Source organism: Phocoena phocoena, chromosome 4 (assembly GCF_963924675.1).
Source record: "Phocoena phocoena chromosome 4, mPhoPho1.1, whole genome shotgun sequence".
Classification (NCBI taxonomy): domain Eukaryota; kingdom Metazoa; phylum Chordata; class Mammalia; order Artiodactyla; family Phocoenidae; genus Phocoena; species Phocoena phocoena.
In genome coordinates this window covers 12,271,188-12,327,197 of record NC_089222.1, presented here as the reverse complement: position 1 = coordinate 12,327,197, position 56,010 = coordinate 12,271,188, and the positions used below count along the sequence as shown (strand labels likewise).

At 38.8% G+C, this 56,010-nt stretch overlaps 1 protein-coding gene across 5 annotated transcripts; it reads right to left on the bottom strand.

The window, feature by feature from the left end:
* Positions 1–10,298: 10,298 nt before the first annotated feature.
* Positions 10,299–51,852, bottom strand: HACL1 (2-hydroxyacyl-CoA lyase 1). Of its 5 annotated transcripts, none has more exons than XM_065876590.1 (17): positions 51,433–51,852; positions 51,176–51,280; positions 48,937–48,977; positions 47,550–47,630; positions 46,392–46,464; positions 45,013–45,090; positions 43,940–44,034; positions 42,244–42,356; positions 38,381–38,516; positions 34,397–34,502; positions 32,123–32,206; positions 31,076–31,177; positions 21,501–21,655; positions 20,926–21,084; positions 20,019–20,099; positions 18,880–19,066; positions 10,299–10,454 (listed from the first exon to the last, which is right to left on the bottom strand). In XM_065876590.1, the coding sequence occupies exons 1-17, from the start codon at positions 51,520–51,522 to the stop codon at positions 10,422–10,424; spliced, it is 1,719 nt and encodes a 572-aa protein (XP_065732662.1). In that variant the 5' UTR covers positions 51,523–51,852; the 3' UTR covers positions 10,299–10,421. The 5 variants fall into 5 exon arrangements, with proteins under 5 accessions (XP_065732662.1, XP_065732661.1, XP_065732663.1 ...); XM_065876589.1 differs by having other exon boundaries at positions 19,992–20,099; positions 51,433–51,640; XM_065876591.1 differs by lacking the exon at positions 47,550–47,630 and having other exon boundaries at positions 10,422–10,454; positions 19,992–20,099; positions 51,433–51,522.
* Positions 51,853–56,010: the final 4,158 nt, after the last annotated feature.

The window sequence follows — 56,010 nt, the reverse complement described above, 5'->3', positions numbered from 1 at the left end:
TGCCGCAAACAGGCTGTATAAGTGAACACAAGGAATTATGACAGATGCATGAAGTAAATAAATATTTATTCAGGAAAAAGGTATTAGTTATGAGTCTAAACACTGACTGAACAAGATGCCAAAGAGGAACATGATTGAGAGCAGGGAATTTAAGAAGAATATGAAATTACAAAATTGCTGGAATATTCACTCACACAATTCCTATTTTATGAATTAAATTAGAAGTAGGCTGTACCCTCTTCAAGATCACTGTCACTGGAATTAGAGATGGAAGGAAGCTTTGAAATTGTCTTTTACTGGTTCTCAAACTGGTCTGCACACTGGCATCACCAGGGGAGCTTTAAAAGACACTGATGCCTGGGTCCCACCCTAGAGATTCTGATGTAATTGGGCTGGGGTGTGGCCTGAGAACCAGGATCTTTAAAAGCTCCCCAGGTAAAGTAAAAAATGATCCCTTTTAAAATCGCATCAAAAAATATATAAATAAATAAAGGAAGTGAAAGACTTATATGCTAGGAACTATAAAACATTGATAAAGGAAACTGAAGATTATTCAAAGAAATGGAAAGATATCCCACGCTCTTGGATTGGAAGAATTAACATTGTTAAGATGGCCATACTACGCAAAGCAATCTACAGATTTAATGCAATCCCTATCAAATTACCCATAACATGTTTCACAGAACTAGAACAAATAATCCTAAAATTCATATGGAACCATAAAAGGCCCAGAATTGCCAAAGCAATCCTGAGGAAAAAGAACAAAGCTGGAGGCATAACCCTCCCAGACTTCAGACAATACTACAAAGCTACAGTAATCCAAACAGTGTGGTACTGGCACAAAAACAGACACATAGATCAATGGTACAGAATCAAGAGCCCAGAAATAGACCCACACACCTATAGTCAATTAATCTTTGACAAAGGAGGCAGGAATATACAATGGAAAAAAGACAGTCTCTTCAGCAAGTGGTGTTAAGAAAGCTGGACAGCCTCATGTAAATCAATGAAGTCAGAACACACCCTCACACCATACACAAAAAATAAACTCAAAATGGCTTAAAGACTTAAATATAAGACATGACACCATAAAACTCCTAGAAGAGAACATAGGCAAAATTTTCTCTGACAGAAGTCGTACAAATGTTTTCTTAGGCCAGTCTCCCAAGGCAATAGAAGTAAAAGCAAAAATAAACAAATGGAACCTAATCAAACTTTATAAGATTTTGCACAGCAAAGGAAACCATAAACAAAATGAAAAGACAACCTACAGACTGGGAGAAAGTATTTGCAAATGATGTGACTGACAAGGGCTGAATTTCCAAAATATACAAACAGCTCATACAGCTTAATTATCAGAAAACCAAACAACCCAATCAAAAAATAAGCAGAAGACCTAAATAGACATTTCTCCAATGTCTATTTAGGCACACAGTCACTATAGGGACATGGGGACTTCTCTTATCACAGTGGGACAAAGCTAGCTCTGTGACTCCATGAGGGTTGGGGACCAGAGGCAGAGGGGTGGGGGTCAGATGGCCAACAGGCACATGAAAAGATGCTCAACATCGTTAATAACTATAGAAATACAAGTCAAAACAACAAGATATCACCTCACACTGGTCGGAATGGCCATCATTAAAAAGTCTACAAATAATACATCCTGGAGAGGGTGTGGAGAAAAGAGAACCCTCCTACACTGTTGGTGGGAATTGTAAATTGGTGCAGCCACTATGGAGAACAGTATGGAGGTTCCCCAAAAAACTAAAACTAGTGTTGCCGTACGATCCAGCAATCCTACTCCTGGGCATATATCTGGAGAAAACTCTAATTCCAAAAGATACATGCACCCCTATGTTCATAGCAGCATTATTTACAATAGCCAAGACATGGAAGCAACGTAAATGTCCATCGACAGATGAATAGATAAAGAAGATGTATACACACACACACACACACACACACACACATATACACAATGGAATACTATTCAGCTATAAAAAGGAATGAATAATGCCATCTGCAGTAACATGGATGGACCTAGAGATTATCATACTAAGTGAAGTAAGTCAGAAAGAGAAAGACAAATATCAGATGATATCACTTATATATGGAATCTAAAATATGATACAAATGAATTTGTTTACAAAACAGAAACAGACTCACAGACATAGAAAACAAACTTGTGGTTACCAAAAGGGAAGGTGGGGGAGGAATAAATTAGGAGTTTGGGATTAGCAGATACAAACTACTATATATAAAGTAGATAAACCAAGGTCCTACTGTATAGCACAGGGAACTATATTAAATATCCTGTAATAAACCATAATGGAAAAGAATATGAAAAAGAATATATATGTACATAGCTGAATCACTTTGCTGTACACCAGAAAGTAACACAACATTGTAATTACTTCAATTTAAAAAAAAACTTTAGGGGCTTCCCTGGTGGCGCAGTGGTTGAGAGTCCGACTGCTGATGCAGGGGACGCCGGTTCGTGCCCCAGTCTGGGAAGATCCCACATGCCGCGGAGCGGCTAGGCCCGTGAGCCATGGCCGCTGAGCCTGCACGTCCGGAGCCTGTACTCTGCAATGGGAGAGGCCACAACACTGAGAGGCCTGCGTACCGCAAAAAAAAAAAAAAGAAAAACTTAAAAAAAATAAAATAGAAGCTACCCCGGTGATGGCAGTACACTCACCACTAGGGTTGAGAACTTAGGGGTCAATTTCAACCACTTTTCACAATTTCAACCGCTTTTCACTTTGCACACGGAGGTCCAGTGCAGACAAATGGCTGTGAAATATGCATTAATTGGCCGTAGCCAATTTTCTCTGATGTGCCCTAACAGGAGAGAGCTGTGGCATGGATAATGCCAAAGAGTGAATAATCTAAAAATAATTTCTGTTTGGTTTGGGAAAGCAGCACGTGACTTCCCGGCCACAGACTGGCCTGGCTAATTCAGTTTGGCTCAAATGAATGCGCCTTTTCCTGATTTTACACTGACAGCCCAGGCCTGTGCTGAGCTGTGGAAGGAAGGTGGCCAAATTAAAAGCTGGCTGTGGCCAGTTTCCCAATGGGAACAGACAAGCTGTCAAAGGTACACAGTCACTACAGGGACATGGGGACTTCTCTTATCACAGTGGGACAAAGTTAGCTCTGTGACTCCATGAGGGTTGGGGGCCAGAGGCAGAAGAGGGTGTGAAGGGAGAGGGGTTAATGGTGATCAAAGCACTCTTTTGTACAAGGTTTCCTGCTAAGCATTTCTGTAAACAGACATGCTCCAGGCAACTCTGAGTTAGGTGTTCTATTTCCTTCCCCCATTACAGAGATGAGGAAACTGAGGCTCAGAGTGGTATAACCACCAAAGCAGAGCAGGGTAGAAATTCAGGCTTATCATCCTCTGCCCAAGAGAAGAGTCCCGGCCCAAAGCTGAAAAATGAGCTGTTGATGGACCCGGGTCAGATCCTTAGATTTTAAGTCTTGGTAATGAACTTTGGCCCCCTTATTTTTCAGTTCTAACAGTCTTACGGCAGCAGTAGAGAGACCTCCAGAAGTGCCCTGCGGCAGCAGAACTGACAGAGAGCCCCAGTGGAGGCTCCCCGAAACCTGTCTCTGGCATCTGTGCTGAACCTGCATCACCCAGGCACCATGTGGCTCCCCTCCCATGTCTGCATCCAGAAGGATGTGAACGGGGGGGCCCTTTCCCGGGAGACATGGATCTCGGATAGAAGCCTTGCCAAAGCTTCCTTGGACTGCGTGGTAACCAGGGTGCTCCCACCCAACCTTCCCCCGTCCTCCTTTCCTGGGGTCCCATCTTCATCGCGTCTGATGGCCCTCCCAGCCTTCCCAGCCCCTCCCATTTCCTCTCACACAGATGTTTTCCTTAATAAACTTCTCACATTTAATCCCATCTTCACATCTGCTTCTCAAAGGACCTGGACTGAAGTAATGCCTCTCCCCACTGGTGCCCCAGCCATGCACACAACATCGTGGGTGGAAGAGGGAGCAAAGGAGGTCACCTTCTGCTGATTCACCTGGGGACCCTGGCCTGAGATTCTGAAGGTGCAGATGACAGAGGCAATATGTTTGCCTTCGTCACTGGTCTCAGTGCCAATGAAGGAAGGAAGTCGAAGTGGCAAGTAATTGACTAACACTCCCATTTGCCATAATTCAACTGCCAAGAAGTCACTTTTTGTTGCAGGTGACCACAAGCACAAACAACAGTTTGGATTTTTTCCCCATCTTGTTATGCCCCTTGGGGAAGATATTCAAGCCCTGCACCCTCAGTAACTCCTTGTGGGGAGATTTTCTTGCCATCTTTTGCTCCCCGTGAAGGAAGAGAGCACGTAAACGATATCCTGATTCTAAAACACCCAGAAGGAAGTGGTCCACGGTCATCAGTATCATTTAGCATTGTTCTGGAAGTACTAGCCAATGCCACCAGATGAGAGAAAGGAATAAGAGGTTAGAGAGAATTCATTAAGGTACAGAATTAGTATACAGAATATGCAAACAATAGCCAAATATAAATATAGTGGAAGATAAGAACTTATTTACAATAGTGACAAAACAGAATAATATCTACGAACAAGTTTAACAAAAGTTGTGTAGTGCCAATAGGATGAGAATTTTAAAACTCCACGGAGGAACAAATACTTTAATAAATTCAAAGATACCTTATTCTTGAATAGAAATAAAAGTTTAAGATCCAATTATCCAAATATTCATATTTAATACAATATTTAATACATATCCATTTAACGTCACTCTTTATTAACCACATCTTATTTTCTGTAATGCTGATGCTTTGACACCTGGGCCTTGCTGACCCCAGGGACTGCCCCTCCCAGGTTAGCTAGTTCCCTGTTGGCAAACAACTCTTTTTATATGCAAATCAACCCTGAGCCCAAGATCCCAACCTCCCTCTTTATAGTGCTCTGTATTGGGCTCTCACGTTCCAGGCCTCTTATCTCCCTGCCCTAATCACCACAGGGTCAGGTACCAGATGCCTGGGGCAGCCCCTGAACCCTGGAGCCCATGGATATTGTTCAAACTAGCCAATCCTAAACCAGCTTAATCTGCCTCACCTGTTTCTTTCCAAGTAAAGCACGGTAAAGGCTTCAGCTGTAAGTTGCCTCTTTCTCTGTGCCCAGAGACCACCCTCACCCTTTCCCCATGCAGCCCTGCACGGTGTGGGACCCTCTCCTCTCTAGAACTGTGAGTAAGAAACTATCTTTTCTTGGCAATCGTCTCCTGATCTGTTGGCCTTGCTGAATGTGAAGTCCTTCTATTAATGCACTAAATTTTAAAATGTACTCCAATGAAAATACTAGATTTTTTGTGCTACTAGAGTTAATACAGAAAAATAATCAAATGAAGATAAGCATGAAAGCTCTGAAGAATGACGTAGGCAGAGTGGTGGGGAGAGGGCACAGCTGGACGGTGGGCGAAGGGCAGGGGGCGAGAATGGCACTGTGAGTTATGAAATGGAGTTAGGAGTGTAGTGGATGTAAATATCAGTGCACAGCACTAAAGTGTGAAAGAAGTATTTATCTCCAGTAACTCAACTTTACTTTTGACCTCCATTTGGAGAAGGAACTTGGCCCAGTTCCATCAAGGCCTCGAGGCCCAGACCCCACCCCTACACGGCTCTAAGGACGGTGGGGCTTGTCTAACCCAGGCACCAGGGCTGGGCTTTGATCCTCCGTGGCTCACCTCTCCACGCTGCACCCTCAGAATTGTTTGCTGCGGCTTTTGTGATATAACCCCCCCCCCCGGGGCCACCACCCCTGCAAGAAAATGTCCATGATGTATATATCACGATTCTTCAAGGGGGAGCCCACAGAGGAGCTTGCCAAACAGCAGGAGGATGCAGGCCCTGGAAGATGAGGGGTGGGTGACATCTGGGTACACAGGCACTAGGTCGAGGTGGGAAGGGAGATGGGAATTCGATGCATCATGAATACCGTGCGTAGTGATGAAGGTACACGCAGGGTGCTGTAGGAGGGCTGGGAGAGAGGATAGCTTCACGGAAGAGGTGACAACATGGCTGATACCACATGGCAAACGGCGGGGAGCACACAGAGCTCAGGCTAGAGGGAAAGCGGGTCTGATTTCCTGAGCCCTCCCTGATCACTGGGGTGAGGAGGCAGTACCTGGGAACACGCTGGGACCAGGGAATGAGCCTCAGGACGAACCAGGTAGCTGTAGATGAAGCACTCCACAGAGCTGGCTCCAGTGACCCCTGGGAAGAAGATCATGGATGATGCCATCTCTGGATATTTCCAGGCCTGAGTCAAAATTTAAAGTGTTCCCTTCAAACTTTGAAACTGGAGATCCAGGGGTTTCTATCTGTGCCTTTTCTCTCTGCTCCCCAACTGCAGGGTTAACCACACAACCTGGATTCACCATGGGTTCACTAACCAGCTAGCCTCTCTCCTAGAAGAAAAGGCCTTGGAGGGGAGGGACGATCCAAGATAATCCAGTGAAAACCAGAGGCTTAGGCAGCCTTGCCTGTCAGATCTGAACCCACGGTGTACTTTAATCTGCACCTTATCTTTGGGAGGATTTCACAGGATCTTCAATTTCCTTTATCCACATTACTCCATTATTCGGATGAGCAGCAGCAAATGCAACCAGAAAACACCAGACGATTCAAACTTCATCTGTATACATTTCACTCTTCACAGCAGTCAGCAGAGTCAGTTTTACCAGAGTTTCTTAATCATAATTCCCGTCTGGAATTTAACTGGTTTCCAACTTTCTTAATACACTCATATGAAATTCCATCCTACTCACTCTAAGTTTGCATGTATCAATACTTTAATCACGTGCCACTTCTTCATGGCAGTGCACTGCTTCCCCACTGCCTAGAGAAGTGTCTTAAAAACAGTAAAGAAGTTGGTGCAGCCACTATGGGAAACAGTATGGGGGTTCCTCAAAAAACTAAAAATAGAACTACCATACAATCCAGCAATTCCACTTCTGGGTATTTATCCAAAGAAAATAAAAACATTAATTCAAAAAGATATATGCACCCCTATGTTCATTGCAGAATTATTTACAATAGCCAAGGTATGGAAACAACCTCAATGTCCATTCATAGATGACTGGATAAAGAAGATATGGTGTTAATATATACAATATACTACTACTCAGCCATACAAAGAATGAAATCTTGCCATTTGCAGCAACATGGATAGATCTGGAGGGTGGTATGCTAAGTAAGTCAAACAGAGAAAAACAAATACTGTATGATTTCGCTTACATGTGGAATCTAAAAAACAAAACAAAGGAACAAACAAAATAAAACAGACTCATAGATACAGAGAATAAACTGGTGGTTGCCAGAAGGAAGGAGGGTGGAAGGATAGATGAAATAGGGGACAAGGTTTAAGAGGTAAAAACTTCCAGCTATAAAATAAATAAGTCATGAGGATATAATGTACACATAGGGAACATAATCACTAATATTGTAACAACTTTGTATGGTGACAGATGGTAACCGGTCTTATTGTGGTGACCATTTCATAATGTATAGAAATATCAAATCACCATGTTGTATACCTGAAACTAACACAATACTGTATGTTTCTTATAATTCAGTTAAAAGTAGTAAAAGAACAAATACATTTTTGGAAGCAATATTATTTTCATTTTCCTTTGGTGTTCGAAATCCTATTATTTCTTTGTAACAGATCTGAGACCTTTTCCCTAAGGAAAACATACTCAAGTGACATAATAAGCTGAGCTACTTCAGAGGTGCATATGTGAAATAACCATAGAAAATATCCACTGAGCTATTTCCAAACATCATGAATTCTCATTCAGCTATTATCCAGCGAGCAGGTGGCTGTTTAAGGAAATAAAAACACACAGCCCCTGTCTTCCAGGAAATGACTCATTCTATTTGGGAAATAAGACCCGTTTACTTGCAAAGTGAAACCACACTGCTAAACAGGACACAATTCCAGCCAACATTCTCCTCTTCTCTAAAGTTGCATCTTCCTAAAACACAATGGCATTTATGGAGTGCCTTCTATATACCAGGCACTGGACTTCTGGATAACTTTTTGAACCCCTAGACAACCCCATGAAGTATGAAAGGTTTGGAAAAGAAAATCAGTAGAGGAACTAACCTGATAAGTCATTTCCAAGCCTGAATTCTCAGCGTTCCTAAATTAAGAAAACAACCATAATCTTTCAAAGTTCAGTTTTTATGAGGCACTTGAGTATTCAACATACAAGGATCCCGTAAGAATGTTCCTTATTAAACTAGGGGATACAAAATATTTACCAGTAAACTTTGACTATCAACCAACAGATTCATTTTAGAGGGGCTTATTCAATATCTTATCCTTCTAAGGAAAGATCCCATTTATAAAGCAGGCAGTCAGTCAGTGGACAGTGCTCCTGGACTAATCTGATCTTTGTTCAGACTGACCTCTGCTGGTCAGTCTATTAACCTGCCAACTTTTTTTCTCTCTTGAGATAATATGACTAGAGAAGGAGCCTTTTCCCCAAATTACATCTAGTATCCAGATTTATATAGTTCAACCCACAAATGTTCATCAAGCACTCAACCTTTCAGCAAAATCTTATGTAGCACTTGGCCGCCAGAGGCCAGTGTCCACGGGCAGAGTAGGACACTGATGAGATTACATAAGCCGCCCACTCTCTGCCCTCCTTGGATATTCCCTATGCTCTTCCGCAGCCCAGGCTCTCTAGTCTGTATCTCAGAATACATAAGAGAACCTGCCAGGGGGCCTGATCTCAAGGGCCTGTCAGGCAAAGCCACAGCTCCCTGCAAGTATCTCCTGGGTTCCCACCTCGAAGCTGGAGTCCACGACATTGTGGAGGTCACTCAGGCCCCTAACTAGCCAACGGATATAAGTCTGATATGTACGGTACAGTCAAACTAGCTGAACTTGGATATAAGGTCCTATACTCCAACTCATCTATAAAACTGCAGATAATAAACAAGAATGACCCTGAAAATAGGTGATACTTTTGCATTTCTAATATTTTCTTAAAACAATGTCTGTTTCTGGTAATACAATTACATAATTATTTTTACTTTAAAATCTTATAAAAGTAGGAAAAACATGAGGGAAATAAAAATTACTTAAATCCCATCACCAAGTTATATTAAAATTTTGGTTTATTTTGTGCCCACCTTTTTTCTCTATGTATGTATTTGTGTATGAGTAAAGATGTATATCCTGACCTGGACCCATCCATTTTTGTAGCTGTGATTATTTTTCCATTAATAAATATTCATTCTTTAACACAATTTTTATTTTATGATGTTGACAGATCATAATTTACATAACCAATGTCTTATTATTAAACATTGTGGTTGTTCCTAAATAAAACTATGCTGAATGTCCTTATATATAAATATTTGACCAAATGTTTTATTATTTCTTTAATATACATTCTTGAAATAGGCCCACTGGGTCAAAAGTTATGGGGTATGAACATTTTATGATTGCAAATACAAGCAACGCTAGAATTCCTCTGTGGAATTTGTACCAATTTCATCTTCTGCCCCAGCACAGCACTCCTCTCCTCACTTCACCCTCACCAAACACTGAAAATTATAATTTAAAAAGTGCTTTGCTAAGTGGCTGGGGTAAAAAAAAAGGTTTTTCTATTTAACTTACCTACTCATTTGTATTCATACTCATACTTTTATTGATCATTTGTGTTTTTCTGTTAATTATGCATTCATGCCCTTTCCCCATTTTTCTATTAGTGCATTAATATTTTTCTTATTTATAAGAGTTCTTTACATATTAAGGCTGTTGATTCTGTTGGTCTCAATGTGGTACACATAAACTAAGGTTGATAATCCAAATATACCCTGAAATTATTAGTTTGGGTGTGGTGTGACTTCTCCTTTGGCTTAATAAGTTCTTTCCTGAAAAACTAAACAGAACAAAAACCTAACTCATAAGATGTAGAACAAGCCCCATTAAATACTGGGTAGACTAAGGTTGGGTAGACTAAGGTATGAAGTGGTCAACGGATAAACTATGAAGGAGAGATAGTCTAGATACTCCAACTTACTGAACATGCCTCTACACTGCATAGTTCTGAAGCTTTTTTCTTCGAAGATGTTATTAAAAGATATGTGACTTTAAGAATGGATTTCCTTAAAAGAATACTGATGTGTCATTCAATAAACCAGTTATGATGCTATTTAATAAACCCCTCTTTCATCTGTAAATGGTTATTTCTGTGGTAGAATACTGGTATCTTTTTATGGTTTTAATCAATTCCTGCACTATAAAATGTCATTTAGAAATGTTTTTTATTTTTCTTTGCAGAACAATTTTAACATTATAGTAATTTTGCTGTGGAAAATAAAATTCCATCTTACAGGAAAGAGATGCCAAGTCACTCATTGGCATCTTTATTTACATATTAGAGCGGGTCAGCCAGTGAAAATCCTAGAAAAAGAAAAGACAACAAACATTCAGTCAAAAGAAATAACTGTGTCAAACTATATCCTGTTTTGCTTGCTCTAAAATCTAAAAGTCCCGTTATAACCACACTAGCCACAGTGGTGGTAAAGTGAAGTTTGTCTTTGGTCTAGAGCTTTTCCCAAAAAGGAGCTAAAAATCCATTAATGAATCTTGCTGTCTTGTCCTACAAAACAACCTAACACTACTTTCTGGATCTTCCCCCATTAACAATAATCAGGGCACAAAAAAACTAGAGTCTGAAAGAACCAGAAGTACATGCAAAAGAAGAGAGGAATTTACAAAACAGAAATTAGAGTCACAGATGTAGAAAAAACACTTATGGTTACCAAAGCAGAAAAGGGGGAGAGGGATAAACTGGGAGATTGGAATTGACATATATACACACTATTATATATAAAATAGATAACTAATAAGAACCTACTGTATAGCACAGGGAACTCTACTCAATACTCTGTAATGTCCTATATGGGAATAGAATCTAAAAAAAGAGTGGATATATGTATATGTATAACTGATTCACTTTGCTGTACAGCAGAAACTAACACAACATTGTAAATCAACTATACTCCAAAAAAAATTAATAAAAAAAAAAAAAAAGAGAGAGAGGGAATGAAGGAAGCCCAAAGAGGACCAAGAGCTCCCACGTCTAAGAAGAGCTTGAGAGGAAAAAGCAGTGCATGGAAGCCTTGCCCAGGACTAAAACCATCCTACCCACGTGGCCTGGACACAGGCAACTGCAGAGATTAGGTCTTCCCTGTATTTATAGCAGGAAGCAGCCAGCTACACCATGAATTGATGACAAATGGTAACCATTTATAGTTTGTTCTCTATATCTGTGAGTCTGTTTCTCTTCTGTTATATTCATTTGTTTTATTTTACATGCCACATATAAGTGATAATATACAGTGTTTTTCTTTCTCTGTCTGACTTATTTCACTAAGCATAATATCCTCTAGGTCTATCCGTGTTGTTGCAGATCACGGAATTTCCTTCTTTTTATGACTGAGTAGTATTCCATTGTATATCTATACCACATCTTCTTTATCCATTCCTCTGTCGATGGACATTTATGTTGCTTCCATACCTTGGTTATCGTAAATAATGTTGCTATGAACACTAGGGTGCATGTATCTTTTCAGACTTACAGATACAGACAACAAATTAGTGGTCACCAGTGGGGAGAGGAACAAGATACGGGTATGAGATTAAGAGACACAGATTACTATGTATAAAATAAATAAGCTACAAGGATATATTGCACAGCAGAGAATATAGCCAATATTTTATAATAACTTTATGAATAATTTTATAAAAGTATAATCTATAAAAATATTGAATCACTATGCTGTACACCTAAAACATGATACTGCAAAATCAACTATGCTTCATTTTTAAAAAATGACAAATGGTAATGGACACACAATCAATCAATGAAAAATAAACAGTTTAGAAACTATAATATATGGGGAATTCTACTGGAATGAAGATAAATAATGTTGAAGTGGTAGATGCAAAAAATACAAGGATAATCCTCATGGAATTATACAAGAGGAAATAAGAACTTGTATTCTCCAGCAATAGCCCCCAAATTCATAGAGAATTCAGAGAATAGACCATTAGAAGCAGATCATTTAGACAGGCATTAGCAGAGAAGGGACAATCAATTAGGGCCCTTCCGTGACTAACACAGGTCTCAAGTCTATTTTGTCTGTGTGTTCTGAATGTGCTTACCAAGCCCCTTGTGGCTTTAGTTTCCTTAGTGCTCTGATGCCCTGATGCCAGGAGGAGGGCATTCTGGTTGCAAAACTGACATCCCAGCTATTGAAAAGCATATACTCAGCTACAGATAAAATGACATGTGATTTTAAAACCTATCTATTGGGTGTCTAGCTTGCAGAAATCATTTCAACAAATAGTTTCTTTTTTTTTCAAGGCAATCAGTAAACCTACAAAGGTACTGAGTAGGTTCTGAAAGTTGTTAATCCTACCTGAAAACAGTCTGCCTGCTTGCTCCACATAAATCCCTGCTAATGCCACCTATGCCATCACCTTTCTGGCCTAGCCTTTCTGTGCTCCTCATCCCCATCACCATGCTTCTTCTTAAGTATCTCTTCTCTCTGCTATGAGAAGAGCCTGAGAGGCTATGCCAGAGCCTCTCTCTTTCTCTCTTTCTAAATTTTAATTGAAGTATAATAGACATACAACCTTAAATTAGTTTCAGGTATACAACATAATGATTTGATATTTGTACACATAGAGAAATGATCACTACAATAAACCTAGTTAACATCCATCACCACATAGTCACAGAAATTTTTCTTGTAATGAGAACTTTTAATATCTATTGTCTTAGTAACTTTCAAATATGCAACACAGTATTATTAACTAAAGTCACTATGCTGTGCATTACATCTCCAATGACTTTATAACTGGAAGCTTATACAGTTTGACCCCCATCACCCATTTTGCCCACTCCCCACCCCCCGACTCTGGCAACCACCAATCTGTTTTCTGTATCTATGAGCTTGGTTTTTTTGTTTGTTCTAGGTTCCATAAGAGAGATTATATGATACTTGTCTTTCTCTGTCTGACTTAAGTCATACAGCATAACGTCCTCAAGGCCCATCCACGTTGTTGTAATGCTAAGATTTCATTATTTTTTTATGGCTAAATAATAATCCATTGCGTATATATACAACACATTTTCTTTATCCAGTCATCCATTGTAGACTGTTTCATATCTTGGCTACTGTAAATAATGCTGCAATAAACAAGGAAGTGCACGTATCTTTTAGAGTTCGTGTTTTAATTTTCTTCCCATAAATACACAGAAGTGGAATTGCTGGATAACATGGCAGTTTTGCATTTAATGTTTTGAGGAAACTCCATATTGCTTTCCATAATGGCTGCATGTATTTATATTGCCACCAAGAGGGCACAAGGATTCCCTTTTTCTCTACATCCTTGCCAACACTTATTTCTTGTCTTTTGATAACAGCCATTCTAACATGTATGAGGTGATACCTCATTGTAGTTTTGATTTGCATTTCCCTGATGATTAGTGATGCTGAGCATCTTTTCATGTACCTGTTGACTATCTGTATGTCTTCTTTGGAAAAATGTCAATTCATATTTTCTGCTCAGTTTTTAATTGGATTGTTCTTTGCTATTGAGCTAAATGAGCTCTTTATATTTTTTGGATATTAAACCCTTATCAGACAATATGATTTCAAATATTTTCTCCCATTCAATAGGTTGCCTTTTTGTTTTGTTGATGATTCCCTTTACTATGCAGAAGCTTTTTAGTTTGAGGTAGTCCCGCTTTATTTTTGCTTTTGTTGCCTTAGCTTTTGTGTCAAATTCAAAAAATTATCTCCAAGACCAGCGTCAAGGAGCTTACTGTCAGTTTTCCTCTAGGAATTTTATTGTTTCAGGTCTTATATTCAAATCTTTCATCCATTTTAAGTTAATTATTGTGTATAGTGTAAGATCATGGTCCAGTTTCATTCTTTTGCATGAAAACTAGGTGGCTACCTAGTTTTCTCAACACCATTTAATGAAGAGATTGTCCTTACCCCACTGTATATTCTTTTCTCCTTTGTCATAAATTAATTGATCATATATGCATGGCTTTATTTCTGGGGTCTCTATTCTGTTCTATTGATCTGTCTGTTTTAATGCCAATACCATATTGTTTTGATTAATAAAATTTTGTATTAATTTTGTATTTTTGTATTGAAATCAAGTAATTTAATGCTTCCAGCTTTGTTCTTTCTACGATTGCTCTATTTGAGGTCTTTTGTGGTTCCACACAAATTTTAGGATTGTTTGTTCTATTTCTGTGAAAAATGCCATTAAAATTCTGATAAGAGATTGCACTGAATCTGCATATTGTTTTGGGTAGTGTGGACAGCTTAACGATATGAATTCTTCCAATCTGAGAGCATGGAATAGTTTCCATTTCTTTGTGCCTTCTTCAATTTTTTTCATTAATGTCTTATAGTTTTCAGTGTACAGATCTTTCATCTCCTTGGTTAAATTTATTCCTAGGTATTTTATTCTCTTTTTTTTTTTTTTTGCGGTACGCGGGACTCTCCCTGTTGTGGCCTCTCCTGTTGCGGAGCACAGGGTCTGGACGCACAGGATCAACGGCCATCGCTCACGGGCCCAGACGCTCCGCGGCATGTGGGATCTTCCCGGACCGGGGCACGAGTCCATGTCCCCTGCATCGGCAGGGGACTCTCAACCACTGCGCCACCAGGGAAGCTCTATTCTTTGTGATGCAGTTGTAAATGAAGTCGTTTTCTTAATTTCTCTGATAGTTTGTTGTTACTGTATAGAAACACAACAGAACTCTGTGTGTTAATTTTGTATCCTACAACTTTACTGAATTTATTATAATAGTTTCTCAGTGGAGTTTTTAGGGTTTTCTATATATAATGTCTCACCATCTGCAAATAGTAACACTTCTACTTCTTTGCTTCCAATTTGTATGCTTTTCATATCTTTTTCTTGCCTAATTGCTCTGGATAGGACCTCCAATACCATGTTGAATAAAAGTGGTAAGACTGAGCACCCTTGTCTTGGTCCTGATCTTAGAGGAAGCTCTAGCTTTTCACTGTTAAATATGATCTTAGCTGTGGGCTTGTGACACATGTCCTTGATTATGTTGAGGTATGTTCCCTCTATAACCACTTTGTTGAGATTTTTTTATCATAAATGTTGAATTTTGTCAAATGCTTTTTTCTGTACCTGTTGAGATGATCATATGATTTTTATCCTTCATTTTGTTAACGAAGTGTACCACTTTGATTGATTTGTAGTTATCGAACCATCTTTGCATACCTAGAATAAATCTCACTTGATCACAGTATATAATCCTTTTAATGTATTGTTGAATTTGATTTGCTAATGTTTTATTAAGGATTTTTACATCTACGTTCATCAGGGATACTGGCCTGTAATTTTCTTTTCTTGTGGTATCTTTGTCTGGTCTTGGTTATCAGGGTAAGGCTGGCCTTGTAAAAATGAGTTTGGAAGTGTCCCTTACTCCTTTAATTTTTGGAAGAATTTGAGAGGAATTGATATTAATTCTGCTTTTAATGTTTGGTAGAATTCACCAATGAAGCCATCTGGTCCTGAACTTTTGTTTGAGAGGTTCTGATTACTGATTCAATCTCCTAACTTGTAATCGGTCCGTTCATATTTTCTATTTCTTCATGACTCAGTCTTGGTAGGTTATATGTTTTTGGGAATTTATCCATTTATTCTAGGCTGTCAAATTTATTGGTATATAATTATTCATAGTAGTATGAAATTTTGTATTTACATGGTATCAGTTGTAATGGCTCATCTTTCATTTCTGATTTTATTTATTTGAGTCCTCTCTTTTTTTCTTGGTGAGTCTGGCAAAAGCTTTGTCAATTTTATCTTTTTAAAGAATCAGCTCTTAGGTCCAGTGGTCTTTTCTATTGTCTTTTTAGGCTCTATGTCATTTATTTGTGCTCTGATCTTTGTTATTTCCTTCCTTCTACTAACTTTGGGCTTTGTTTTTTCCCTAGTTCCCTCAGGTGTAAAGTTAGATTGTTTGATTTTTGTTGTTGTTGTTTTTTGAGGTAGGCTTTTACTGCTATGAACCTCCTTCTTAGAATTGCTTCTGCTGTGTCCCATAAATTTTGATATGTTGTATTTCCATTTTCATTTGTCTCAAAGACATTTAAAATTTTTTCTTTTGATTTCTTCTTCGACCCCTCAGTTGTTCAGTGGCATGCTGTTTTATCTCCACATATTTGTGAATTTTCTAGTTTTCTTCTTGTAATTCATTTCTAGTTTCACACCACTGTGGTTGGAAAAGATGCTTTTAATCTTCTTAAATATATGAAGATTTGTTTTGTGGCCTAACATATGATCTATCTTGCAGAACATTCCATGTGCACTTGAAGAATGTGTATTCTGCTGCTTTTGGATGGAATGTTCTGAGTATATCTGTTAAGGCCATCTGTTCTAATGTGTCATTTAAGGCGAATGTTTCCTAACTGATTTTCTGTCTGGATGAGCTATCCATTGATGTAAGTGGGTATTAAAGTCTCCTACTATTATTGTATTGCTGTCTATTTCTCCTCTTAGGTCTGTTAATATTTGCATATATATATGCACTCCTATGTTGTGTGCATAAATATTTACAAATGTTATGTCCTATTGTTGGACTGACCCCTTTATCATTGTGCAATGCCCTTCTTTGTCCCTTATTACAGTCTTTGTTTTAAAGTCTATTTTATCTGATATAAGTATTGCTACCCCAGCTTTCTTTTGGTTTCCATTTGTATGAATTATCTTTTTCCATTTCTTCACTTTCAGTCTCTTTGTGTCCTTATATCTGAAGTGAGTCTCTTATAGGCAGCATATAGATATGCCTCATTTTTATGCATTCAGCCACTCTATTTATTTTAATTCAAGAATCTAATCCATTAATACTTAAAGTTATTATTGATAGGTATGTACTTATTGCCATTTTGCTGTTTTCTGGCTGTTTTGTAGTTACCCTTTGTTTCTTTCACCAACGTCCTTGATATCTGTCTTATAGAAACAGAACTTCAGTAGAATTCTATATATTTCATAGTTTCCAAATTAATTTATATTTCATTGATTGTCCAGGTATCTGTTCTGCCCATTTGTCCACTGCCTTGTTCAAAAAAGAGAAAAATCTAACAGCAGATACATGTATAAAGAACCAAGACAGAAAATACTTGAAAAAAAGTAAAAACTGAAAACAGCAGCTGATATGTAAGGTGCAGGCATGGAGGCCAGGTATATAAGAGAAAGCAAAAGTAGCTGGATCAGAATCAGAGTACAAAGTATGAAAAGCAACTTAATCTGGGATGGGAGAGGAACATACTACACACTTTGTCATTTATTTTACTGCTATAGTCTACACTGTAGTTTTGCTTTAGAGGCCAAAGTAACTAACTCTGAATATAATTGCATAAGTTACCCTATTATAGTCTCATATCCCATTGTGCTTCCTCCTCCACTCTCTGTCTCCCAGCCACTTTGGCTTTCTTTCAATTCCTTGGACTTGCCGTGTTCCCTCCTGCCAAAGAGCCTTTGCACATCTTTTCCCTCACTTCTTTGCTGAATTTGTCCCTACTTATCCTTCAGCTCTCGGCTTAAGCATCACTTCTGAGAAGTCTTCCTTGTGACTCCAATATAAATTGAATTCCTTTGTGGGGTTTTTTGTTTGTTTGTTTAAATTTATTTTATTGAAGTACAGTTGATTTACAATGTTGTGTTAATTTCTGCTATACAGCAAAGTGATTCAGTTATATATGTGTGTGTGTGTGTATACACACACACATTCTTTTTCATATTCTTTTCCATTATGGTTTATAATAGAATTTTGAATATAGTTTCCTGTGTTATACAGTAGGACCTTGTTGTTTACCCATTTTATATATAATAGTTTGTACCTGCTAATCCTAAACTCCCAATCCATCCCTCCCCCACTCCCTCTCCACCTTGGCAACCATAAGTCTGTTCTCTATATCTGTCTGTTTCTGTTTCGTAGATAAGTTCATTTGTCATATTTTAGATTCCACATACAAGTGATATCATATGGTATTTATCTTTCACTTTCTTACTTCACTTAGTATGATACTATCTAGGTCCATCCATGTTGCTGCAAATGGCATTATTTCATCCTTTTTTATGGCTGAGTAGTATTCCACTGTATGTATATGTGTATATATATATATATATATATATATATATATATACATACTACATCTTCATCTGTCACTGGACATTTAGGTTGATTCCATGTCTTGGCTGCTGTAAATAGGGCTGCAGTGAACAATGAGGTGTGTGTATCTTTTCAAATTATGGTTTTCTCCAGATATATGCCCAGCAGCAGGACCGCTAGATCATGTGGCAAATCTGTTTTTAGTTTTTTGAGGAACCTCCATACTGTTTTCCATAGTACGGAAATTTACATTCCCATCAACAGTGTAGGAGGGTTCCCTTTCTCCACACACCTCCTGGGTTCCTTTGTTTTATGTTCATTCAGAACTGGGTTTCTTTTCTTCAGAGGAATTGCCTCACTCTATTGTGATACATTCAGTTGAGAGGTGACTGGACTGCACTCTCCTACTGGACAGTAAACTCCATGAAGTGAGGTCCGAGCCTGGTTTGCTCACTATGCTATTCTTAGCACCTGACACAGCACAACTAACACATATCTCAACAAATATTCATTGAACAAACAAATGAAAGTGACAAGCTCAGAAACAGTTTAGACAGAACTCAGTAAATGACAGGGTGTTCTATTTGGCAGATACTTTTGGGGGTGGGAGGGGAGATGCATTTCTGCTTTCTGCTTAGCAGTCATCTTTACCTGGGCTTTCCGCATGGCTTGCGGCTCAATCATGATGTTGATAAGAGAGGGTTTAGTTGTGTCTGCCAGGCTCTGCCTCAGGGATTTCTGGAGTTCTTCTGGTGTTTGTACAAAATACCCTTTGCCTCCAAATGCAATCATGACATGCTCGTAATGTGAGTGTGGCAGAAGACACATTGGAGGGGCCCTGAAAAAGAAGGTCACAAGTCAATAGAAAAAATTCTCTAAAATAATTTGTGGAAAAATTTCATCTAAAATGAAGGCATGCTTTTACGTAAACTGAGATGCCAGTATATTAAACTTTCCATACATTTTTTATTGTATGTATAGCAATGTGCAACAGAACTTTCTGTGATGATGGAAATTTTTATATCTGTGCTGCCCAGCATAGTAGTTACTAGTGACCTGTTGCAGTGAGCACTTGAAATGTGACTAGTTAAAAAGAGGAAATGAATTTTTAACTTAAACAGCCACATGTGGCTAGTGGCTACTATACTGGGCAGTGAAGGCTACACTATCAACTATTATGAATCCCCCCTCCAAAAAAAAAGAGGAGAAAAGGAATGGTTACTACAAAACAGCAAATAACAACAAAACAACAAACAGAGTCAGCGAGGCATAGCAAACATACCCACAGCCTCTCCCCTGGGGCTGACTAACAGATTCACAACTTCCTCATCCCACAGCCAGCCACAATACTGTCTCAGTTTGGCTCTGTCATCAAACGACCAAGATTTAGCTAAGTGGTAAAAGGAAGGAAGACCTCTATATCATAAACAATACGTAAGCATCTATATTCCTACATGGTGTAGTAGGAATAGTAGGACTGGTAGCATTTGCAATAAGCCTTTTCATTAACAAGGCTTAGACATGAAACTCATTCACCTGAGCCTTCAGTGGCTCCCTGATCATAAACTATTCATTGAAGTGCCAGTCAAGGATGGTTGTGCAAAAAGGAACCATGCACACAGGGTTCCTGTCCTTTAGAGCAGCTGACCATGAAAACAAGCAATACTGACACCACAGAAGCAGGTTTCCAGTATAGCAGACTTTTTAAAGAGAGATTAAAATAGATGAGAAAACATAAATATACACTGTTCTGGGTTACTTACACTGTAGTAGCATCTCCAAATTTTAACATTTCCTTCCAAGTATCTGTATCAAAACCTTGGTAAATTCCATTATTATTCACCACCAAAAGTATGATTGGCAAGTTGTACCTAAAATTGAGAGCAAAATATAAAGGAAATCATTTTTCATTCTGAAGCAATTTCTTTTCATTGGATTGAAATTTTAACTTGAAAATGGATAGTTTTCTATAAGCTTTTTTGTAATATTACAGTAAGACCAAAAATTAAGCATTTGCTATCCTAATAAAGACTATCAAATTATTAACAGAAACATCATGGAGCAGTAGAAAGAATGCAAGGTTAGTGGTTGGCAGACCTGGTCCCACCACTATGCAGCTACGGACCTCAGGCAAATGACTGAGCTTTTCTGACCCTTGGTTTTCACAGATCTGGGAGTTAATAAGAATGACACCTTCCATACTTAATTCCCTCTGAAGCACTTGTTCCTCACAACTGTCCTATAAGGTAGGAACTAGTATGACTCCTATTCCTACTTTAGAGGAGACTTAGGTTTGGTTAAGAGACTTAAACCCTAGTCACCTGGGTCTGATGTGGTCAAGCCAGTATTTAAATCCAGGCCAACTGACCCAGAGGCTGTTCTTTTAACCACCAAGCTCTGCTATCTCCCTGCAGAAAACAAGCTTTTATCAGACCAGAACTTTTTTTTCAGTGACCTAAAAACTACTCCCCAGTTTTGCAGGTTTGGGGCATATGGTAGAGAGATCAAGAACATGCTGTCCTGGATGAGACAGACCCCAGGGTATTTATACTAGTATTCTCAGGACACAGCACACTGCCGTGCACGGGGCACCTGGCACATGGTGAACGCTTGGTAACTATTTGTTAGGCAAGTGGGTCTTGGGTATAATTTTTCATATTTTGGAGAAAGAAATGCTGACTCAAGATGCTGTTTTACCTGCAGATGGTTTCCACTTCCATGCCAGAAAATCCAAATGCACTGTCTCCTTCCACACAGATGACCTGCTGCCCTGGGTTTCTATCTTTAGCCACTAGAGCAGATGCAATGGCAAAACCCAAACCGACTCCCATTGTTCCAAAAGTACCAGCATCAAGCCTGTTGGGGAACAGAGCTACAATGAAACCCTCTGGGGCATATCACAGATGGTGGAGTTGGCACAAAATCTAGTCATTTTTACATGGCTCATGGAAAAATAAAGAACAATAAAACATTCTCCTTAATATTAAGTTTTTAGACTGTGAGGAACTAATTTGTTAAGGATAAGCAAATGAACGGGAGAAATCGCTCATGATTTCTTGGAAGACTGTGAATATATCCTCCGAACACTGAGTATACAAATTACCACATGATCTCAGGACATACCAAGCATAGAAACACTACAAAACGTCACCTACGAATACTTTTATGAAGTATGTCCTTACACTGGCTGTGTATAATTTTCAAATGTTTTCTCAATCTGCTTTTTGTAGTTTCTAATTTAACACGTTCCAATTCATTATGATTGCCTTTACCTGTGACGAGGAAGGTAGTTTTGAAGCACAGTGCGCCCAATATCCATAGTATTTGCTCCTTCGCTCACCACAAAACAGTCTCTGGGCAGTTGTTCTTGAATGTGGTAGAATACTGTGTAGTAATTCATAGGCAGGGATTTTTTGAAAGCTAATTCCTAAAATATCAGAGGGAAATAGAATCAAATTAAATTAATATACAGTGAAAGTAAACAGCATCAATAAGCTACTTTCAAACTTACTTGCAACAGCCAAAGGCTATGAAATTCCCAAATGGCCACTAGATGATGACTCTGAGAAGCTAACTGATCTGTCAACAGTCCTAGGGGACAGGCTAAGAAAAACGGGTCCCAGTCCCAATTTGGGACACAATCAAATAAGGCAGGAAATATCCCTCTTCCTGGAGATCCACAACGCACACTAGCATATTAAAGACTAAGACGTCCTATAGTAAAGATAGCTGAAGACACTGGGTTAAGCAAAACTAAACAGTCTTATTTGAGCACTTTCAGGGAAACACTGCCTTAGAAAAACTGAAAATTTTATTCTAGAATATTTTCATCTAAAATATGACCCTACATTTAAAATTAAAAGTGAATTTGGGGTTTTAGAAAATCTATTCTTTCCCCACATATACTGGAAAGGGGATATGCTTCACCCACTACTCTGGAGGGTCTCTAAATGGAGGGGAAACAGAAAGGTTACTGTCCTTGTCTAGCCAAATGCCTTTTAGAGCTTCAGCAGCAAAGCCCCACTGCCTCTTCACCTGTACTACTTTGGTCTGCTGGAGATTATACCCAAGATGGATGAGGGACCCTCCTATACTCATGCACCAGAGAAAAGAGGCAAGATCCTTCCATCTTAAACTAAGGTGATTCCTATGGAAAAGAAGGAATTAATCACTATACCATTCAGGAAAGAGAACAGAGACTGGCTCCTGTTGGGAGAAAGTCATTGATTAAACTTCCAAAAAAGAAAGAATCATATAGAGACAACTCTACTTGTTTGGAAAATGCAAATTTATTCCAAGACGACTGATATATTAGGGAACAATATGAATATAGCTGGAATTTCGTATTTGCTTATTCATGATTCCATCAGTTAGAAACACTACATGAACACAGAAAACTACACCCAGCTGAACCAAGATGCAGAGGAATACACAAAACAGCAAAAAAAATCAGAACAGCTGGAGAGGAACTTCAAGATGGCAGAAGAGTAAGACGTGGAGATCACCTTCCTCCCCACAAATACATCAGAAATACATCTACATGTGGATCAACCCCTACAGAACACCTACTGAACGCTGGCAGAAGACCTCAGACCTCCCAAAAGGCAAGAAACTCCCCACGTACCTGGGTAGGACAAAAGAAAAAAGAAAAAACGAGACAAAAGAATGGGGATGGAACCTGAACCTCGGGGAGGGAGCTGTGAAGGAGGAAAGGTTTTCACACACTAGGAAGCCCCTTCGCGGGCGGAGACTGCGGATGGCAGAGGGGGAAGCTTCGGAGCCACGGAGGAGAGCACAGCAACAGGGGTGCGGAGGGCAATTCCCGCACAGATGATCGGTGCCGACCAGCATTCACCAGCCCGAGAGGCTTGTCTGCTCACCCGCTGGGACGGGCGGGGCTGGGAGCTGAGGCTCGGGCTTCGGTCGGATCACAGGGAGAGGACTGGGGTTGGCTGCATGAACACAGCCTGAAGGGGGCTAGTGCGCCACAGCTAGCTGGGAGGGAGTCCGGGAAAATGTCTGCAGCTGCCAAAGAGGCAAGAGACTTTTTCTTGCCTCTTTGTTTCCTGGTGCGTGAGGAGAGGGGATTAAGAGCGCTGCTTAAATTAAATTAAATTAAGAGCACCAGACACGGGCGCGAGCCGCGGCTAAAAGCGCGGACCCCAGAGCCAGGCATGAGACGCTAAGGCTGCTGCTGCCGCCACCAAGAAGCCTGTGTGCGAGCACAGGTCACTATCCACACCTCCCCTTCTGGGGAGCCTGTGCAGCCCGCCACTGCCAGGATCCCGGGATCCAGGGACAACTTCCTCGGGAGAATGCACGGCACGCCTCAGGCTGGTGCAACGTCACGCGGGCCTCTGCCGCCGCAGGCTCGCCCCGCACTCCGTGCCCCTCCCTCCCCCGGCCTGAGTGAGCCAGAGCCCCCGAATCAGCGGCTCCTTTAACCCCGTCCTGCCTGAGTGAAGAACAGATGCCCTCAGGCGACCTGCATGCAGAGGTGGGTCCAAATCCAAAGCTGAACCCCAGGAGCTGTGCGAACAAAGAAGAGAAAGGGAAATCTCTACAGGCAGCCTCAGGAGCCGCAGATCAAATCTCTACAAGCAACCTGATGTACCCTGCATCTGTGGAATACCTGAAGAGATAACGAATCATCCCAAATTGAGGAGGTGGACGTTGGGAGCAATGATATACATATTTTTTTCCCTTTTTCTCTTTTCGTGAGTGTGTATGTGTATGCTTCTGTGTGTGATTTTGTCTGTATACCTTTGCTTTTACCATTTGTCCTAGGGTTCTGTCTGTCCGTTTTCTTTTTTTTTTTTAGCATCGTTTTTAGCACTTGTTATCATTGGTGAATTTGTTTTCGTTGCTCTCTTCTTTCTCTCTTCTTTTTTATTACTTAAAAAATATTTTTTAATAATTATTTTTTATTTTAATAATTTTACTTTATTTTATTTTATCTTCTTCTTTCTTTTTTTTCCTCCCTTTTATTCTGAGCTGTGTGGATGACAGGCTCTTGGTGCTCCAGCCAGGCTTCAAGGCTGTGCCTCTGAGGTGGGAGAGCCAAGTTCAGGACACTGGTCCACAAGAGACCTCCCAGCTCCATGTAATATCAAACGGCAAAAATCTCCCAGAGATGTCCATCTCAACAACAAGACCCAGTTCCACTCAATGACTAGCAAGCTACAGTACTGGACACCCTATGCCAAACAACTTCAAGACAGGAACACAACCCCATCCATTAGCAGAGAGGCTGCCTAAAATCATAATAAGGCCACAGACACCCCAAAACACACCAACAGATGTGGACCTGCCCACCAGAAAGACAAGATCCAGCCTCATCCACCAGAACACAGGCACTAGTCCCCTCCACCAGGAAGCCTACACAACCCACTGAACCAACCTTAGCCACTGGGGACAGACACCAAAAACAACAGGAACTACGAACATACAGCCTGTGAAAAGGAGACCCCAAACACAGTAAGTTAAGCAAAATGAGAAGACAGAGAAACTCACAGCAGATGAAGGAGCAAGATAAAAACCCACCAGACCTAACAAATGAAGAGGAAATAGGCAGTCTACCTGAAAAAGAATTCAGAGTAATGATAGTAAAGATGATCCAAAATCTTGGAAGTAGAATGAAGAAGATACAAGAAACATTTAACAAGGACCTAGAAGAACTAAAGAGGAAACAACAGTGATGAACAACACAATAAACGAAATTAAAAATTCTCTAGAAGGGATCAATAGCAGAATAACCGAGGCAGAAGAACGGATAAGTGACCTGGAAAATAAAATAGTGGAAATAACTACTGCAGAGCAGAATAAAGAAAAAAGAATGAAAAGAATTGAGGACAGTCTCAGAGACCTCTGGGACAACATTAAACGCACCAACATTCGAATTATAGGGGTTCCAGAAGAAGAAGAGAAAAAGAAAAGGACTGAGAAAATATTTGAAGAGATTATAGTTGAAAACTTCCCTAATATGGGAAAGGAAATAGTTAATCAAGTCCAGGAGGCACAGAGAGTCCCATAAATCCAAGGAGAAACGTGCCAAGACACATATTAATCAAACTATCAAAAACTAAATACAAAGAAAAAATATTAAAAGCAGCAAGGGAAAAACAACAAATAATATACAAGGGAATCCCCATAAGGTTAACAGCTGATCTTTCAGCAGAAACTCTGCAAGCCAGAAGGGAGTGGCAGGACATATTTAAAGTGATGAAGGAGAAAAACCCACAACCAAGATTACCCAGCAAGGATCTCATTCAGATTTGATGGAAAAACTAAAACCTTTACAGGCAAGCAAAACCTAAGAGAATTCAGCACCACCAAACCAGCCTTACAACAAATGCTAAAGGAACTTCTCTCGGCAGGAAACACAAGAGAAGGAAATGACCTACAATAACAAACCCAAAACAATTAAGAAAATGGGAATAGGAACATAAATATCGATAATTACCTTAAGTGTAAATGGATTAAATGATCCAACCAAAAGAAATAGACTGGCTGAATGGATACAAAAACAAGACCTGTATATATGCTGTCTACAACAGACCTAGGGACACATACAGACTGAAAGTGAGGGGATGGAAAAAGATATTCCATGCAAATGGAAATCAAAAGAAAGCTGGAGGAGCAATTCTCATATCAGACAAAATAGACTTTAAAATAAAGACTATTACAAGAGACAAAGAAGGACACTACATAATGATGAAGGGATCTATCCAAGAAGAAGATATAACAATTGTAAATATTTATGCAACCAACATAGGAGCACCTCAATACACAAGGCAAATGCTAACAGCCATAATAGGGGAAATCGACAGTAATACAATAATAGTAGCGGACATAAACACCCCACTTTCACTAATGGACAGATCATCCAAAATGAAAATAAATAAGGAAACACAAGCTTTAACTGATACATTAAACACGATGGACTTAATTGATATTTATAGGACATTCCATTCAAAAACAACAGAATACACTTTCTTCTAAAGTGCTCATGGAATATTCTCCAGGATAGATCATATCTTGGGTCACAAATCAAGCTTGGTAAATTTAAGAAAACTGAAATCGTATCAAGTATCTTTTTTGACAACGTTATGAGACTAGATATCAATTCCAGGAAAAAATCTGTAAAAAATACAAACACATGGAGGGTAAACAATACACTACTAAATAACCAAGAGATCACTGAAAAAATCAGAGAGAAAATTAAAATACCTAGGGACAAATGACAATGAAAACACAACCACACAAAACCTACGGGATGCAGCAAAAGCAGTTTTAAGAGGGAAGTTTATAGCAATACAATCTTACCTCAAGAAACAAGAAACATCTCAAATAAACAACCTAACCTTATACCTAAAGCAATTAGAGACAGAAGAACAAATAACCCCAAAGTTAGCAGAAGGAAAGAAATCATAAAGATCAGATCAGAAATCAAAGAAAAAAGAAATAAAGGATATGATAGCAAAGATCAATAAAAATAAAAGCTGGTTCTTTGAGAAGATAAACAAAATTGATAAGCCATTAGCCAGACTCATGAAGAAAAAAAGGGAGAAGACTCAAATCAACAGAATTAGAAATGAAAAAGGAGAAGAAACAACTGACACTGCAGAAATACAAAGGATCATGAGAGATTACTACAAGCAACTCTATGCCAATAAAATGGACAAACTGCAAGAAATGGACAAATTCTTAGAAATGCACAACCTGTGGAGACTGAACCAGGAAGAAATAGAAAATATGAGCAGACCAATCACAAGCACTGAAATTGAAACTGTGATTAAAAATCTTCCAACAAACAAAATCCCAGCACCAGATGGCTTCACAGGCGAATTCTATCAAACATTTAGAGAAGAGCTAACACCTATTCTTCTCAAACTCTTCCAAATATAGCAGAGGGAGGAACACTCCCAAAGTCATTCTACGAGGCCACCATCACCTTGATATCAAAACCAGACAAAGATTTCACAAAAAAAGAAAACTACAGGCCAATAGCCAATATCACTGATGAACATAGATGCAAAATCCTCAACAAAATACTAGCAAACAGAATCCAACAGCACATTAAAAGGATCATACACCATGATCAAGTGGGGTTTATCCCAGGAATCTTCAATATATGCAAATCAATCAATGTGATACACCATATTAACAAACTGAAGGAGAAAAAACATATGATCATCTCAATAGATGCAGAAAAAGCTTGTGACAAAATTCAACGCCCATTTATGATAAAAACCCTTCAGAAAGCAGGCATAGAGGGAACTTTCCTCAACATCATAAAGGCCATATATGACAAACCCACAGCCAACATCGTCCTCAATGGTGAAAAACTGAAAGCATTTCCACTAAGATCAGGAAAAAGACAAGGCTGCCCACTCTCACCACTATTATTCAACATATTTTGGAAGTTTTAGCCACAGCAATCAGAGAAGAAAAAGAAACAAAAGGAATCCAAATAGGAAAAGAAGAAGTAAAGCTGTCACTGTTTGCAGATGACATGATACTATACATAGAGAATCCTAAAGATGCTACCAGAAAACTACTACAGCTAATCAATGAATTTGGTAAAGTAGCAGGATACAAACTTAATGCACAGAAATCTCTGGCATTCCTATACACTAATGATGAAAAATCTGAAAGTGAAATTAAGAAAACACTCCCATTTACCACTGCAACAAAAAAAGAATAAAATATCTAGGAATAAACCTACCTAAGGAGACAAAAGACCTGTATGCAGAAAATCATAAGACACGGATAAAATAAATTAAAGATGATACAAAGAGATGGAGAGATATACCACGTTCTTGGATTGGAAGAATCAACATTGTGAAAATGACTATATTACCCAAAGCAAACTACAGATTCAATGCAATCCCTATCAAACTACCACTGGCATTTTTCACAGAACTAGAACAAAAAATTTCACAATTTGTATGGAAACACAAAAGACCTCGAATAGCCAAAGCAATCTTGAGAATGAAAAACGGAGCTGGAGGAATCAGGCTTCCTGACTTCAGACTATACTACAAAGCTACAGTAATCAAGACAGTATGGTACTGGCACAAAAACAGAAATATAGATCAATGGAACAGGATAGAAAGCCCAGAGATAAACCCACACACATATGGTCACCTTATCTTTGATAAAGGAGGCAGGAATGTACAGTGGAGAAAAGACAGCCTCTTCAATAAGTGGTGCTGGGAAAATTGGACAGCTACATGTAAAAGAATGAAATTAGAACACTCCCTAACACCATACACAAAAATAAGCTCAAAATGGATTAAAGACTGAAATGTAATGCCAGACACTATCAAGCTCTTAGAGGAAAACATAAGCAGAACACTCTATGACATAAATCACAGCACGATCCTTTTAGACCCACCTCCTAGAGAAACGGAAATAAAAGCAAAAACAAACAAATGGGACCTAATGAAACTTAAAAGGTTTTGCACAGCAAAGGAAACCATAAACAAGAACGAAAAGACAACCTTCAGAATGGGAGAAAATATTTGCATATGAAGCAACTGACAAAGGATTAATCTCCAAAATTTACAAGCAGCTCATGCAGCTCAATATGAAAAAAACAAACAACCCAATCCAAAAATGGGCAGAAGACCTAAACAGACATTTCTCCAAAGAGGACATACAGAATGCCAACAAACTCATGAAAGAATGCTCAACATCATGAATTATTAGAGAAATTCAAATCAAAACTACAGTGAGATATCATCTCACACCGGTCAGAATAGCCACCATCCAAAAATCTACAAACAATAAATGCTGGAGAGGGTGTGGAGAAAAGGGAACCCTCTTGCACTTTCGGTGGGAATGTAAATTGATACAGCCACCATGGAGAACAGTATGGAGGTTCCTTAAAAAACTAAAAATAGAACTACCATACAACCCAGCAATCCCACTACTGGGCATATACCCTGAGAAAACCATAATTCAAAAAGAGTCATGTACCACAATGTTCATTGCAGCTCTATTTACAATAGCCATGACATGTAAGTAACCTAAGTGTCCATCAACAGATGAAAGGATAAAGAAGATGTGGCACATATATACAATGGAATATTACTCAGCCATAAAAAGAAACGAAATTGAGTTATTTGTAGTGAGGTGGTTGGACCTAGAGTCTGTTATAGAGAGTGAAGTAAGTCAGAAAGAGAAAGACAAATACTGTATGCTAACACATATACATGGAATCTAAAAAAGAAAAAAAAAATGGTCATGAAGAACCTAGGGGCAAGATGGGAATAAAGACACAAACCTACTAGAGAATGGACTTGAGGATATAGGAGGGGGAAGGTTAAGCTGGGACAAAGTGAGAGAGTGGCATGGACATATATACACTACCAAACGTAAAACAGATTGCTAGTGGGAAGCAGCTGCATAGCACGGGGAGATCAGCTCAGTGCTTTGTGACCACCTAGAGGGGTGAGATAGGGAGGGTGGGAGGGAGGGAGACACAAGAGGGAAGAGATACGGAGATATATGTATATGTATAATTGATTCACTTTGTTATAAAGAAGAAACTAACACACCACTGTAAAGCAATTATACTCCAATAAAGATGTTAAAAAAAAATCAGGAACAACTTTCTCACAATCAAAGAGAAAACACTATCCATATACAAAGACTTTAAACAAAAATTGCCAAATCCTGCAGAAGTGGCTCATTTTAGTGCTAACAGTGGATGGTTTGGTAGTTTCATACATTACTATATATTTCAAAGCCTTCAGCTATCAGGCAGAGCCATGAGTGCAGATAAGGAAGTTGCAAAAGAATTTCCAGCAGTGATACAAAAGTTAATTGAAAAAGAAAGCTACAAATGGTCTCACTAACATAAAATGAAATGAAATGAAATGAAATAAATGTGAGGGGATGGATGTGTTCATTAACTAGATGGGACGAACTCTTTCACAGTGTGTTTATCAATGCACCATGATGTACCTTTAAATATCTTACAATTCTTTACGTCAATTACACCTCCACAGGGACTTCCCTGGTGGCTCAGTACTTAAGAATCTGCCTGCCAATGCAGGTAACACGGCTCTGAGCCCTGGTCCGGGAAGATCCCACATGTCGCAGAGCAACTAAGACCGTGCATCACAACTACTGAGCCTGCACTCTAGAGTCCGTGAGCCACAACTACTGAGCCCACATGCCACAACTACTGAAGCCCAAGCACCTAGAGCCCTTGCTGCGCAACAAAGAGAAGCCACCACAATGAGAAGCCCGTGCACCACAACGAAGAGTAGCCCCCACTCACCGCAACTAGAGAAACCCCACGCACAGCAACAAAGACCCAATGTGGCCAAAAATAAATAAATTAATTAATTAAAAAAAAATTATACCTCAATAAAGTGGAAATTAAAAAAAAACGAAAAAGGTGGCTATACATTAGATCAAATTTTCAGTTTTGATGAAACATCTATTATAAATGCATGCCTTGGTGGACTTATATCTTACAGGACAAACATGCCCCAACATGCCCCAGGATTTAAAGTTCCAAAAGATCTCTTGTGATTTGGTGCGAAGGTCAAACTGAGGACAAGGAGCCACATCCATCCACATTGGCTCTTACGACTCTGTCCAATGTCAGATCCCCTCTTTCCACGGCTTCACGGTAACTCACGAGCTATAACCTTTCCAATGCCCACTTCCACAAGAAACTTCAGGTGCCATATTTATTGTAATACATATATGAATGTGTGTGTGTGTATCTTACACGTTATGATTTTAGGAATGCAAATGTCATGCTACGACAGAACTAAATGAACCATGGCCCTGAAGTATTCTTGAGTTTCAGTGGGTCCCATATTACCTTGGATAAAGCTTCATTGCTCTTCATTTTTTCTCTCAGAATTTTCCACCACTTGCTCTCAGGAGGATACTGCCATGGTGTTTTATCAAATTGTTCTAAAAGCTAAAAAGCAGAAACTTTTTCTTTCCTTTTTGAAAATAAATCATATTAGCATAAAAATCTCTTCTAAAAAAGACAACACAGCTACAGTATCCTACCTTTCACATCACTCATACTCTGTTTTTCCTCTGGGCAGTAAACAACTGATAGAAGATAAATAGGTACCACGGAAAGCTTCTGCTTGGTTCAGTGACGACTTCTACCAGAAACTGGGATCCCACAAGACACAGCAGAACTGTAACCCCCTCCATACTTCACAGGCAAGGGGGCTTGTAAGCCTTCCTCTGCCTCTGACAACAGAAGGAAAATCACCCTGCCAAAGAACCCCTGCAAGAAGACTCATAGCCCCAATACCTAGGGATTCCCATGATACAGATACCAAATGCTCCAGAGTGTTTTAATATTGGGGATTACATCCTAATTTTGTATAATCATGATAATGATACCAATTTGTATCCAAAGTCATGTAACAAATGTGCCTATGTTTTATCTGTCACAGTGAAATGTATAAATTATATACAAATAATAAGAATCTGGATAAGTCACTGATTACAGTTTGAAGAGTAAAAATCTCTTTATTGCCTAAAGAAATACTAAGTTAGATTTTTTCCAGTACATAAAGCCATTTCTTGGCTGTAAGTTCAGTTCCTCTGGAAGCTGTATTATAATCTTTCAGACAGCTGAAATCAGTTTGCCGACTGAATGCCTTTAAATTTTCGATCACCTTTCAAAAATGCTTAACTTACCCACATACAAATTATCTATACATAAGGAGTTGAATTTACCAAGTTCCATAGTTATACTTAAGAATAGCTTTACATCATAAATTTTATTTAAAATAGATATTAATAGACCTGTCACCAAGTGAATCAAGATTTAAACATTTTCAAGAACTGACTTCCCTAAAGACCAAGCCACATAAACTAAAACCCAGGCAAAAGCTCTCACCTGTTTAGTGACAGCATTTATGTCTCCTAGCAAGGTCACAGCAGGTCTTACATTATTCCCCAACTCTTCTGCACAGATATCAACCTAAAAAAGAGGCAAGGCTAAAGAACAAACTGTGTTTATTCTTAAAAATCTTAAAGAGTTAAGACAGTAAATGGACTGTGCATGTTACACATAAGCATATGATTAAGATTTGATATTCAAGAAGTTCCTTGATAAAAGTATAAATCCGCGGAACTATATGAGTATCATAGCTAGTATAGAAACCTCACTATCATCACTTCAAGAAGTAAAACTGCTGTGTCAGTTAGGCTTGAACATTTAAAATTTTATTAAACCTTGTGTAATTGTTCATTTAAAAAAAAGAAACCTCACTATCTTCTTTCATTTTAAAATCTACTCCGGGGACTTTCCTGGTGGCGCAGTGGTTAAGAATCCACCTGCCAATGCAGGGGGATGTGGGTTCGAGCCCTGGCCTGGGAAGATCCCACATGCCAAGGAGCAACTAAGCCCATGGGGCACAACTACAGATCCTGCGCTCTAGAGCCCGTGAGCCACAACTACTGAGCCCACGTGCCACAACTACTGAGCCTGCGTGCCACACCTACTGAAGCCCACGCGCCTAGAGCCCGTGCTCTGCAATGAGAAGCCACCGCAGTGAGAAGCCCGCACACCGCAACGAAGAGTAGCCCCCGCTCGCCGCAACTAGAGAAAGCCCGTGTGCAGCAACGAAGACCCAACACAGCCAAAAATAAATAAATAAAAATTAAAAAAAAAAATCTCTGTAGAACTTTACTATTGTTCCACTATACTCACAGGAATGCATTTGACTTGATCAATTACAGTTTTGAATGTAATGAATAATAAGGTTCTACTTAATTACCCTGGAATTCTTATTCAGAGCAGGAGTTCTCAAATTTCAGCATATATCAGAACCTCCCGGTAGGCCTCTTAAGCCACAGACTGCAAGAATCCACCTCAGAGTTTCTGACCTCAAGAGGTCTGGGGTGGGGCCCAAAAATATACATTTCTAACAGGTTTCCCAGGAGGTGCTGATGCTGCTGGTCCAGGAACCACATTTTGAGACCCACTCCCAGGGAATGGCATGATTTCATCCTATTTACTCAGAAGCTCCATTTCTGGATGGCCATGGGCAAGTGAAAACAGCTTCTTGAGGAAAAGTAATTTAGGCACCCCAAAGGGGATGCACTTCATTCTGTAATCAAGAGGCAGCATCCTCCAGTACAATCCAGGTCTTGCTTGTTTGTGGTTTTAGTTTTCAATGGTCCCTATTAGAAGTTGACTTAGGAAGTAAAAGGTAAGCAGGGAGAAAACAGCAATTGCAGTGAGGCCATTAAAATACCTTTACACAATCTGTGTAGGGCAAACAGGTTTCTGGGAAGTACCTTTCACATCAGTAAGGAAACTGGTTTATAAAGAGGGGTCATAAAGATACAAGAGCTTATTCCAAACACATAGTTTTAGCAACATTGCTTAGATATTTCCATCCAAAGGGTGTTTGACGGTTTTGGAATCTAAAAGAATAACTTGATCCCTAACAATGCTGAATGTTTTGTTCTAATCTACCTCCTACTTGAACCTCTTTTGTCTACCTTTAAATATACTTGAACTATGAAGAAGAGCCAAATTATGCTTTTCAAACTATTGAAAACTTGATTTTGAAAGGTTTTCTGGTTAGCAGTAAAGTGGTACATTATGTTTCATAGGCTTGAAAAGGCAGCTTACTTTGGCACCTGTAATTATGCCAGACAATTTATAAAATTCTACTTTTGTAAAAAGGGAAACAGTTCTTTACAAAAGCCGAGAAGAAAGTGGAGCTGATAATGGCTGAGAGAACAATAAACTACACATAGCTCTGATTTTAAATCTCTCCTTTTAGGACTTCCCTGGTGGCACAGTGGTTAAGAATCCGCCTGCCAATACAGGGGACGTGGGTTTGAGCCCTGGTCCGGGAAGATCCCACATGCCAAGGAGCAACTAAGCCCATGTGCCACAACTAATGAGCCTGAGCTCTACAGCCTGCGAGCCACAACTACTGAGCCTGCGTACAACTCCTGAAGCCTGTGGCCTAGAGCCTGTGCTCCACGACAAGAGAAGCCACTGCAATGAGAAGCCCGCGCACCGCAATGAAGAGTAGCCCGTGCACCGCAATGAAGAGTAGCCCCCGCTCACCACAACTAGAGAAAGCCCAAGTGCAGCAATGAAGACCCAAAAATCAATCAATCAATCAATTAACCTCTCCTCTTTGAGTACCTGGATAAACTTCACATCTGGCTGATATCTTGGAGGCAGTCCAAAATGTAAAATCCAATTTAATCTGGCACCAAATAACACAATTACATCAGCAAATTGCAAAGCCCTATTAAAAAGAAAAATCTGATATAACAAAAGGGATATCTACATTCTTATTTGAATTATTCTAAAGTATTTGGAAAAGTCTAAATAAATTGGATCTTGCACTGTTCTTGAGAATCAGCTTATACGGTAAATTTCATCTTTCAAACTGAAATAATTTATGAAGCCATTCTATTTAAATGGTAATCCAAAAGATGAAATAAGTAGAAAATACTACCATAAGACTTTATCTATAACATTTATTACTTTTTTATCATTAGAAAAATTAATATAAGTATACTGTAGATAATCTGGAAAAGCAGAAAAGTATAAAGAAAAAGCCAAAATTTCCCAATAATACTATCAACTTATAAACTATTATTAGTATCCTGGCACAATTTCATCTAGTCTTTTTTTCTATGCATGTGTATTTTTATATAGTTGAGCTTATACACTAAATGTCTCATGCGCTTTTGCTTATCATAAATGTTTTCCTTTATCATTAAGTTCTTCTTAAATACAAATTTTAAAGGCTACACATTTTGTTGAACACAAATTTATTTCACCTCTTCTCAAATGCTGGATATTTTTCTTTGTTATTAACAGTACTGGGTTGCACATCTTTATTTGAATCTTAATATATACTTCATATTGATTCCTTGAAGCAGGTATTTTTATGATGATTGATTCACTTTCCCCAACTGCTTTAAAAAAATATTACACCAAGTATATTTCTAACAGTTTTATATATCTCAGTATTTTTGTCAATATAACTTCAATTTTTTGATATTTACTTTGATATCTACTCTGATATTAATAACCCTTGCTTTCCTTTTGTTTACCTCATACATCTTTGCTTGCTTTTACACTGTATCATTTTGTTTCAGATGTGGCTCTAATGATGCATACAACTGTCATTATTATTGATCCAATTGAAATGTCATGCCTTTTTCCAGGATAATTTTTATTATAATAACTGCCGTGGGTTTTCTTTCTTCTACTTCTTGGCTATTTCCCATTTTTCTTATCTTTTGCCCAAAGAGGATCTGTTTTGGTTTTTTTTTTTTTTGCTTTTATCTTCTGCAGTGGCTTATGCTATTTTTCACAGAAATTCAGTTATTATTTCAACTATATAGTCAAAAAAGCTATGCTCATATACTGTTTTGGTCCTGTGGGACCCAATTTAATTAACAGATAAAAACTGAAAATGGGGGCTTCCCTGGTGGCAGTGGTTGAGAGTCCGCCTGCCAATGCAGGGGACGTGGGTTCGTGCCCCGGTCCGGGAAGATCCTACATGCTGCGGAGCGGCTGGGCCCGTGAGCCATGGCCACTGAGCCTGTGCATCCGGAGACTATGCTCCGCAACGGGAGAGGCCACAACAGTGAGAGGCCTGCGTACCACAAAAAAAACCACAAAAAAAAACAAAAAAAACCTGAAAATGGAAGGACAGAGTTGCTTATAGATACTCCAAAACCCTTGAAATTGTTGATACAATTATTTATAGCCCCTTACAACCTTTTTTATGTTATTAATGTCATCAATATTATCTTCTTAAAATTCAACAGGAATGAAGATAAACTTCAGCTCAACCCAAGTTAAAGTATATTAAAAGAAAAAAACAGTGTAATAATTAATTTGGCTACTGTACAATGTATACTGATATGAAAAAAGTAAACATATAAGCTTATTAAAATAGCATTAAATGAGCAACATTAAAGATTGAACAGCAAACATGACATTTAAAAACCCCTCAAAATTAATTTAGTGTGTGCATGACAACATGAAAATTACCAAATGTAGAACAGTGGTAAACTGTGGAGAGGGAGGGAAGAAGTGGGATCAGGTAAGATATGCAGGGACTACAAACAAATCTGTAATTTTTTGTTTCTTAAAAAAAAAACCTTAAAGCAACAACATATTACTTAATATTATATTTGATAAAGTTGAGTGATGGTTACATAGTGCTCATTGAATTACTCTCTCATTTGTATATTTATAATATTTCATAATAAAGAAATTAAAAGAAAAAATACATGGTTTATCAGGAAGTGTGTTTTAAAAAGTTAAAAAGAAGAGGGGCTTCCCTGGCAGTCCAGTGGATAAGACTCCAAGCTCCCACTGCAGGGGGTGTGGGTTTGATCCCTGCTTGGGGACTAAGATGCCGCATGTGGCAGGGCAAAAAAAAAAAAACAACAGTAAAAAGAATGAGGTGAAGTCAATTAGGAAAAAAAAAAATCTGAGACTTCCAGTGCCAGCCAAGGCTGGGTAATCCCACTCCAGCCAAGCTCTCCCACTGATACAGTGGAAACTCTGAACCAAGTATAAAAAGCAACTACTTGAGGCTTCTGAAAAGTAAACAACAGTAGGTGGACTGGGATGAGATCAAAGAAGTGACCCATGCAGGCGGTGAGTTTTTAAGGTTTTCCCCTCTTTTATCTCTTCGCTTTGATTCAGAGCAGTCCTAGTTGCAGAACTAAAGGAAAGCAAAAACTTGGAGAGAAACCGTGTCTTTTTGGCCAGAAGATCAGTAAAAGGGACCGTGCATGCCTGAGAGCATGGGGGGAAAGCTCCAAAATTTTCTTTTTCTCTATTTCTCTCTCACAGCTGTGCTCTGAGGGCAGCACAGTGGCATTGTGGTAAGTCCTAAGCAGCTAAAATCCCAAGAGAAACTTCATTTTTCAGGCAAGAGGAACTGGGAAAAGGGGCCCCTGTGGTCTGGAGAGTATGGGGGCATCCCCCTTATCTTTCATCTTTCTTTTTTTTCCTGCCACTTTGCCTCAAAGGCAGCACCTGTTGTGTGGTACGATAAGGTAGCAGCAAGGGCCAGGAAAAGGGACTCTGGGAAATGGGTGGGCTATGTCTTAAGAGAGAAAAGGAATCCCTAGGTCTGGATATGAACCAGCATGTTTGTATCCAGAACTGGGGCTGGGGCTCACCCCTGGGCTGGGCATGTGTGGACAGATCCAAAGGAGCATAGCAAAGGCTTTGGAAATCAACTGACCCTGGAACCATGCTCACAGTGAGTGAGTCAGAACCTGCACTCTGAATCTAACCAAGCTAACTGCTTGCTACAACAAACAAACAAAATCAGCATTCTACAGAGGATTTTGGTATGACCTAGAATCTCACAACACAGTATTCAAAATTCTAGGACACAATCCAAAACTACTCAAAACACAAAGAACCAGAAAAATTCCAATTTCAAAAGAGAATATAATGAATAGATGCCAATTGTACTGATGACCCAGATGTTAGAATCAGTAAACACATACTTTAAATCAGCTATTATAACTATGTTCCATAAGGTAAACAAAAATACTCTTGAAATAAATGGGAAGATAAATGTTCTCAGCAGAGAAACAGAACATATAAAGTAGACAAAAGGAGTAAAAAGAATTAAACAGTTATTCAGGGACCTATGGGAGAATATCAACATGCCTATTATTTGTGTTACTCCAGAAAGGAGAAAGAGATTGGTGTAGAAAAAAATATTTGAAGAAATAATGGCCAGAAACTTTCCAAATTTGGTGAAAGGTATCAATGTACAGATTCAAGAAGATTAGAGAAACCCAAACAGGATAAACTAAAAGTAAATCGTGTCCAGACACATCATAATCAAACTGAGAAACAAAGATAAAAGAAAATTCTGGAAGGAGCCACAGAAAGACAACTACATTGGCGGACAGAGATTCTCATGACTACAGATTTCTCATCTGAAACCATGAGAGTCAGGAGATAGAGTACAACATCTTTAAAGTGTTGAAAAGTCTGAAAAGAAACAGATGTGCTTAAAATTATGTGATTCTTTCAGAACTTCTCCGAGATTCATTAAAGTCACAAAACAATTTAAATTAGCCTGGAATCTGCCAAGCCATTGTATTTAAAATCTGGAGCGCCACGTACCTGGATCTGGCAGCACCTACACAGTTTGGATGGTTGTCAGGGATAACACCCTTTCCCATGGGGGTGGGCAGAAATGGCAATTTACATTGCTCCACCAACTTCCTGATACTCTCCTCTGCACGCGCATAAGCAGCACCTACAAGAAATTGAAATGTATTGGACAAGTCAGTTAAGCTCCAGACACTGTGACCCTTAAAATAGTTCATGTGAAACTGCTTTTAGAACTTCTCAAACATTCTCCTGCTCAGGGCTTAAACTCAAAACAAATTGTGACTATGGTTTTTGTTTGTTTTTTGGCCATGCTGCGCAGCATGTGGGATCTTAGTTCCCCGACCAGGGATCAAACCTGTGCCCCTGCAGTGGAAGCACAGAGTCTTAACCACTGGACCACCAGGGAAGTCCTGTGACTATGGTTTTTATCTTTGGTATTTTAAAATGTTCAAGAAGGCAATAGTTCTAATTTCCCCCCCAAGTAATATTATCAATTATTCTGAAAGATGTCTACCCCTAAACAAAAGCTGCACTTCACACCTCTTGCTGCTCTTAATTGTCAGTTCTATGCTACCTTCCTACTGGATTACTACTCACAATTCCCCGGACACACATCTACTGGTAGGTGCAGGTAGGAGAGGAAGGACTCTGCCCTGACAGGGAAGAGCAACTTCACACTTTGCTCCCCACCACCAGCTAACCAGGACTGCACCGTCATCTAGTCTGTGTATGGAAATTCTAACAAGGGGTCTACGTTTCTAAAGCTCTGTAGATCGCTTCATAGGCTCTATAATCCTGTGATCACAACCGGACTAACTCGAATGGGTCACATCATTTGTTTTTACAGTTGTGTGCCTGCAGAATAACCATATGCTTTATGCCCTCAATGGCACTGAAAACAACTTACTGTTTGAATATAGAAATGATTTCGAGGGAGATGCAAGAGGGAAGAGATATGGGAACATATGTATATGTATAACTGATTCACTTTGTTATAAAGCAGAAACTAACACACAATTGTAAAGCAATTATACTCCAATAAATATGTTTTAAAAAAAAAGAAATGATTTCGTTTCTAATGTCATCAAGGCCATCGTTTTAGCTATTTAACTTTATGCTCTTTCTCAGGATTAGTAGAATATTACTCCATATCCAGAAGTTATAATTCTCTACTGAGTCTCAGTAAATAGTATAGTATGTTCAGATTCAATTTAATGCTCCCTACTATAAAACTACCTTAGAATCTTTTGTCATCCACGTAGGATGAAAAATAATCCCTTTTTTTTAATCCAGAAAGTTTCCTTATATTCTCCTTCTTGCCTCAATATTTGTCCATTCAGTTCCCTCTTCCTGGAATGCGTGGGTTCTCTGCACTCAGTGACCGGTCACCCATTATTTCAAGGGGTGGCTACAGCATCATCTCTTCTGAACGGTCTTTCCACACCACCTACACAAGAACATTGTTGCTGCTTCCCCTGGGAATCCACCTCAGCTCTCTACAAACACCCCACTTATTTGTGACCAGGTCTGTCTACTTATAAGTAGGAACCATTATTTCTCTATATATCCCACAAATGTTTTCTATAATCCCTGCCTTATCATAAGGACTCATTAAATGGTGGTTAAAGGAAGTACAAAAACTAGCATCCACTGAGCTCTTTCTATTATTTCGTTGTTTAATTTTAACAGTACTGTTGAGGTAGCTAATCTCTATTTTACAAGTGAGGTAACTGAGACTCAAAGCAGTTTTTGCCAAGGTCACAGAGCTAATATATCACATAGCTGTACACAACTCAGCTCTGACTTCAATTTTTTTCTGTTGTCCACCATTTTTACTAAAACTGTTTTTAGTTTCTATGTAGTTATCTCCTAAGTAGTTGATAAATGACTAGCATGGTCATAGATGATTCATAGCCCCTTTAGGTCTAGAACATATAATGGATACTATAATAAATTGCTGACATGCGTATAAATTGGTACAATACCTTGGAGAAAGAAATTGGACAATATGTTCCAAAGGCCTTAAAATATGAATACATTTTAACTTAATTAATTTTCTTTCTGGGAATCTATCTTATATCCTAAATATGGAAAAAGCTTTAAGTACAAACGAGTCTGTTGCAGCTATTCTAAACACAAACAAAAACTGGCAAAGATTTAAATATTTGCCAGTAAAGTATTAGTATATACATGAACGGACATTAAAAATTATATTTGGGAAAAAAATTTAAGACCATGAGAACATGTTATTCTAACATTAAATGAATTAAGTATAATACGAAACTGTCTAATAGAGTGGTCATTTGACCCAGCAACCCCACTCCTAGGTACGTACTGAAGAGAACTGAAAACATACATCCACACAAACATTTGTACATGAATGTTCATAGCACCATTTTTCACAGTAGTTCAAAAGTGGAAACATCCCGAATGTCCATCAACTATGAATGGATTAAATTAAATGTGGTATGTCCATACAATGAAATAATAACAATAATAACTATGAATTATATTTATTATATTATATATAATTATAGTAAATATATTATCATTATTATTCAGCAATAAAAAGAAATGATGTACTGATACATGCTACAACGTGGATGAACCTTGAAAACATTACGCTAAATCAAAAAGGTCAGTCACAAAGGACCATACATTATACGATTCTATTTAAAAGAAGTGTCCAAACAGGCAAATCTATAGAGACAGAAAATAGATTCACGGTTGCCTGGGGCAGAGGGCTAAGGAGGTTTGGGGTGACAGCTAAGGGATGTGGGATTTGGGGGAGGGTAATAACAATATTCTAAAATTGATTGTGGTGATAGATGCACAACTTTGTAAATATACCAAAAGATATTAGATTGTATACTTTAAAAAAAACTGTCTAGGGCTTCCCTGGTGGCGCAGTGGTTGAGAGTCCATCTGCCGATGCAGGGGACACGGGTTCGTGCCCCGGTCCGGGAAGATCCCACATGCCGCGGAGCGGCTAGGCCCGTGAGCCATGGCTGCTGAGCCTGTGCGTCCGGAGCCTGTGCTCCACAATGGGAGAGCCCACAACAGTGAGAGGCCCGCATACTGCAAAAAATAAATAAATAAAAAACTGTCTATACAGTATGATCACAAGGTATAAAATATACATGCAAAAAGGAATACAAAAGTACTACATGTTAAAATGATCTTCTTTGGATGAAGGGATTTCTTCTTTCTAATCTACTGGATTTTCCAAATTTTTAATAATATTCATGTGTAATCTTCATAATGGAAAGAAACACATTTTATTCATAAGAAATGTAATAGGGACTTCCCTGGTGGTGCAGTGGTTAAGAATTCGCCTGCCAATGCAGGGGACACGGGTTCGATCCCTGGTCTAGGAAGATCCCACATGCCAAGGAGCAACTAAGCCTGTGTGCCACAACCACTTAAGCCTGTGTGCCTAGAGCCCACGAGCCACAACTACTGAGCCCACGTGCCAGAACTACTGAAGCCCGTGCACCAAGAGCCCATGACCTGCAACTAGAGAAGCCACCACAATGAGAAGCCTGTACACCACAACGAAGAGTAGCCCCCGCTCGACACAACTAGAGAAAGCCCACGTTCAGCAACGAAGACCCAACGCAGCCAAAAATAAATAAAATAAATAAACTAAATAAATTTACAAAAAAAGAAAGAAATGTAATAGGTGATATTCCAGGCATTCTAGAATAATTCTATGATTTCAAAACTAATAAATAATGCTAAATGAATAAAGAGAATTTTTATTCCAATTTCAAACATTAGAGCCAATGCTAATAAATAATGAAGACAATTTCTAAACAGAATCAGCATTCTTTTGAAAGCCTAGCAAGATTTAGAGTTCCATTCAATGCTACCTTTCCCGATGATAAGAAGGGGCTGTTTGGCATTCCTAATAACAGATGCTGCCATATATACAGCAGAGCTTTCTGCCATACTAACAGGAGGTGGCATGCAGCACTCCACGTACCTGGAAATAAAGAGCTCTGTTAATTAGGAGGCCAACTTTTAAACTTTTTTATTGTGAAAATATCAAATACAGAAAAAGGTAGAAAAAATAGTATAATAAACTCCATATGCCCACCCTGTAAATTCAACTACTAATATTTTACCACATTTGCTTCACACATACACACATAAATATACATATACATTTCTTCCTAAACCATTTGACAGTAGATTACCACAGCAAGACTTAAAAATTAAAAGATAAGGACTTTCTCCCATATAACCATAATATCCTTATCATGCCTGGTAAATTAATATTTATTCCCTAAGATCATCTAACAACCAAAGGAGCAATTCACTGACAGGAAATCTGAATTAATGGCTTCACACTGTGGTAGTAGTTGTTGTTGTTGTAGTAATAATAAAAAAACATACTAAAAGTTAATATTTCATACCTACTATGTGCCATTTATCCGTATTTAATTTTCAAAATAATGAGATTAGGTATTACCATTATCTTTGTTTCACTACTGTGAAAAAAAAAAACTCAAAAAGTAGGTAACTTGCCTGGGGTCCCCAGATGGCATGTGGCAAAGGCTGGATTGAAATCGGTTTTTCTGTCTCCAAAGTCCATGCTTTTAACTACCTCACTATATTTCCACTCATTGAGTAAGTCAATATTTTAGTATCACAATATGCATTAGTAAAAGAAATATTAAATATTAAAACTGTCATAGTTAAGTATTTCTAGACACCAACTCCTCAGTGTTTTAGTTCATTTATCCTAATTAATAAACATCATACTGTACAAAACTTGGACATATAATACCAAAAAAGGACATCCAAATCTTTACAAAAATTTTAAAGAAGGCTTACAGAGTTAACTTACCTAAGGCACATCTCCCCCCAGCCCCAATAATATTATTTTGATTGTCATGTTCAGGTATTATGAAGAATAGATGTCCTTTTTGTCTGACTCTCCCAAATGAAAACCTCTACTTGGTATCCTGAGTGAACAGAAATGCCCACTGTCTCTCTGTAGTCACTAGGTCCATGACAGCAAGAATGCGCTAAATGGTACTCAGGGTGATGCAGTAACCCAAGTACCCATCCTTACCAGGAGTGACTTAGATACCAGTTTGTTGTACTTATTGTTCACTCAGTGTTTATTTATGGAATAAGGGAACTTGGCAAATCATAGTAACATCTGGTGTTGAAATTTTTTATGCTGAGTTCTTACTAGAACTATTTGAAAATTACTATTTTTCAATAGTCACTTCAACTCTTGGTTTATACCATGAAGACGCTAAGTAACCATACTACATGAGGATTAGTTTTTAATGGTTACTGAAAGAATAATTTCAAATGAGGAGTTTGGGAAGCTCCAAGTATTTGATTTAGTAATTAAACCCCAAAATAATTCCTAAATAATGCCATTTTAATTAAGAGAATTAAGCCCTTTGGCCAGGATTCAGTTTAATTACTAAATCTTCAAAAGTTAAGACAAATTGAAGATTAACTTATAAACTGCTAGGTAAATTCTTTTTAAAAGGTAAGCATTATGGTAACACAATTAAGAAAGAACTCCAGTTAACTATTACTCACCTTACAGAGTTCACATTCACCTGGAGGTTCACAAAATCTGCAGGTATGTCAACATAGCAAGCACCTGGACGACCATAAATACTGCTTCTCACTGCCTAAGTTCATTACAAATGGAAGAAAATATTTAAAAAATCTCAATCCTTTTTATCACATTCCACTCAAAGATAATTTAAAATTGTGAAATGAACACTATTTTTATTTTTCTCAACATCCTTAGTTGATGCAACATCCTTAGAAGTAACCAATTTTAATTACATTGAAATGCCCTCTATTGGTTCTATATATTTTAAAAGATATTTTTGTTTAAAAGGGGAGAGAGAAAAAAATACACACTTAGGGCTTTAAAATTCATTTTCTATTACACTTTAGTCCTAGAAATTATCTACTAGGTTCTGCCTTCCAAGTCTTTACTTTATAACAGTACTTTCACCTGCTTCCTAATCCTAATGATTTAGCAAAGGTTTCAGAAACTGTGATGTTGTAACATGTATCAAATGGTTTCTATAACACATGGTTTTTGAAACAGCTTAAAAGTAACTTCACATATAAAACTAACTTATAATACGCTGTTTAATCAACTAAGAGATGGTCTTACATTAATACTAATATAAGTACTAATTTTCAAAAACTTAAAGTAAATTTAAGTAATAATACTTAAATAATTTAAGTAATAAGACTTAAATAATTTAAGTAATAAGTACTAATTTTCAAAAATTTAAGTAATAATACTTAATAATATAAGTATTATTTTCAAAAATAATCTTGCAAAAGTATAAGAGAAAGGGTACCCAGGGTTTCATTATATCCTTCTTTTTATTTTTCCATAATTTAAAAAAATTTTAAAAACTAAAGTAGAGGGGAAAATTTTTCCAAAATAATTAATTTTATCGGTTTCTTTAATTAAGTTAATGACAGTGAATATTAAAATGTACATAGCTATTTATCAATATCATTGCTAACTGCCTGAATATATTCCAAATTGCTACTCATTCTATGGAGAATAAAAGTAACACAGGTAACAAGCAATTGAGAAAAACCAGCTGACTTGGAGAGCTTGTAATTAAATACTGTACCTTTTCAATAATAGAGGGAATAGCTTCTATGCTACTTGGCCGGGCAGAGAACTTGCTATATAATCTACAAGCTTCAACCTATATGCGAAAAGAAAATCACTTAAAATTCAGCTCATGTATCATATTACTCTTCTGAAAGATGACAAAATGTTAAGCCATTACTTTCTAATATGTTTAGAGGCAAGATGGAGAAAAATGCATTACCTAGATTGCTTCTTAAAAGCCTATTCAGGGGCTTCCCTGGTGGCGCAGTGGTTGAGAATCTGCCTGCTAATGCAGGGGACACGGGTTCGAGCCCTGATCTGGGAGGATCCCACATGCCACAGAGCAACTAGGCCTGTGAGCCACAACTACTGAGCCTGCGCGTCTGGAGCCTGTGCTCCACAACAAGAGAGGCCGCGACAGTGAGAGGCCCACGCACCGCGATGAAAAGTGGCCCCCGCTCACCACAACTAGAGAAAGCCCTCGCAACAGAAACGAAGACCCAACACAGCCAAAAATAAATAAATTAATTAATAAACTCCTACCCCCAACATCTTCTTAAAAGAGAAAAAAAAAGCCTATTCAAAGTACAACCAAATCTCTGCCTTGGTGTGATTCAGGAAGAAAATCAAAACAAGACACAATTTTCATTTCTTAGATTGGCAAACATAAAAAAGTTAGATAATACCCAGCATCTATCATAATACAAGAAAACAGGCACTCTCATAAACTCTGGTGAGAATATAAATAGGAAGGGAAGTTGACAATGTCTCCTAAAAATGTAAGTATATCCTTGGACCCAGAAATTCTAAAGCCAGGAATACACAACTTCATCTGTTATATCTCATTACAATAATAATCTATTTTTACATTTCTGCCAGTTTTCCTGTTATATATTTTGTTGTTATGCCGTTTGACATAAATTCAGTAGTGTTAATTTTTCACTGCTTAATGTACTTTGAAGCATTGTATATTCAATAGAAACTGTTTCTCTTAATACATTTTGATATAAAATCTACTTAACAGTTGGTAGTCTTAGTCCCACAGGTATGAGTAGGAGTTTTCCTCTCAACTTTTCTCTTCCTCAAAGTCTGATAGTCCCAAACCATTTTTATTCCTGCATTTTCTTGACTCTTTGAAGAGATTATTTTCAGAGTTTAAATTTCTGTCAAAAAGGTGTATTTCTTGGAAGATTGCTCCTAAACAGAGCCTAAGCTTTCTTAATAACCACACTGAGAGTTTCTTGTAGTTGAGGAAAATCACCTTTAAAATATCTCAGGTACTTTTATTTTAATTGTTTATTTTGCAGACAGGAGTTTTAATTTCTTCTCCATAAATCTTAATGGAGTATACTTACGTTACTAAAATGATAGAGGGAAGATCTTAGAGTTGGGTACCTGAGGAAACTCCTGGAAGGCCCCCATTGTTTCCTGACTTCTTTCAGAGGAACCACCAATCACAATCAAGGGCCTGAAATATTAATTTTTTTAAAAGAGAATTACAAATGAGATCAACATGTAAAGTACTCAGCAAGTACCCAATAAATAATAAACACTCAATGAATGTTAAAAAAGAGAGAAAGAGAGAGAATTACATTTTCCCTTAAAAACTGCCAATTTAGAAAGATTTAGGAAACAACTTGGTGTGAGAGAACACTTCCTCAATTTTGGAAAAATCTGTAATTTGTGGTAAATATTTTTCCTCCATGCCCCTCTCTCCCCTGCCTCTTTTGGATACTGATACCTCTGGGTGTGATGATGTAAAATGAATTGTTATGCTCTTCCTATTATTCTTGAAATTAAGAGAAGAAAAAAACTTTTGTCACACTTTCCTAAATGAGTCTATTTGGAAATGGCAGAATGAAAAATATTCCTCAGCAATAAAATTCTTATGCTTTGGGGAGAAATAAAAAAGATACAGCAAAGTTAAAGTTACTCAAAAATTATCAGACACTAAAGTAGATAAGAAAGAGAAAGTGTAGGAAGGACGAAAGAAAAGAAGTCAAACCCTAAAAAGTAGGAAACACATGGCAAGAAAGAAAACAATGTCCTTCCCACAGGAAATTTAAACATTTTATGAACTAATCAAAACATATCCCCCTTTAACATGATCTTATGAGTAAAGAACCAGAGATGGGATTAAGGGCAAGAGCAACTAATCTGCTTATAAAGCCAACTCAATAAATATAAGATTTCAATTGTCCTGCTAGTTATGCAAGACAAGGTGAAAAATTAAATACATTCTTGCATATTGAACTGGGATCTTTAATAAACAGTTCTTCACTTAAAGAGACTTATACACACATTCACACACATATATATATAGATAGATAGATATGGAATATACACATATTTATTCCAAAATATTAACAGTCTTTTTTTCTAGGTAAAAGAGCTGTTGATTTTTTTTTCTTATTTTCTTCCTAACTCTCTTAATTTTTCACTAAGCCATTTCCTTAAGCACCTGACCCCTGGTCTTCCCACCACAGATCAGTGGTTGCTCCACTAGGTAAAATCATGCATTGAGGTTTTTAAGAAAATGTTTTAAGTAATTACCAACAGTTCATGTTTGCATTTGCCATACCACCCAAAGCATGGATGAGACCTGGGCCAGAAACAACAAGGCAAACTCCCGGCCTAAAAGCAAAACAGAATTAATTTTATTAAAAGCAGGTCAAATGCAACACTTGATTCATATCACTTTAGGGTGAAATGTCACCTTCTTGAACTTCAAAGGCAGGATATATAGATCTTTACTACAACTGTAAAACAATTATTAGAATATTTTTTTAATTAGAATAAAAAAGGTTATATCAGTCTTCCTGCAAGAAATAAGGTACCTACCATCCTCACACTGTATTTCACTAACCTCTTTATACTTTGCTCCTATTATATTTGGGCTAAATCAAGTTGACTGCATACAGAAGCAAATTTTTGACTACTGAGTACATTTCTATATGGAAAAAACGTGTTTTTTAAAATTTTCTTAACAAATATATAATGTAAATTGTTCTTTGCCAGGAAGTAATTCTGAAATGTAGTGCTCTGCCCCAATTTTTTAAATTGAACTTGAAAGCTTTACCCTAGATGACTTTCTAAGCTTAAAGCACTGAAAAAAAGGTATCTCCATATAATTCAACTTGCCATTTTCAATTTATACAGTAATTTCTTAAGAACCTCTATTTAAGACAGCCTTTAAATTGGTGCAGCCACTGTGAAAAACAGTATGGAGGTTCCTCAAAAAACTAAAAATAGAACTACCATACAATCCAGCAATTCCACTCTGGGTATTTATCAGAAGAAAACAAAAACACTAATTCCGAAAGATCTATGTACCCCTATGTTCATGCAGCACTATTTACAACAGCCAAGATATGGAAGCAACCTCAGTGCCCATCCATGGATGAATGGATAGAGAAGATGTGATTGATACACACACACACTGAAATATTACTCAGCCATAAAAAAGAATGAAATCTTGCCATCTGTGTCGACATGGATGGACTCGGAGAATATTATGCTTAGTGAAATAAGTTAGATAGAGAAAACCAAATACCATATGATTTCACTTATATGTGGACTCTTAAAAACAAAACAATGAACAGAAAATAAACTCAGAGACAGAGAAAAAACTGGTGGTTGCCAGAGGGGAGGTGTGTGGAGGAATGGATAAAATAGGTGAAGGGGATTAAGAGGTACAGACTGCCAGCTATAAAATACGTAAGTCATCGGGATGAAATGTACAGCATAGGAGCACAGTTAATAATATTTTAACAACTTTATATGGTGATAGATGGGAACTGGTCTTATGGTGGTGACCATTTCATAATGTATAAAAATACTGAATCACTATGCTGTACACCTAAAGCTAATATAATACTGTATGTTAATTATAACTCAGTTTAAAAAAAGAAGTTGAGATAAAACATAGACTTGAGTTTACCTGCCTGTCAGATATCCAACCGCAGAGGCAGCATAACAAGCCTACAAAGAAGAAACACTGGGACTTAAGCATTTTGGGACTCTTATAGTATTAAATTGTATTAAGTAATAAGTATTATTATTATACATGTATAAAGTATGTATATAATAATTCACTCTCAAGTAAGGGGGAATTAGAACATTTTTCATTCTTACAAGTAATGTTCTACCTATAAATTTTAAATAATGGTTTAAACATCTAATTCTAATTTTTAGTTTTTCAAGGAATTTGTCCATATCATCTAGTTTATTCATAATATCATCTTATAATTGCTTAAACGTCTGCAGGATCAATAGGAATGTCCTCTTTTTTATTCCTAACATTGATAATTTGTAGTTTTTCTCTTTTATTCTTCATCAGTCTTGCTAGGGATTTACCAAATTTATTAATCTTTTCAAAGAACCAATTTTTGGATTTGTTGATTTTTCTCTATTGTTTCTTTGTTTTCTCTTCCATTGATTTCTGCTTTTTTAAAAAAAATAAATTTATTTATTTTTGGCTGTGTTGGGTCTTCATTGCCATGCGTGGGCTTTCTCTAGTTGCGGTGAGCGGGGGCTACTCTTCCTTGCAGCGCGTGGGCTTCTCATTGTTGTGGCTTCTCTTGTTGCGGAGCACGGGCTGTAGGCACACAGGCTTCAGTAGTTGTGTCACGTGGGCTCAGTAGCTGTGGCTTGCAGGCTCTAGAGCTCAGGCTCAGTAGTTGTGGCACATGGGCTTACTTGCTCTGCAGCATGTGGGATCTTCCTGGGCCAGGGCTCAAACCCGTGTCCCTTGCATTGGCAGGCAGATTCTTAACCACTGTGCCACCAGGGAAGCCCAATTCCTGCTTTTGTACTTATTACTTTACTACTTTCAGTTTGGGTTTACCTTGGTTTTCTTTTTCTAGCTTCTTAATATGTAAGCTTAGAGCACTGATTTTTGATCTTCTTTACTAAGTATAGATTCATTTAAAACTATTTCCTCTAAGAACTGCTTTAGCTATAGCTTACATGTTTGAGATCTCATCTTCTCATCATCATTCAATTCAAAATGTTTTCCATTTTCCATTGTGATTTCTTCTTCACCCCACTGGTTATTTAGGGTCCATGGTGACATCCCCTTTTTCACCCCTGACACTGGTAATTTGTATTTTTTCTCTTTTATTCTTAATCAGTCTGCTGTGAAGGTTATTGATTTTATTAATCTTTTCAAATATTTACAAAGGATTCAAACATACTGAATTTCCAAATGTTTGGGGATTTTCTATCTTTCTGTAATTGAATTCCAGTTTATTTCCATATGGTCAGGTCACATATACTGTTTGTTTCCAATCCTTGGAGATTTGTTGAAATTTCCTTCATGGCCTTCATATGGTTAGTTTTTATGTTTAAACTGCACTTCAGCTCACTATAGGAAGACAAGGAAGGTGCTAAATTAAATACAAGATAATCTGGAAAAATGCTAAATGCCCTTTAGGAAGAAATGAGACTGGGTTGGCAAAATGTCCTAACTTCCTTTCTTGCGCTTCCAAATAAGCCTCCGAGAAGGGTGGCAAGGTAATGAGGTGGAATGAGCACTGGACTGGGGCTTAGGACACCTCTGGAGTCCAATCACGGCTTTACCATTTGTGATACCTGTCACTTTGCAGAGCCACCTACTATACAACATGAGACTTGGCCTTCACCCATTCACCTTGCAGGTACTACCGGACCTCCTATCAAGTGCAGGCTCTACCTACGCACTGGGGATACAGATGTGTCAAGAAAAAATAATATCCGTGACCCCCTGAAGCTCAGAGCCTACTAGGGAAGTCAGACCGGACAAATAATACACAGACACATAATAATAGTTAGTTACAGAGTGAAGATCAGGGGACAGGATTCAGACCAGGTAAATGTCCCTGCCAATTCTGACACTCTAGACTGGGCAGAGTACAATACTGTATACTGTAAGAGCATGGACTCCAGACCCAGAATACCTAAGTTCAAATCCTGGCTCTGCCAATACCAGCTGCCTCCTTGAGCAAGTTTCTTAACCCCTCTGGGTCTCACTTTTCTCATTTGTAACTAGGATTAACAATGGTTCTTGCCTCCTAGGATTGTTGTGATTGATACGTGTAAAGTATTAGAGGCGAGATAAGCGGCGACTGTCCGCAGTGAAAATTTGCCATTATTATTACTCATCCCCAATGTTGTATTCGGCTCTCCAAGTCCATACTTACCGCCTGCTCGTTCCTCATCCCGATGTATCTGATGCCCACCTCCTGGGCAGCAAGGGCGATTTCGGTCACCGGGATGCCTACGATGCCAAACATGTAATTCACATCCTGTGGGCCAAGAACAGAGAAATGAGGGCGCTAAAAGGAAAACCTCCAGCAAAGCTCCCCCCGCCCTCCCCGCCGCTCTCCCGTTTCCAAGACAACGTCTCGGCCCCCGTCGGCCGCCGTAAGAGCCTTTCAATCAGGAAGGTCCAGCACACCTGTGTTTTCAGGGCCTGGGCGACGACTTTAGCACCAGACACCAGCCTCTCGCGTCCGTCGCTGCGCTCTGCCAAGTTACTTTCCGACATCTTGCCCCTGAAGTTCGAGGCCCTCTCGCAGTGGACAGCAGGCTGACGCGAAGTCACCCAGCCAAACCAACGCCGGAGACACCAACTGTGGGGCCGCTTCTCTGAGTGAGGAGGAGGGCGACCCAACGCTTTAAACGGCGAAGAGGAGAAGGCGGGGCTGAAACCAGCCCGCTCGGGATGAGGTGAGATGTAAACACACTCTCTCTCCTGCCACAACCAGGCCCTTTTCCCGGGCCTTCCATTCACGGCCGGCAGAGTATCAGGAGGAGGCGGGACTAGCTGGAGGCGGAGGCCTGTGCCGAGCAGGTGAGAGGTCGAACCGCGGAGGGCTGTCGCCTTGGTCCACCACCCGGAGGCATTTCGAGACTGCGTAAGGCGGGTGGTACTTACGCAGAGTCCGGGCGGAAGGGGGCTAGGGGCTTGGGCAGAAGGGGACGTTGCGCGCGCTCCCGGCCCCGCCCCCGGCCTCGGGGCTCTGGGGGCTGCGGGCTGGTTTCGCAAAGGCTGCTGGGATGCGGATGGCTGGAAGGGGCCGGTTGTACGGCGAGGTCGTTTTTGGGTTGCGTGGTCATTCTTCCGCGTCCCTTAGGTTCGAGGATTTGACTTACACGCGTTTTGATTTGTAAGCTCATATCTTTGTGGCTTTGCAGTCCGTGAAGATTAATACCCGTCAGTTAAATCCGTAAGCGGATGTGTACTCTACGTCGTGTCTTAGAGGAGGACACGGAATCTCCCAAGCGAGAGATAAAGTAACTTACCCAGAGCCATTGGACCAGACCGTGCTTCAGACTAACAATCTTGGGCTCTATTCACTGTTAAGCCCTTTGACCACAGGAGATAAGAGGAGCCCCTTGAGCCTAGTTACTTTTGACCGTTATTTTCTGTAACCCTTGCCAATAACCCTCCACTCTTGTCTTTACAGTCAGGAAATGGGGGGTGGGTTGTGATTGTTAAGAGTCAGTCCCTCACCACAACCAGCTCCTGCAGCTGAGAACCTTTTTTTTAAAAAAAAAGTTTGATTAAAAAAAGAAAATCAGTAGTTGATTTACAATGTGTTAATTTTTTCTGTACAGCAAAGTGATTCAGTTATACATATATATGAATTCTTTTTCTTTTCCATATTCTTTTCCATTGTGGTTTATCACAGGACGAGAACCTTTTAAAACACATTTTTGAGTGAAAAAATGGCCTTACAATGTGTGATTTATGAGGCTATGGCCTCAGGGTCATTAGACCATCTGCTCAGTAGCAAACAAAATCGCCAATGGTAAGGAAGAGTGGAACTTTAAATTTTTGACGATCTGGAGTGTTTTAAAGCAAAAAGACCAGTAATATGTGGAAAGTAAAAAAACAAGAAGAGAGAGGAGTGGGTCATGGGTAGTAAAATGAATGAAAAGCATTAGAAGTGAAAGGATTTCTAAAGCCAGTGGGACCTTCCAAAAAGGTTTCCCCTCGAATTTCAAGCCCTAATGCCCACCCTGGCCCCCTTGGATATGGGGGCCTAGCCTAAGGTAGTCCATCTAAGAGGGAGATTTCTTTGAAGTCTCAGAGTTCATCTGGAAAATAAATGCAGATCTTGCATTGTATTCCAGAATCTATCCATATTTTAATATAAAAGTGATCTTTTTATTGAGGTAAACATACACGTAAATGTACAGATCTTAAATGAGTTTTGACAATTGTATATACCTATGTAACCACCACCCAAAATACAAATGACATTTTAAAATATTTACCTGTGAAATAAAATTGACATTCCAGAAAGATGCACAGTGCTCTTTGTGTGGCTTTGAATAGTCCTTGGTACAGTGTCTCCTGTCCCTGTTTGAGAAGCATAGACCCTATACCTCTCTACCATGTGGGATTGTTTATATCAGTACCTGTATGACAGTTTCTATCCCCAAGCATCAGAATCACTAGGAAAGCTTTTTAAACAAACAGTTGCTTGGGCACTACCCCACATCTTCTGAATCAGCATCTTAAGACAAATTAGGCACCTGTATTTTTTTTAAAGCTGCTACCTAAATTTGATTTGCAGCCTGACTTGAGGACCACTGGCTCTGTACTCATGCTAGAGGCATGAGTTAATAATTAAATGTGTGATTGCCTTTTACCAAAAACTGTTGCTTAATTTGGATTTATGGGTTCAAGGCTGGTTTGACATCAGTAGCACAGACCATGTAGATGGCAGTTAGTCAGTTCATGTGGACTTGTGTTCAAAGAAAAACTGTGTTCTTCTGTCCCAAAAGAATCACTGACAGAATCACTCAGTATAAAGTGAGAAAACTAAAAAAAAAAAAAAAAATAAAGTGAGAAAACTAAACTATGAATTGGAACAAATCCCCTGAATTCAGAATAACCAATTGTGCAAAGGGACAAATTCTCAACTGACTGGACTCTGCCCTTTAGCAGAGGGAGTCGGTGAGACTGTTGAAATTTGCTTCACCTTACAGCTTTGAGTTCAGGGCCCAACATTCCATGGTTCACTTGGGTCTGATGATTCAGCAAAAGTGCTGAGAGTCTCACCCCAAGATTTGCAGGCACTTGGAGCAACTGCTTTCAATCCAACGGCAATGACAGGATTCCAGGATTCTTTTGTAACTTACCCAAGACCTTTTGTGCAGACGTTGTAAGCGTTAACCACATTCTTTATTTCATTGGTGGTAGGCATGGAATTTTATTTGTTTTGCCTTGTTTGTTTATTCGTGGAAAGAGGTCAAAGGAGGAGTAAGTCTAGGTTTTTTTTTAACAGAAAAGGCTAAAGTAATGATTACATGCTCTCCAGAGAGCATACTGGTTACTGTATTTGTGGGCTCTGGACCTGAGATTATGAGGGAGATATTTGGTGGCTTTCTTACATCTGGGCGAAGAGAACATCCAGGCAACCAGGTCATTTCCTTAGAGTTGCAAAATAATACCTGGAGAAAATATACTTGCTAAAGATTTAAAATAGGCAGCTTCTATAGTAACTTCTTAGGCCCCAGAATTATGTTTTAATGGGTAAACTAACTGCTATGAGGACATAAGTGACTTATGTCAAATGGCTTAGAAGTCATAACGTAGTATTTCTTCATATGCAAGTACTCCACACTCGGAGGTGGCCTGTGGCCCAGGGGTTGGTCAACCATCACATATGAAACATGGTATCAGTTTTAAAATGTTTTCTGTTTTCATTTGTTTCTTCTGTTTTGCTATCAGCTTTCATTACAGCCCCTTCCTTAAGCTTTTGTTTTTTAATAAATCTATTTATTTATTTATTGGCTGTGTTGGGTCTTGTTGCTGCCTGAGAGCTTTCTCTAGTTATGGCAAGCGGGGGCTTCTCATTGTGGTGGCTTCTCGTTGCGGAGCATGGGCTCTAGGCACATGGGCTTCAGTAGTTGTGGCACGTGGGCTCAGTAGTTATGGCTCATGGGCTCTAGAGTGCAGGCTCAGTAGTTGTGGCGCATGGGCTTAGTTGCTCCGTGACATGTGGGATCTTCCCAGACCAGGGCTTGAACCCATGTCCCCTGCATTGGCAGGTAGTTTCTCAACCACTGCACCACCAGGGAAGTCCCGATATTTTTTTAAATATATTTTTTATATACTTATATATATTTAAAGATGTCATTTATGACATCTTTCAGACACATGAATAAGAACAGAGATTAACACACACCCATGTGTCCAGCGCTAGCTTAAGAAACACTTAACAAATAGAACGAAACCCCTATTGTTTCCTTCCCCCATCACATCTCCTGCCCTGTGCCATAGAGGTAACCACTATCTTGAATTCGGTGTTTATAATTCCCACCTGTGCATTCTTTAGGTGATTGGCATTTAGGTTGTTTTAAGCTTTTTAGTGTTATAAACAGTTTTCTTTGAATATTCTTGCATGTCTCCTTGTGCACTTGTGTGAGTTTTTATGTATATGTATATAGCAGTGTTATCAGAGGGTAGGTTCTTAGCTCATAGCAGAAAGAATTCAGAGATGAGACAGGGAGGTCAAGAAAGCAAAGTGAGGATTTATTTAAGAGAAAGTATGCTCTCAAGGGGAGAGCAGCCAGTCTCAGGTGAGTAGCTGCACTGAGTTTCTTCAGCAAGCAGCTTTGTGGGGCATAGAAATGAAGGGGTGGAATATTCACTGGGGAGGGAAGGGGTGGGTTCATATTCCCTGATTTTCCTCCCAGCTCCACCTTCCCGAGGGGAGGAGGGATTTCTGTCCTTATTTAGCCTTGATCAGAAGTGTCATGACATTGGTGCATGATGAGTACTTCTTATCTGTGAGGCGAATTTTATTGTAATGACGGCATAGTGAGTGAAATGTTACATTCAGACACTGGAGATTCCCGCCTTTCCCCACCTTTCTTTGTCTACAGGACACTTAACACCCCCCAAATGTGTAGTTTCCTGTCGGTCTGGAGATTCCTGCTTTTCTTTGTCTGCCCAGGGACCCCCATTGTTTACAAGATATGTGGTTTCCTGCCATTTGGCCCCTGCCCCTCCTTCTCT

Excerpts from the sequence above, each read along its gene's own strand:
- HACL1 (XM_065876589.1), bottom strand. The coding sequence starts at position 51,522 with ATGTCGGAAAGTAACTTGGCAGAGCGCAGCGACGGACGCGAGAGGCTG. Across the intron at positions 48,978-51,175 it reads GGATGAGGAACGAGCAGGCG|GCTTGTTATGCTGCCTCTGC; the intron begins GTAAGTATGGAC and ends TCTTCTTTGTAG. Across the intron at positions 20,100-20,925 it reads GAAGTGGAAACCATCTGCAG|GTACAACTTGCCAATCATAC; the intron begins GTAAAACAGCAT and ends TCTCAATTTTAG.